The 72,089-nt window shown below is 42.0% G+C and overlaps 1 protein-coding gene and 1 pseudogene across 1 annotated transcript; one reads left to right on the top strand and one right to left on the bottom strand.

Annotated features, from left to right (window-relative positions):
* Positions 1 to 50,982: 50,982 nt before the first annotated feature.
* On the bottom strand, positions 50,983 to 51,425 carry LOC147458160 (uncharacterized; annotated as a pseudogene).
* A 610-nt stretch (positions 51,426 to 52,035) lies between these two features.
* On the top strand, positions 52,036 to 56,347 carry LOC147458159 (alpha/beta-Hydrolases superfamily protein). Its single transcript, XM_086511771.1, has 10 exons — positions 52,036 to 52,213; positions 52,388 to 52,449; positions 52,522 to 52,657; positions 53,277 to 53,349; positions 53,588 to 53,653; positions 53,766 to 53,873; positions 54,551 to 54,562; positions 54,634 to 54,708; positions 54,790 to 54,831; positions 56,105 to 56,347. The coding sequence occupies exons 1-10, from the start codon at positions 52,077 to 52,079 to the stop codon at positions 56,345 to 56,347; spliced, it is 954 nt and encodes a 317-aa protein (XP_086367897.1). The 5' UTR covers positions 52,036 to 52,076.
* Positions 56,348 to 72,089: the final 15,742 nt, after the last annotated feature.

Below are 72,089 nucleotides of genomic sequence, written 5' to 3'. Positions count from 1 at the left end.
GGGCGGATCCGGAGGGTCAGATGGCTGGATGTTGATTTAAAAATTTTATGTCAAACACTAGGACTACGTGGGATAAAAATGGGTAATCGGAGACGAGCAAGACCAGGTAGGATTGCAAGATCCCTCTTCTTAGCGGAAAGTGATAACTGTCGTGCTTGCTTGTCAGGAAAAAGGGGTTATCTCCATGAACCAAGGGAGAACAAGAAAGCAAGAGAAGATCCTCAAGTTAAAGATCAAGAAAATCAAGACTAAGGACCATGATTTTGGGTGCGGAAAACTGTTAAGGACAGATTGATTATGAGAAGCGGATAGAATTTTTGAATGAAGGGATGTACCCCCTTGGGTTGGCATTCGAGATAGACCGAAGTCATGTCTGAGTGTCGATCCCAAGTGGGAGGGATACCTGCAGATAGATCTACGTCATTCCTTGGAACGGTCTGGAGGATTGAGGGAGGTGAGTAGGGTCGAGTCTGGGTATGTCCCTCACACCATTAGGATTACCATTATGAGTATAATAAACTACGGGATTTCGTATAAAATATTGCAAGAGATGGTGCATAATGTGAAGATAGAATAAACATTAGGATAGTGCATTATATATGGCACTTAGGCCTATAGAGAGAACTAAATCACAATGGAAATTCAAATGCTATTGCCAGATATATATTAATAGAATGCATTGATAAATTACGTACTTGACGATTCGATGAAGAAATAGTTAGTAATCAAACTAATAAGCAAGCCATTTAAGTTGAGTTTGTGTACTTGTGTTTCTCTTTGAATGAGATTAATGGATATGTCTAGGAGTGTGGCAGGGTCTTATACTACTAGAGAGTTAGTATGCTCAACAAATTTAGTACTATAATGATAGGTTAGTTGGAATATCCAACTTTGTAACAAGCAAAGAGACTATCCTAAATATGATATTATGTTGTTATTATATTGTCACCCAAGTTTTCTAAATGAATTTTAAGAAAAAGTAACCAAAAGGGAGGAGAGACCTTACTTGATTGATTCTTGCTAAGTACCTGGATCTGTGATGGTATGCTTAAAATAAGTGCAAAAAATAAAATTATTTCACGGCATGGTCTACAGAGCTCATTATAAAGCATTAGGCTCTAAGTAAATGAGAAGAATAAAATGAAGACAGTCATCAAAATCATTTTTAAGTACCACAAATTTTAAGCCCTACAAATGTGGTTATAATGTTTAGTAACATCAATTTAGAAAGGATTCATGCAAAAGTCATGTAGGGTAGCTTATCATTTAATCAATACTTGCAAAAATTAATCACCAAAATCAAGCTTATAGTAGTAATGTTTGCAAACATAATTCTCTACTTATTTCTATTAAAAGAATTAATCAGTGCTAAACATAGTGTGAACAAGGTTGTTAAAATGAGAAATAGATACTTGAGTGTCATGTTGCATACTTGTTGAAAGAAGAGAAAAAATTATCTCATAATAAAATCACAAAGTATAGTTAAAATGATATTGTAAAAGGGTCAATAACATCCTTTTATAATTGTTGTGTAGACTATTTGAGGTAGCTGAAATTTATTTTCTTTTGTTGGTACCCATTTATAATTTCTATTTTGAAAGTCTCTCTGAAGCTTTCTATAACTATAGTTGACTTGTAAAATTGTGGTAGATTCTAGACCTTAAATGACAACACCCCCTTGTCAACTACTATAGACAACAATTGTTACATGGTCTACAAAAAATCCAAGGTCAATCTCAATGATTCAAGAACTATATTCTTTTTTTTTTTAAAGCTCTTTGATGCTTCGCATCAACTAGTTTTATAGGATTGCACTCATACACCCACACTTGCGTGTCGCAAGGGTTGAACCATAGTGGGCACACTTAGAGCCCATTGCCTTAACCACTAGGCCAACTCCCCTTGACAAACGAACTCTATTCCTTGATAACATGGGGTGTGCCCAAAGGCCAACAAGACTATGCTTACTTTGTGAAGGTAGGGAAAAAAAGTAAATAAACATTTCAAACTTTTAAAGGTCTTTGCTTGTAGGCGTCTCAACATAAACCTAATATTTGCATGATTGATCCTATCCAAAAAATTTGCATTGAAGCTTGATATGTTTTACCACCTTGCCATTTGGTTGAGGAAATGTGAGACATATATGAATAAATAGTTGCATGGAGATGACGAGGACTTTGACAGCCATGTAAGTGATGAGCTTATCGTCGAGGACCTTTTGCACCATGGCAGCTTGATAATTGAAATAAGCATGGAAGCACTAGTAGTATAGACATTGTTGAGGCAGTGATGGGGGCATGCATTGGGCGGAAAAACTTCTCAATTTTGGGGTCTAGCATTGCTCATAGAGACAAATAGAGTAACATTTGTTAATTATAAAGAACGATATCAAATAAGGTCACGGTGTATGGCCGTAGGGGGGAGGGACAGAGAGAGGTGAAAGTGGTGGGGCCAATTTGTGGTGATTATGCTGCCATGACTTGAGCGAGGAGGAAAAAGGAAGAGGCAAGGTATGTAAAGAGTGTGGCCAACAAGCAAGAAAAAGAGAGAACACTAGACGGATCACACACACACACACACTCACACAGTTGGTTGATGGTTGAGTGAGAGAGAGGGAGAGAGAAAGAAAGATTGAGACTTGATATTTTCCCAATGCCAACCCTTTTCCATTCACTCTACTTGATATGTCCCCTTTACACAAGTCCCCTTGCAAGAGGTAAGTAGCTTAGAGTTTTTGAGTCCCACACTCGGTCTTTGGTCATTTACTAAGGTTTTCCAATTGGTATTCCTCATCACTTGTAAATAAAATTATTATTGTTGTTCTTGTTGGAAATTTGGGTATCGACTGTGAAAGACCTAGGGGAACTTCCTTGAGGATTCTTCACCCTACCACCCTATTATATAAGCCCTTGGTCGTCTATATTTAGAATCCCATGTCTACATCTCGTAGCCATCCCTTGGTTTGTATCGATGACCCCTCTAGTTTTTCCCTTGGCCTTACATTACTCCCCTCTTGGAGAAGGTTTTTCATCCTCGAAAACAAAAGTGGAAAACTTCTTCTTAAGAACACTAATTTTTTTCCAAGTGACACCTTCTTCAAGTCAGTCCACTTGACTAAAACTTGTCGATCCACTTGATGACGAGTATGTAGATCATGAGAGTCTAAGATGCATTTAGGTTCATACGGTTGGGTTGGAGGTTCAATGAAATCAAGAATGACGTCTTGATTTCCACATTGATGTCCCTTCGCAACCATTTTGTGCAATTGGCCTAAATCCAACATAATGTGTAAATTGTATTCGTAACTCACTAGAATATGCTAAATGAGTTACCACAACTAAGAGGTGTCTAAAAGAATACCTTTTTTCACTTTCCATGAAAGTAACATGCTAATATAACTCATCGGCAAAAACGAAATGCTTGAGTTGTTATCAATATTCAATAGTAAAAAATCCCACCATAACTGGTGATCAAGGTTGAGAATGTGATCTAAATATGAAGGGACTAAACTTAGTCACAACATGATTTTGTCTCATGGTAAGCAAAATCCACCTTCCCAATAATAGGATTGATTAGTGCTAACGTACACTCTCCAAGTATATCCTTTAGCACAAGAGTACCACTTGTAATCTTCCCATCCTCTTTGGATGACTGGCAATACTGATATTTGTATCCCCACCATTTATAGACAGACCTCCAAAATGACTGGTAAACAGGGATCAAAATTCTTTGCAACATTATTGATTAATCCACAAAGTTTGGAACAACCTTTTAGTTAAATTTAGTGAGCTAATCTACAAACACTTAAACAAATCCATTCTATTGGTGATTGTTAGATCCACAATTAATTTCATAGAGGTAATGCACATAAAGTGTGAAATTCTTTAGAAGCTACTAAAGTCATGAATGTGCATGCTGCTGCAAATCAACCTTTGCTAAACACTAGGGCCCATAACACCTAGTGTGCATGCATTTAGCAAAACAGACCCGAACCTACATATCCATAATTATGCTTGCCAATGCTTATGGCTAATGTGATGCTCACAACTCACAGGGAAGAAAAAAATACTTTCCATGTGAAATCCACGCTAATATATTTGGACCATAATAGAATGTGAAAATTGATCACACCTAGGTAGCGGATGAAACATGTTCATTATTAGAACATAGCTTTGCTAAACAACCATCCGTTAAAGTTGTTTAGACATATTGTAACCTTAACAAGTCTTACTAGGTATCCGAAAATTTTTGGCCCACTAAAATTGTTCTTGATACGATGTGCTTAAAAATGGTCCAACAAATAGATTTGACCAGCACATAGAAACTCTCTCGCAATATATTAAATAATAGATCTTCTCAAGTTGGAATTATATTCACAACGAGATCTTGAAATAAGCATATCTCTCCCTAAACAAAAGAGAAAGATTCTCAACACCCCTAAAAAGATAGTCATACTAAAGTTTCTTGGGTGTTCAAATAAGACATCACTTGCTATGAGGATCTCTTAGTCTATTCATGTTGTCCCATGAATTATTTTCTTGATAGCGAGGCCATGCCTACTTGCTATCCACGAAAACCATCTTTTGTATTGCCTATACTGTTGGAATTAGGGTTGCAAGAAAACACACACATCTTGGAGAAGATAAAGGAAGCTCCAGGCACACAACAGAGACTGTATTACTTAGTGTGCAATGGAAAGATAAGATATCCCTAGAGTGATCATCGTTTATATAATCAAAACCTCCTAGTAAGAGAAAAATGCCTTGGCAGTCCTAAGTGTGTTCACACACATCACTACCACATGTATATGGTAACAAATCCCCCGTGGGAGTGATGCGGTGAACGAGAGCTGGCACATAGCATATAGGGAAGTGCCACGCCATGTGAGGACATGATCGGTCCACAAAGGGGAGTAAGCCCAAATCTTTTTGGAAAGCTTTAAACTTCTCACGAGACAATGCCTTTGTGAGCAGATTTGCAAGGTTGTCCTATGTTGGCACATAAGCCAAGTTGAACTCTCCTGCTAAGAGCCTCTCCCTGACATAGTGGTAATGCACCTCAATGTGCTTTATGCGAGCATGAAAAATTGGGTTCCTTGTGACTGCCGATGCGCTCTAACTGCCAGTGTAGATAGTGTTGTCAATGTCCTATCAAACACCCAAATCAACCATAAGGTATTTGAACCATACACACTCAATTGTAGCTTTGAAGACAACCCTATACTCAAACTCACAACTAGAAGTGGTCATAGTAGGCTTCTTCTTTCTCAACCATGAGATACATGAACTATTGACCATGAAATAAAAACCACTTGTGGACACTCGCGTGTCAAAACAACCAACCCAATCTGAGTCAAAAAAAGCATGTAAATATGGCGGCAATGGTCCCCCCTTGGGATAAAACAAGCCAAGATGTAGAGTGACACTCAAGTAGCAAAAAACCCTCTTGACAACCTGCCAATTCTTAGACCCTAGGCTATGCATAAATCTGTTGACCTGTGAGACTGCAAACTGAATATCCGGCCTTGTGTTGCATACATAAATAAGGCAGCCAATACTAGTTTGGTAAAGAGTGACGTTGACAGGATCACTACATCATGAAGGTTCAATTTCAAAATGTTTCCATGGGAGTGGCAATAGGTTTGCAATCCTCAAGTCCAATCTTACATAGCAATGTCTCTATGTAACTTGTCTGACATAAGGCAATACCACCATCACACTGCGTAAGTTGTATACCCAAGTAATGATGCAACATCCCCAAATCTTTCATCTTGAAAGTAGCATTCAAATCAGCCTTAAATTCAGCAATATGTCTCTCATTCAGTCCAATGATCAGCAAATCATGTGCATAGAGAATGACAATCAGAAGTACATCATCCTCACGTTTTACATACAATGTGATTTCTGTTGGACTGTTACGAAAGCCTCATTTGACCAAATATTGTCAGCCTTCTCATACAAAGCACGAGGAGATTGCTTCGACCCATACAAACCTTTCTTGGATTTTCACACTTTATCTTCCTACCCTTAAATGACAAAACCGTGAGGTTGTGTTGCATAAACTTCCTCAAATGTGTTACCATTCAAGAAAGCAGTAACAGTGTATGAATGATGTACATCCCAACCAAAATGAGTTGCCAATGCACATAGAAAATGTACAGTAGTCATACAACAAGTGGGAGCAAAAGTCTCATCATAATCTATGCCTTTTTCTTGTGCATAACCCTTTGCAATAAGTCAAGCCTTATTACGATCAATCTCACCATCTAGCTTGCATTTCAACTTGTAAACCCACTTCATACCAATGGACTTTTTTTCAAGAGGCAAATCACATAAAGTCCATGTGTCATTTTCTATAAGTGCATCATATTTTAATTGCATGGCAGCCATCCCATTTTTTGAATTTTGTGCTTTCATCAAAAGACAGAGGTTCCTTAGCATCACATAAGCTGGAAATAGCCAATCCATAACAATTTGACGCATAAGATGCATAGTGAGAACCTGAACGAGTACGACTAGACAAAGGTGCATCCAATTCACTGTCACCCAAAGTATGCACCAGCCATTTTGGCATACCTCTAACCTGCTCATTATTAGATCTTTCCTCATCAAGGACATCATGTACATATCCATCAAACTTCACCAGTGAAAAGAGGCAATAAAGTGTCATGAATGTCCTGTGAGCTTACATTATTGTCTCTAGCACATGAGAGCAAGGAATGAATAGAATCTTCCACAAACACAACATCATGTGAGCCAAGATATGCTTTGTTTGTGGATGATACAACCTATAACCTTTGCTCTCAGCACTATAACCAACAGAAATACATTTGACAACCTTATCATCCAATTTTTTGCGCTGCATTCAGTGTGGCACCAAAGCATATGCCAAACAGCCAAAAACATGCATGCTCTCAATAGAAGGCTTTCTATCATGCCATGCTTCATATGGAGTGATAGATTGCAAAGCTTTTGTAGGACACCTATTAAGTACATAAGTGGCACATATGACGGTCTCAAGCCAAAACAAATGTGACAAAGCTTGACTTTTGACCATACATGGTGCCAGTTTTGTAAGTGACCTGTTTTTTCTCTCAGCAGCACCATTTTGTTGAGGTGTATACGGCATTGTACATTGGTGTTTTATCCCATGACTAGCTAGAAATGGATTAAATTCATGAGACATATACTCCCCTCCTCGATCGGAATGGGGGTGCCCATAGTACATTTGGAGACGTTTTCAACCATAGCAAAAAATTGTTTGAAGCACATAAACACTTTGGACTTTGCTTTAAGCGAATACACCCATGCATGCCTGGACTAATCATCAATGAAAGTCGTAAAGTAAAGGTAATTGCCCAAGGACAGAGTTTGCATGGACCCACAAACATCACTATGCACAACTTGCAAGCTGCATGTGGCCCTAATTGAACGATCCTTTGGAAACTTCGAATGCTGCATCTTACAAAAAATACAGCCTTCACAAACATGTTTGACAGGTGCTTCAAGAGGCTACAAAGAAGCAACCATGTCAAATTTTTGCAAACGTAGCAAACTGGCAAAATTCGAATGCCCAAAAAGTGCATGCCAAAGTTTTGTATCTCAAATAGCCTTGGAATCCACAATTGCATTTGCAACATTCTATCTACACTTTTCATACAAAGTGAGCTTATACAGCCCACGACATAAAATGCCAAATGCCACAATTTCATCACCGAAACTGAGATCATGTAATTATACACCTAGCATCCACAAATTGTTGCGAAAGAAGCTATGGAGGATCAAAACGGTGAGGATCCACGGCGGTGGAGGAGATGCAGTAGAACGAGATGGAGAGAGAGAGAGAGAGAGAATCAATACTGTTGGAGAACAAAACCACTCATGCTATATTGAATTGCTATAAAACCTTACATATATAGAAGAGACTTACCATGCAAGCTACACTTTGCACTAATGTTATCTGCATGCCACAAAGCCATATTCATGACACACGAGCTGAACCTGGGCTTGAATACCCAACAACCCCCCCTCAAGCCCAAACCACTGACAATGGACTCGAGATAACCAGACCATGGTAGAGTCCAATCACCTGAAACCATGAGTAAAGCCCCCCCCCCCCATTGACTATAGCATAGGTGTGTGTGTGTGTGTGTGTGTGTGTGTGTGTGTGTGTGTGTGTGTGTACTTCCCTCAAACAACGATCATTGTGAGACATACGAGAACCCGACCAAACAACAAAAGGGTGGTCTTACTACTTTTTATGTGGCAGTGTCTATAACCCATACAAAGTTTTTGGCATGGCAATAATTGAGAGCTTGTAAGCTAAAACAAGGATTTTGAAAGGCAAGTGTGATTGCATTGACAATAGACAGACAAATGTATGATATTTAATCGAGAAAAATAGTTGTTAAACTTTGTGTTGATATTCAGAGTGCTTGAAGGAAATCTTCATGTTCTGTAATCGATCAAAAAATCCTCGGACCAATGCTGAAATCATGCTAAGCTCAACTAGGTGAGGAAGGATCCTCTACTACAAATTTCCTTTGGTTATCACCTAGTCACTGTCGCTTGAAGCTTTTGAAAAGCTACTTGTTGGCCTTAGTAACATAGCTCTTTAGATATGCATGGATTTCCACTGTCAAGCCTTGAGCTTTTCAATATGCTAGCAATTGATCCACTATTTAGTAGCCTTACTACGTGCCTTTTGAGAAGCATGCAAAAGCTACTAACAAACTCACCCTTAAGTGCTTTCCTCGCCCTGGTTGGCTGGATACAAGAGGTAGTGTTTTGAGATGCTTCAAACTACCCCTTGCAGTTTTCTTTGTTGTGAGGGTGTTTTGAGATGCTGTGCAAAATTACCAACTGCGGATTCCAGCCTCCTTGCAAAACTGCCCACCACAGATAGCATTTTGAAATGCAACGATTGCACCTATGGCCTCTGGCCGCCTAGGCACAACCACAGCAGCGTTTTGAGAGGGGGCATGTATGCCTTTGAGTGCCAACTATGGCCTTTAGACGAGCTCCTTGATCTCTTGCAGGGAAACCCAACTGCGTTTTAGAACATCACCTCTGAGAGTATGGATGCCTGCAGTGCCTATGCTTCTGCCCACAGCACCTTTTGAGAGGCAACACACACCTCGCTCTGATACCATGTGTTGGGAAAGAAGCTATGGGGGATCAAAACGGTGAGGATCCATGGCAGTGGAGGAGAGCAGCAGAACGAGATGGAGAGAGAGAGAGAGAGAGAGAGAGAATCGATACTATTGGAGAACAAAACAACTCATGCTATATTGAATTGATATAAAACCTTACATATATAGAAGAGACTTACCATGCAAACTCCACTTTGCACTAATGTTATTTGCATGCCACAAATCCATATTCCCATGGGCATGACACACGAGCTGAACCTTGGATTGAATACCCAGCACAAATTTGACTACAATCCCAAGTCTAGCAAGTGCAGATAAAGACAAAAGATTCTTCTTGATCCCATGTACATACAATGCATCAACAAGTGTGAAAGAACTACCATTTGCAGCAGTAAGCACAATCTTTCCAACTCCCTGAACCGGGTAGGAGGCAATGCACATGACAAAAGAGCATAGAGCCAATGCTTCAAAGTAGGTGATTATTGTAAAGGCAAAGAAGGAAACACAACATTGCTTGTGGAATATAAAATGTTGGCTACTCGTCACAGTGGAGTAGGTGTAGCCATAGCTACAAAAGAAATATGTGAAAAGTGTAAAAAATTAGCCCTTCAAAAAACTCACATGAAACTGCAACTATCAAATGGCTATGTTGAAAATTATATGGGGGTGCTAGAGCAATAGTAATCACATCCTATGAAATTGAATACAAACATAACTTTGAAAATATCATATTTTGAAAAGGATAGCAATTTTGATGTCATTTTGGGACGTCCATCTATACGACACCTTAAAATAGTTGAGGAATCCCAATCCTCAAGCGAGTACTTCTGAACAAACAAGAAAGCAAGCGAGCACATACAATGAGAAAGAGTAGATCAAGACCTCAATAGTTACGCTGTAGAGGACAGTGTAGCAAATTAAATATGATGCGTCTCAAATAATCTCAAACGAAAGAACCATACTCTTACTCTAATGCATTCACACGCACATTAACACATAGTCACAAACACATATGCAAAATGTGCTAGCAATGAGAGCATCAACACTAAATCTAAGAACCTCTCGATAAAGCTCGAAAACTTGTGATAAACAATTTAGGTAAAAGTGGATATGAAAAAATATCAAATTTCTAGTAGCCGAGGGAGTAGATGATTGATCTAATAATCTTTAGGCAACGTTTTGCATACCGTGGGTCATTGCTCATGTTTGCACCTTTAAGGTAGGCATTGTACTTAGTTATGTACCTAATCATTGTTGATTGCAAGCTCACTCAAGATGGGTCAATGGAGCTCTAAATCATCTACAATGTTAAAATGCTTTATTAATTCTCAATTTTGAAGATGCTAAAATATATAAGATAAATCAACTTTTAACATGTGAGGTCCTTAATTTGAAGATGCTAAAATATTTAAATATATAAAGCAATTTTTAAATTGTACCCAACACAAATTTGGTTCGAATTACTTTGATCTGGTCAAATGTGTCAACCGTAAATTTTGTTACATTCCTTTTGTGGAGCACTTGGCTTGTGTGAAAGAGAAAGAGTACTTTTAGAGTGCACAAGGTCTGTGAGAGGGTTTCGTATTGTGATGCGCATAAGATGCTTCATTTATAGACCTTAGTGCTTGAAAAAAATATAGGTTTAGTATAATCCCACCTAAAAATTTTGAGATTTACTTTAAAAATTTTATTTGAGGGTGAGAAAACCTACAAATTTTTGAAAAAATATAATGTAATTCAGTGTAAAGACCTTCAAATTTAGTTAGTTTTCCTTAAGTATTCCCCTCATACTTAGGTTTGTCACATCTTTAGAAAAAAAGTTTCTTTTGAGTACGAGTTACAATGGAGTTGTACGCAGTGGTAGTAGTACCAGTGTTAGAAAAAAAAACTGTGGTCCATTGTATAGCTGGTTGAAATTGTATAATTTCGGTTAAATTTTGAGCTTGCTTTAAAAAAAATCGAGAGAATTTCAAGTTTTCCCTTATTTACCTTGATTATGTAATATCGTTTTTGAGAATACTTCAAGAAGACTGACACCACTTGGTAGCATCTCATTGGACAGAGTTAATTATTATTAAAGAATAGAGAGGGCGAAGGATGGTGAGGTAATTCTTAAAAAGGAATGGTAGCCAGAGAGAGAGAGAGAGAGAGAGAGAGAGAGAGAGAGAGAGAGAGAGAGAGAGAGAGAGAGAGAGAGAGAGATCAGGTGCGTAGTCTTCTGTAGCACACACACAGAGAGAGAGAGAGAGAGAGAGAGAGAGAGAGAGAGAGAGAGAGAGAGAGAGAGAGAGAAACTTCTTGTTCGGAATCATGTCTATTGGAGTGCATTGATTGTGGGATATGCCTAACAGGGGCGGGGCCAGGAAGCTTTAGACTGTTCCCGGTGGGGGGGGGGGGGGAGAGAGAGAGAGAGAGAGAGAGAGAGAGAGAGAGAGAGAGAGAGAGAATTAGTAAAGCTTCCTATTTGGAATATTGTCTCTTGAAGTGCATCAATCGTGGGATATGCCCAACTGGGGCGTTTTTTGCTGCACAGAGAGAGAGAGAGAGAGAGAGAGAGAGAGAGAGAGAGAGAGAATCAATAACGGATCAAAATAAATGCAAATGCTAGATTTTGAAAGGATGGAATCTCATAAGCCATAATCTTCTATAGGAATGTTTGTACGGTCAATAGCCAAGAAAATCTCCATGGAAATTCAATAGGATCATTGACTCTGTGCGGTGGACCGATCATTGTCTCCACACAGAGGGGCTATGCATCCAATGACAAGGACACACAAAGGTGACATTTTGTATACGACACCCTGGACGCAGAGCAGGAGTATTCGGCTAGAGAATGAGGGCAAATGAAGAGGACGGCCACTTGAGACCACAAGGAGAAATTGGAGAAATATAGGAAGGCCGACGAAAAGGGGGTGCCAAAGCCACAAGGGGAGGAGGGCACAAAGGCGATTTCAAGAGCCCTCCATTGTGGACGACGGGGGGAACGGTCAGGAGGAGGAGCATGAGCCAGAGCAAAAGCTAGTCTTGCCCAATGACGTTGTTTTGAACAATATCCTACCATGTCTGGCCCTCCCCCTACATCTATCAATTGCTATGCGTGTTTTGGGCATGGAACTCTTGGGTTTTCTCTCCTTAGGTCATGTAGAACATCCTTTTAGGCTAGCATCAATTGGAGAAATATCAAATGGTGAGGAAGGCCCCAGGTTCCAACTTATTTGCTAAGGAGTTTACCACCTATATTCCCTCCCTCAGTCGATGGTTCGATTTCCCCCTTCATCGCTTTTGCCACATTTCCAACGCACTCAGAACTAATTTGCATCGCCTATGTTTTTACCTGCAAACAACCGGAGACTATTATGCAGGAAATTCCAAATAGCATCAACTAGAGGCCTCATTTGCTACATGGTCTACAATGTGTCACCAGTGCCCGTGCCCTTTCATCAAGGAGACTGGAAGAAGATTGTAGATCCATTTGCGTTATTCCCAGATGATCATCTTACCTTGCTGGTATACCTGCAAACAATCGAGGACTATTCTGATGGAAACTTCCAAATAGCATCAACTAGAGGCCTCATCTGCTGCATGCTCTACAATGTGTCACCAGTGCCCGTGCCCTTTCATCAAGGAGACTTGAAGAAGATTGCAGATCCATTTGCGTTATTCCCAGATGATCAGATTACCTTGTTGGTATTCAACGTGCTTACAGGCCACATGAAGGCATTGCCACCATGACCACGTGATACTATGCCCTTGCGCTTTCTCTTGTCCATGGATTATGACCAAGCTGGAAAGTCCTACACGGTAGTGTTGTCTCCTTGTGTGTGACAACCAAGGCCTACAGAAGCACATGTTTATGATTCTAAGAGCGAGTCTTGGAAGATTCTTAAACCCATGGTCATCACAAGAAATGACATCACCAATGCTGACTTGTTTTTTTATCCTTTTCAGGGAAGTGCTAAAGGTAGGTGTATGCTCTATGCTACCACACAAAGTCAGATACATGGAGTTGTAAAAAGCTTTTTGCTTCAAATTTTCTAAAACACACTACTGCTTGCATGCCCTTTTTTCTCAAGAAGCTGAGAGGAGATGTTATTCTAGCATTTAGTGTTGGGTCATCCCTAGTAGAGGGTATGCTTGTATGTAAGCTTCAAGTCCAGAATGACTGTTCTCAAGCGTGCTAGGTGTAGTTGGTAGCTAGATGTTGGTGTGTCAGAGAGCTTGTTGAACCATACGATGCATATTTTCTTAGTGAGCATGACATCTCCTTTGCTACTGATGGAAGGCATATATGTATGATGGTTGTTGATTATCTGGATGAGTATAAGGGAGGACTTTACAGTGCTCCCCTTCTCTATGATGTGGAGCATGGATCATGGAGTCAAATGTCATCCTACAAGGGTTGTTCAGCTTTAATGGCATGTATCTATTTTCAGCCTACTTCAAACCTACCTCAACATGTCTAGAAGTGAGAGGGGAAGAGAAGGCATGGAAAAGAAGGCAGTAACCTATTGCAGAATGCATGGTGGAGCTAATGCAACAAATCTAATTGTTGGTACATATTTTGTTTTGAGCCAAAACTGCAATGACATGGCAATGTATTGTTGATTATGAATTGTTGTTTTTCGTTTGACTATGAAATGTTCTGCCTACTTGAGCTAGAGAGGAAACAAAGGCATGGAAGTGAGCACTATCATATTCTAGAATGCATGGTGGAGCTATAACTTATTGTAGTATGCATGGAAGAGTGCTTGTGTATTTCAGCATGACACCATGACAGGTGCCCCATATAGATTTCTCGTTATCTCGCCAGCTTTGTTGGGGGCTTCATGTGGCACACTATTTGTGTTCTATCTTATCCACCATGATTATCTCATTAATCGCCTTCACAGACGCGGGTTTGTGGAGTCAAAGTACTTGCATGCTTTTGGTACTGCTTATGCCAAGTGTGTAGAGCTTTATAAAGTACACGTTTAGATGATAAGTAGTATCCCCTGGACTACATTACTAGCAGCCTATGCCTATGTGGGAATGGGGAACAGTGCTGAGAGACTGAGAGAGAGAGAGAGAGAGAATCAACAAATCTTTCTGTTCAAATTCTTGTCTCTTGGAGTGCATTGATTGCGGGATATGCCCAACAGGGGTAGGGCTAGGAAGCTATGGACTATTTTTGTTGCAGCAAGGGGAAGAAAGAGAGATAGAGTGAGAGAGAGAGAGAGAGAGAGAGAGAGAGAGAGAATATTAGCACTGTTGAACTAGCTTCCTGTCCAAAATCTTGTCTCTTGGAGTGCATTTCTTGTGGGATATACCCAAGTTGGGCAGGGCCAGGAATCTCCGGACTGTTTTCAACAGATGCGATGAGAGGACCTCAAGCTCTAGATACAATCACCTACACGTGCATCTTGAAGGCATCTCACATCATGAAAGGTGTTGGTATGGGAAAAAGAGTTCATGGTGATCTTGTTAGTCAGAGGCTATTGACATAAAACGTCATGGTTGGCACTACCTTGCTTGACATGTATGCCAAATGTGGTGCACTGCAGAAAGCACAGAAAGTGCTTGAGGAGCTGTGTACTTGTCTAAGCGCTTAGCACAAGAGGAGCAAGGCGAGAAAGCTCTAGGCTGTTTTTAGCACATGCAAAGTGAGGGCCTCTGTCCAGATGCAATCACCTTTGCATGCATCTTGAAGGCATGTGACTCTACCCAACATGCTGATATGGGCTTCAATATTTGATATTGTATTGTTAGCCAAGGGCTATCGCAAAAAATGTCATGCTTGGCAATGCCTTGGTCGATATGTATGCCAAATATGGTGCACTTCAAAAGCACAGAAAGTGCTTGAAGAGCTTTGTAGTTGTTGGAGTGCAACAAGCTATCGTGCTTGGCACTGCTCGATATGTATGCCAAATGTGGTGCACTTCAGAAGCAGCTTGAGGAGATTACTATTTGAAACGACGTCTCTTGGAATGCATTGATTACCCACAACAGGAGCAGAGACAAAAATCTCAAGGCTATTTTCAGTGGATGCAAAGTGATGGTCTTTGTCCAGATGAAATCACCTACGTGCGCATCTTGAAGGCATTCAGATCCAGGTAGCTCGAGGGTAGCTCTGGGCTATTTTCAACCATTACAAAGAGAGGGCATCTCTCCAAATGCAATCACCTACACGTGCACATTGAAGGCATCTGGCATCATGAAAGATGTTGATATCGGCAAAAGAGTTCAAGATGATATTGTTAGCCAGGGGTTGTTGCCAAAAAGTTTCATGCTTGGCACTGCCTTGGTCGACATGTATGCCAAAGGTGGTGTACTTCATAAATCACAAAAATTGCTCGTTGTCTGGAATGTAGTCTTCTAGAATTCAGTGATCAAGGGATATGTCCAATAGAGGCAGTGCCGTTGGCATTGGTTGATTGGAGGGGGAATGGTAAAATGTAGAGAAGGTAGTCTAAACTGAGCGAGTGTCATTAAAAAAAAAACACTATCATGTGTCTATGCTACACGAATGCAATTGAAGTGAGGAGAGGGAAGGGAGCACTGATGCCAAAAGATTGCAAGGCCGTGGGTTTGAAGAGTGGCATCCTTCCACCACAAGATGGTGCATGCCTCCCTAAAGAGACGACAACTACAGATGCATGTCATGCAATATCAACGTATTGATCCAAACCCCATCTTGCTAATGTCATCTCTTGAAATACCTTGACTTCCCATAATAACTATGGTAAAGAAGCTTTATGTTGTTTTCAGCCGATGCAAATTGAGGGCCTCTCTCCTGATGCAATCACATGCGCTTGCATCTTCAAAAAATGTGACTCAATGCAAGATGTTGATATGGGCATAAAAATTCACAGTGATATTGTTAGTCAAGGGTTGTTGAAAAATATGTCATGCTTGGCAATGCCTTGGTTGACATGTTTGCTAGATGTCGTGCAGTTTGGAGAGCACCAGAAGTTCTCAAAATACTCCTTGTCCTGAGTGGGGACTCTTGGAATGCACTGATTGTAGGATTTTCTCCATAATGACAGGGCCAGAAAGCTCTAGTCCATTTTTGGTAGATGCGGAGCAATGGCCTCTCTCCTAATTGTAGGATTTTCTCCTCGAGGGCAATGCCAGAAAGCTCTAGGCTGTTTTTAGCAGATGTGAGGCGAAGGCTCTTGCGGAAAGATATCATGCTTAGGGACTCTTGGAGAAAGATGGCGGGCTTGGCTGTGATTTGATAAATATGTATGCCACATGAGGTGCCCAAAATATTGCGAGTTTGTGTATGTGTATGTGTATGTGTATGTGTATGTGTATGTGTATGTGTATGTGTATGTGTATGTGTATGTGTATGTGTATGTGTATGTGTATGTGTATGTGTATGTGTATGTGTATGTGTGTGAGCTTATAGACAAACAATTCAGTAGATTCAACCTACCCTAAGACCACGAACATTAAAAGTAGTGTAGGTAATGGTAGGCATGACAAAAAAAAGTGAATGTGACAATCGACATGTTGGTAGAAGTCGCAGAAGGGATGATGATGACATAACACATACTAGCTAGAAGGTGTGGAACAAAGCAAAGAAGGTTTGACAGTTGATCCATCCGAGATTGTGCTTCGATGCAGACAACGAGTATCAAGGTGAACTTGTATTCCGTGTTTTGATTTCCTCTATGTGATCTCAAAGATTCTTAGATTACATCATGTATATATTAAACCAATGAATTTACACCATTTTTGTTGAAAAGATTTTAGATGAAGGTGACAAGGACTTGTTGTCCTCAACAAAGGGACATGCGGACAATACACCAAGACATGACAACGTGGAAAGATACATGTCTTTATAAAACATCGGTAATGAGTTCTTCCTTGTACAACTACAATATTTTTACATTAAAAAAGTCCCTCCAATATCGGAGGAGAAGCATAAGTTCCCCTTCAACACTGGAGGGGATAAAAGTGGTGGGGGAAGGGCACATTCCCTACAGTATTATTATAAGTGTGGAGAACGGTGCCAACTCCACACCATACATACGTATGGTCTTTCTTTTTCTTTTTGGGAACAAGCATCGCAATGCATGAAATGCATCTCTCTCAATCTTTATTATTATGAGAAAATTTTCACCTCCATGCATCTTTTAATGCACAATATTCTTTGTAATGCGAGGTTATAGAGTTTTGGGCGGAATCTTTGAGGTGAGATGCTATGGAGCCACCACCAAAAGCTACACCGTGTGGTAAAATCCATACTATTATCACTTCTTTACTTCTTACCATATACATAGTGAAGCAAACAAGGCATACTAGTTTCATTGGTAAGGGGAATTGTATTTTTCTATCCCATGTACTACTATGCACACACTCCGACGTGCGGTCCTAGATGCAGGGAGAGTTCACGCTGTGAAGCTTTACTGCAAGTAGTTTGTACGACTTCAGAGTTTCGCAGCATTTTTTGAAAGTAGTTTCAAAGTTTCACAGCAAGGCTGAGGATCATCCGCACGTCGACATGCGATCCTTGCAGCAAGAAATGATGCAGGGTAAATTTTGGATGCCGAGCCTTGCTGCTCAGTATTCGGTACAGTGTTTGACCCCAGCAACCTTATCCAGCCTCGCTACAGAGCTACTTGGTGGAGAGCCAAATTACCATATGGAGTCCGGGTGTGAAGCCTCGAATCTCCAGGGCGTTCAATAAAGTGTGCATGTGGATGCCTGAGAAATACCGTGCCGATATTTCCAGAGTCAAGGGCTGCGTTATGATTATTGTAAGGGCTTCATGGATGTATTATGATGGTCTGTATGAGGACTCATAAGATCTGGATGTAAAGGAGGCTTTGGCACGCCTTTCACGATTAGTGGTTGATGCCCACAACCAACAAATCAAACGTGTTATGGACCTCTCAATGAATCATTCACATCTTCTCACGGAATTACAGGAAAATCCATGCTTAAATTGGTGAAAGCAGAGTGGAAGAAAGAGCATCTCTTCTCTGCACAATATCATTTTGTGCCTGTCCTCTTTTCTACTAGCTTCTTCCTTGAGCTTCTACCCCTCCCTCTCCTTCACCCCCTCCCATGTCTCTTTGCCATATTTTCATGGCCACCAAGAATATCCCCTCCTCTGGAAAGAAGTCGTGGCTTCCTAGGGTTAGGGGAGGTGGTAGTCTTTTCGATCCTAAATGGATAAACGGATCACTACTTGATGACTATGGTTTTGATTCCCTCCAACTTGGAAATGATACAGTTGCCATCAGAATCTTTGTGGGGCAAGCATGGAGTGGAGTCCCCCGGTTCCATGCTAGAGCTCAGCCTAAAGCAATATTTCCATTCCCTTTTGGAATGTTGTTGGTGTTGAGTGGGCTAACCCTTGGTCTCACATATCAAAAACATTTGCAAATTCCATAGGTCTCCAAGGATACCTTGGTGGAAAGTTTGTTGACCATCTTGTGTTTGCTAACAAATTGAAGAATGGCAAGTACATTCCTCCCTAGTCTGAGTTGAAAAGGCTAAAACTCGCCTTGCCATGGTTTCTATGCTCTAAAGTCCATTCCATTTAGATATTTGCTCGGGTTTTAGTTTTCTCAAAAAACCTCGCTCGGGCTATGGTAAGACTCAAAACAGTTCAAGATTGGGATTACAACCACATATGCTTAAGGCATGACAAAATGACTATGAAAGTAAGAATGAAAGAGAATTGCTATCAAAATGTCACTAGAATACCTATTAAGGAGTTTGACTCAGCCATGATAAGTGTGCTAGAAATTCTTGCATGGCTTTCAGATACTAGCCACCTTGGACGTATGCATTGATGAAATCACCCCTACCAAGTTTTGTGATAAAGATAGATACAACATTATTTTTTTCCAAATGGTTGTAGTGTGAGAGAACCCAACTGGCAACAAAGGAGAGTGTGTACCATGTAGGATGATATTTCCATAAGAGATCTCTCTGAGACAAAGGAAAGCTTCCATGATTTCTATAGGAACATACCATTGCATGAACCTCTAGCATGGACTCAAATACTAGCCAGCATGGATTATGTGTTAACAAGGTCACCCATCAAAGTTTTGTGATGAAGAAGGCTACAACATAGTTCTCTATTTTAGCTTGAGTGTTTTGAAACAAGCTAATAAGGACTTCGACTTTGAGAGCAAAGAAATTGGGACAGCTATGTTGTGGATCATGCTCCAAAAGCACAAATCATGGGAGCAAAGCAACAACGTGAAGATGTTGTGATCGACATACATGAAGAATCAAGAACTATTTTTTCGAGGAAATGACTCCATATAGTGCACAATTGAAAGTGTATAAAGAAGTAATGTTGTCAAGTTTTCCACAAGGTAGTCAACAAATTCACAATCTGAGAAGAACAGAGAAATTACGATATCTCCTACAATGATCAAATTCAATTTATGCAAGAAAATAGAACTCAAAGTTACATGTTCAGCTATAATAGATCTTTGTGCTACAAAGAATTCAATGTCTTATGGCACTTGGATGATGATGGAAAACCACCAATCAAAGAATAAAAGAAATAGTGTACACAAGTTTTAAAAGACCAACTCCTCGCTTTGGCATGGAAAAAACCATACTCAAGTTGAGTTCTATGGCATTTAAAAACACCTACATAATAGACTCCCGTCACATCATAGAGAGTCTAGTCCTAAAACAAAAAGATAGATATATATTTTCTTCGAACAACAACAAAGCAAGTCAACAATGACAATCTTGATATCATCTCACGCCCTCCTCACGCCCATGCCATGGTTGAAAAAGGTAAAGCTAAATCAAACACAAAAGCAGATCAACCTTGCAAGTCAAATTTACCTTTGACAACTCTCCATCAAACCTAATATGACGCACCTAGATTGGAAAACCATCAATAATGCAATGAATTGAGCAAAACGTTTATCAACCAAAATTTCCATCACCAAAGAAATCAAAAAAGAAACAACCAGGTGTTGGTTTCCAGAGAACCCACTAAAGACAAAACGTCAGTTTAGATATAGAGAGAAGAACAACCTCAGCAACCAAAGGTAATAGGGTGGGTAGTATCTAATGAGTCAATCATTGTTCAAAGCTACTTTCATGGAAAAACTAATGTTTGGGCCAAAAAACCTTAGGCAATAGCTTGGAAATATTCATCTCTACCAAAAATTTCAACAAAGAACATGCAAATCGTATCAAATTATTGGATAAAGGCCAAGACTTTGTCCGTAGCACCAAAAGTGCCATCATAGGTAAGGAAAGAGATGCTCTTTCCCTCCCTCTTTGAATTTCTTGAGCTTGGATGACCTCTTCCACGCGGCATAGGATTTCCTATGGCCTCTTCTTTTTGATGGTTCAAAGGTTGCACCATCACTTTCTTTAGAAGATGAAGAATTTGAGGAAGATGGAGAAGAGGGTGACCTCTTTCTCGCCTTTTTCTTTCCTTGATCTTCTTTGTCTTCACCATCACTTTCATAAGAAGAAGAGGATGGAGAAGATGGAGAAGAGGGTGTCCTCTTTCTCACCTTTTTCTTCTCTTGCTTTTTTTCATCCCTCTTTGAAGTATGGTGTGGAGAAGTATGCGATGGTCTTCTCCGTTTTAGAGGTGATGGAGAGCGTTTAGCCCGCCGTCTTCGTGGAGCCATCTCCATCGAGGTGGCAGGAGACTCACTTCTTTCTCGTTCCTTTGGTGGAGGCTCTTGAATTCTCCTTTGAGAAGGATATGCATCATCAAGGAGAAAATTTTTGAGCCCTTCATATGGATCCTCTTCTTCTTTCAAAATCGGAGAGAGGCCTCTTTTGGAAGTCTCCCAAGAAGGATTCCTAGGTGCTCTCTCGTCATGGTGGGGAGCTTGGAGAATCCCATGAGCACGAAGCTGTCGTTGCCTTTCACTTTGGAGGGATGGATTGCCCATGGCTTGTTGAAGCCTAGAAACAAGATAGTTAACAAGCATCAGGGCATCATTAGTAGCTTGCTCATTAGCAAAATCAAAGTTATCAACATTAGTTTCACTCTCTTTACTATTGTTAGCCATTCTAACAACTTTTAGGTGTAAACTTTTTAGGTGTACTTTGGCACTTCAAGCCCTAGTTGCTACTCCTCTTTACCCCTTTAGAAAAAGCATTCAAGCTACTGTACCCGTGGCTCGAATACCATTAATTGCAAGGAATAGAAGAGAGGGTCGTTCAACACCAAAACAACACTGGCTCCTGTCAAGCTTCTAATAGCTCAATAGTGGTTAAGCCGTAGGCAAGCCCCATAGGACTCCACTATTAAGACCATAGCTCTCAACGGTGATGCCTTGTTAACTACACAAAGACAGGCGCACTGCAAGGCTAAAAAATCCCTATTCTACTTACTCACATGGAATTAATAGTACCAACCGTGTATAGCTAGCTTGAGGACCTCCCTTCTTCAGCAAGAAAAGAGAAACCTTGTGCTCTAATACCAATGTAACATTTAATGGTCTAGTAACTTGTGTGTAGCAGAAAATAGCATGAACATAGTGAGCATTTCATTAGAATAGCTTCCTAATGAGAATAACAAGAGTGCTTGGGTGGAGAGAGCAACAAAAAGTATAACACCTAGTTAGCTAGCATGAACAATACTTCAAAAGAGAAAGAAATTAAGCAATTGACAACATTTGAGGACCGGATTTGCATGGAGTTGGTCCCCCCTCCAAAAGGCTTTGTATTACGGTTTCTCCCATCAAGAGAGACATTTTACAATACAATTCTTTGTGTTTCTTCAAGACTAGCTAGTGCAAAGAAGATGGAAACTTCATGCACTAAGCAAAACACTTATCAAACACAACAACAATTTCCGCACGGTCTCAAACCCAAGACCTCACACACCTTCAAAGATGGTGAGAGTTGGCGGGGTATGAGAGTAGATTGAGAGGAAGAAGGAGTATTCTTACGAGAAAGATGTACATCTCCTCACATAATCACTCTTGTTAGCATAGCTTAGCTTAGTAATTAGCATGGTAGAGGATAAGAGCATGCATTGAAGCTTGGCTCTTGGTTGGATTTTCATCAGAAAGCCAAGAGTTGTTGGTGTAGGCCTCCCTTCTCACAAGCTTGGAGTAGGTGGTAAGCTTTCCATTAAAGCTTGAGAAGGAGAGAGAGTCTTCTTTGCTTCACACATGAGATTGTGTGTGTGTGTGTGTGTGTGTGTGTGTGTGTGTGTGTGTGATAATGCCTTGCAAAAACCAGCCCCCTCTCTCTCTTGGTCGACCCCCCTTGCTAATTGCTCATTCTACAACCCTATTGGACCTCCCCAGCCTCAGCCAATGAAAATTAAGCATATAAGTGATAGCCTTCTGACATGTGTCCCCCTTTCCCCTTTTGTGAGAGCTTTGGGTAATTAATAAATGCAACTAAACTCTCATTGGACCCCTTTGCCTTCTGGCCAATAGGAATCAGGCAAGCCATTGGGTTGGTGAATGCTCATTGGACCCCTTGGGAGACTTTCCAATAGTCTTCTAGAGAGCTTAATTCTTATTGGTTCTTTTATTAAGTGTTTTTAAATTGATTAAACTAGATTTACTCTAGCCTAATTCTCATTGGTCCACCTCCAAGGTCATCCAATAGGATTTGAGTACACCTTGTAGGCATCTGGGCTAGGGAGCTGACATGTGTCCCTCATTCCCTTCGTGTAAAAGGAGCTTGTGTGTGTGTGTGTGTGTGTGTGTGTGTGTGTGTGTGTGTGTGTGTGTGTGTGTGTGTGTGTGTGTGTGTGTGTGTGTGTGTGTGTGTGTGTGAGAGAGAGAGAGAGAGAGAGAGATATTTTCTCTCATCTCCTACAATTAGGTCTCGCCCCCTCCTATGTAGCGATGCATGAAGACTTTTGGGACACACAAAGCATCCAACTTCCTCTAATGTTTGCCCTTTGGACACAACCTTTGAATTTTGAAACCTTAGCATTTTGGAAGTCTTAATGGGCTGAACATTAGGGTCTTTTAAGCCCATTGTTGCACATTGCTCTTTTGCAGATGGCCCCCCTTTGGATCCCTATTTTCCTTCGTTGGATCCCTACTGTGGCCGGTCTGCCAGCTTAACCAATATCCTAGCTTTTTCTCCCCTGGCACTTCCCCATATTAAATGATCAGTTTAACATGAGAAAATCATTTAGGAGAATTAGATATTAGTTTTTATGACACCTATGATGGCACCTTTGGTGCTACGGACAAAGTCTTCGCCTTCATCCAGCAATTTGATGCGGCCTTTGAAGATGAGGGCTTCACGGAGTTCTCTAAGCTACAACTATAGCTATGCATTTTCAAAAGTTCACCAGACAATGGTGGGCTAGTCTACGAGCTAATGGTGAAGCTCCAAGGATGTGGAAATCCCTAAGAGCTTCCATAATGAAGCAGTTTCTTGCAAGCGATGCCGAAGACAAAGTTCTTATCAACTGGCAAAGTTTGAAGCTGTCTCCCTATGAGTCTATCCACAAGTATGTGAACAAGTTTTGACATTTACATCTCAAAGCCACTGTCTACAAAAAGATGGACTTTGGAGAACAAAAGACAATAGTTTTGTGCTCGGCTATCTGAAGACATAACCGAATATGTCAATTCTCAAAGGCTTAGGACCATCTCTGCAGTCATACATCACATGGTTGCTTTACGGATTAATTTCCAACAAGGGACTAAGAGGAATTCTAAGCCCATGGAAACTAAAGACCGAAATGCGCCCAAAGAGAAACACACCACTCAAAATTCTTCTAAAGGCAACTCTAGCAACAACAACAAAAAAGCTAACGAGAAACGATGGTGCAGCATAAGTGTGTCCACTCTAGAAGGTGGCATGGGCAGGTGTGTATAGGCAAGCAAAAGCATGGCTAAGGACTGAAGCAGCTAAGAGAGTCATGGGATGGCAAGTAGCAGCGGAAGTGTATGCATGATGCGGCTTATAGGTCGACGAAGGCTCCATAAGGGGCTAATTGTGGTAGCAAGTGAAGGAGATGCAAAGTGCAGCCTTTGGGTCCAGGAATGAAGAGCTTGAAGTGCTGAAAGAGCAGGTCCAGACGGCTCATCAAACCGAGCTACGGAGCCCAAGTTATTGAAGGTTGAAGCTTTAGTGGTTTGCAGATTCTTGCCGGAAGGCAGCTAGCTGGGTACAGGTGATCCAAGTGGAACTTGGGGTATAGATGTGTAGAGCTCAATTCATGGAGCCTACCCGTCTTTTCGAATTGCAGATCAGGGCTATAGTTTGCAAGAAATGATCATTTGAAGTTTTTTCGGGGGCCGGGTCTGAGCCCACTTGGCCGCATTGGAGAATGTGCTATCTGGCATCTTTTGAGCCTCGACGAAGTTCTAGAGCAGGGTGTGCCTCATACGGAGCTAGCAGGAAGTGTCTGCATGTGAAACGGAGTTCGGAGCAAGAAGTTATGGAGGTCGGAAAATTGGGTGTCTTTGCCCGAAGCTGATTGCAGATGATTTGAGCGGGTTTTGGCGGCCTCGGTTCGGGGGCTAGGAGAGTCACGAAGTGAGAAAAAGTTGGGGGGAGACGGAGTTGATTCAATGAAGGCTTTGCCGGGTTCGACAGCTCTGCAAATGGGCCATCAGGGGCCAGTTGGCAAGCAGGACAAGTGGGGGAAGACAAAAGTTTTTTTTTTTTTAAAGGGGGGTTTTGCTTATCTTCAAGGCTTTAAGGTTGTGGCCTCTCGGGCCGCCACATGGCAGCTCCATTAACCCACATGCACAGTGAGCGGGCGAGGTATCACAGTATATAATGCAAAGCGTGAGGCCTCATTGGTATCCAAGAGGTGGAGGGGAGCTCCCCTTGAGTGTGGCTATGGCGTGCGTGGATGCCGCGTTGTTGTGGCCATTGGCGTTGGACTTGGTGGCGGTTTTGAAGTGAGCCGGCGAGGCAGGGCAGCAGTGGCGCCCACGTGGGTGTGGTTTTGTTGATGATGTGGAAAGCAACTAAGGGACGGTGCTCGCGCCCGCAAGGGTCCGACTTTTTTGAGGATAAGGGTTGTACCCCCCCCCCCCCCCCCCCCCCCCCCCCCAAACACACACAATAGCGACATCGCTATTGCCTCAACAAGGGGGAGGGGTCCCACTACAAAGGATGTGCCGGCAAGGGCAATTGAAGAACAAGGCTAAGGGCACTCAAAGGCCCAAGAGGCAAGCTGGCCGGCCAAAGGGAAAGGACAAAATCCCAATGTGCACACCATGTAAATCTTTCCAAAAGTGAACTATGCCAAGTGTTGGCAATGCAATCCAATTCTAAAAGAAGCTCTAAGTGAAGGCCACGGGAGGTGAAGCTCACCCTTTTGTCTTTTTTTGGGCCTCCTAGAGGTACCCCTATAAAAGGTTGTAAATGCAAAAATTTGAGGGCTTTTTTGCCTGGGTGAGTAAGTGAAAGCTTGAAGCTTGTGTGTTGTTAAGCTTGCCATTGAAGCTGCATACTTGGTCGTACTACTCCCTATGCAATAATACCACTCATTTGCCCCAATCTCTAGTGTTGCTTCTCCCCACTCTCCTCCTCTTCTCTCGCTCTTCGTGTATTGGCCATTGCTTGCAGAGGGTTTGCCTTTAGCTCGAAAGGTGCTACCGAGAGGGCAGATTAGGAGTGTTTTGTGAGTCGGAAAGGGTGAGTTGAGCAGTGTGGGTGCATTTGTTTTGTGGGTGTTTCTTTGCAAGGTGTGAGGTAGTTGTTTTGTATGCTAGAGTGGAGTTGTTGGTGCAAATTAGCCAATTTGAAGGTGTTATTTGAGAGGTTAGGGGTGCTGTGGAATCCCTCGGCTATAGAGAGGCATTTATACTTTGTGCTGGGTGTGTTCCCTATTCCCCCTCTCCATCTTCTGGTGCCCCCATTGAGGAGCAGCTGATTGCTCATTGGTGTTGATCGAAGACGGCTATTTCCATCAAGGAGAGATGGCAACACATAGTTATGGACCAATTTTTGATGGAGAAGGAGATCGGGAAGAGTGGATAGCCGATTTTGAGTTGTATATGATGTCGCTGCATATGCCAAATGAAGCTAGCAAGATGCAAACGATCCCGATCTTGATGCGGGGAAAAGCAAAGACATGGTTCTATGCGTTGGAGGGAGAGCCAATAATTATGTGGCCGGTGTTGCGGGCCCGTTTTCTGCAAGACTTTCGAAAAGAGGTGTCTCCTATCAATTTGGATGCAAGGTTGAAGAATTTGAAGCAGGATGTGAATGAGGAATTTAGTGTCTTCTTCGCCCGCTTTGAAGAGTGCTGGAGGTATTTTGCCGTGGCCATGTAGTTGGTCAATGGTGGTGAGTACTTTAAATTGGAAAAGTTTATGTCTTGTTTACATCCCAAAGTTCATGAAAAGGTGGATTTCGAGGGCCCGGAGAATTACAACGGGGCAGTTGCTTTTGCACGTTCTAAAAGCCGTAAAATAAAGAAAAAGCAAGGTGCATTGGGATATGAGGCGATGATTCCCAATCCGGCTTCGAGCCCGAGAGAAGAAGTTCAAGCGGAGAATCAACCCAATCGAGGGGCAGCAACCGTTCCTCAACAATGGGTACGTACAGTTCAAGATTTGTCTGAGCAAATGCAAGAGTTGCATTTAAGTGTTATGGACAGAGGTCAAGTAAGGACTGGAAGAGGCAGAGCTAGGCAATTGCCTGGCAGGTGCTACAATTGTGGAGAGGAGGGCCGCTATGCTCCAGATTTCTCTCATCCACCAAGGGAAAGGGGCGGCATGTATCCTTTATTTGGTCGAGGTCGTTGTCAAGCACAGTTTAATGGCCAAAGAGGGCAACAAGAGGTTGAAAATCAAGCACAGGCGGCTCCATCAGGTAATGATGAAATACCAAGAGTTAACATTATTGGTGTTCAGGCAAGAGGTTGACATCATGGCCAACAAAAGAGCACGAGGTGAAAGGGAGACTGAGACTGAGTGTGAAACTAGAGCAAAGAAGGGGAAACAGAAGGTAAATGAAGGAAGAGAGCAGCCAGAGCCAAGCAGAAGAAGGCGAAGACGAAGAATTACCCAAAAGGATTTTCAGTTGAGACGCGGCAATCTGGAGTATGATTTGGTAAGAGATGTTCAAAATCAAAAGGCTAACGTCACTTTTGGGTAGCTGCTTGCATTAAACCCTAAGTTAAGAAGGCAATGGTCAACCAGTGTCAGCACAAGGCTTCCTCGAGTGGGAGGAGAGGTTCATACAGTGCAGAATCTAGCCTTAAAAGTGGGGAGCCCGACCGATGTGCTTCCGGTGGTGGATGTTTTGATCGAGAAGAAGAAATAGGTTCAAGCCTACATCGATGGTGGTGCCCAAGTCTGTGTTACTACGGAGTCGACTATGAGGGATATTGGCATCAAAGCTGTTGTCAGATCCAATGTGTGAATGAGGATGGCTAATCATGCCAAAGCTCGTTGTTTAGGAGTGGCACGGGATGTGAAGGTAAAGGTTATGGGAATTGAATGTTTAATCTATTTTTTTGTCATGAAAGCAGGTGAGAATGCTTATCCAATTATATTGGGGAGGCCATGGCTGTTGGCAATTGGAGCCAAGTAAGATTGGGGGACCGGGGTGTTTACCTTGCCGGATCGGGAAAATGGAGGACATATTGTGTTGGATCTAAAGACCAGGGAAAGTCATTTTCATCCCGCAGCAAGTGGAGATAATCAAGATTTCAGTACAGCTATGAGTACGAGACGGAATCTAATTATGATGAAGGGTTGACCAGTGTCGAAGAGGAAGAGAGTGAAGAGGATTTATTAAAGCTGGATACAGATTTTTTCGGGGTCACAGTAGACTCTACCACTACAAGGAGAGGTATGCAAGTTCCTGTTTGTAGTTTGCAAGCTAAAGAGGTGGAAGATATGCTAGGTTCCGATTTAACAAATCAGGAGAAAGAAGGCTATATGGACTTATGTGCGTCCTACCCTGACTTATTTGCGACGGAGTATAAGGATCTGAGGGGAGCTAAAGGAGTGGAGCATCAGATTCTACTTAAAGCAGGATGCACGCCAAAAGCACAGAAGCTCGGAAGGTTGGGAGATATTCAAAAGGAAGCTCTATGGCAGGAGATCAACAAGTTGCTCGAGACATGTATTATATATCCAGTAAAGGAGTCTGGGTGGGTTTCTCCTGTTTTCATTACCCCGAAGAAGAATGGGAAGTGGTGGGTATGTGTAGATTATAAGCCTTTGAATGCTGCAACCAAGCGGAACCATTACCCTCTGCCTTTCCAAGATGAGATTTTAAACCAGGTCGCATGAGCGCTATTCTGTCATGGATGGGTTTTCAAGGTATTTTCAGATCGGTATTGCTTTGGAGGACCAGTTGAAGACTACCTTCATTTCTCCATGGGGATGCTTTGCCTACCGCAGGATGCCTTTTGGATTGGTGAATGCGTATGCGACTTTTCCGGATTGGATGAACAAGGTGTTCGGGCCTTACTTGGGTAATTTCATCAGAGTGTCTATGGATGATATTGGTTGCTATAGTTCCAGGGCAGAGCATTTGTCCAAGTTAAGGCTGTGTTTTCAAAGGCTAGATGAAGAAGGAGGTCAATTGAATCCAAAGAAGTGCAAGCTAGCACAACCAAGGGTTCAGTTGCTAGGTCATGTGGTATCACAGAACGGGATTGAAGCAGATCCAGAGAAGGTGAAAGCATTGGTTCTTATGGAGCCTCCAACCAGTGCAACAAAATTGGCTTCTTTCGTGCATAAGTTAAAGTATTTATCTCGCTTTTTTTGGATGTTGTCTCAATATGTCTACCCTCTTCAGAAAATGGCTCAACAGGTGCATGGATTTCAGTGGGATGAGGAAGCTCAAGAGGCCTTTGATAAAGTGAAAGGTATTCTATGTCAGTTACCTACAGTGTGCCCTCCTAATCATGAGGATGATTTTTATATTGCTACGATGGTGGGAACGGTGGCTATTGGAGCAGTATTACTACAAAAGGTAGGCAGGAGTTATAAGCCCATTTATTTCGAAAGCAAAGTCATTAGTCCAAGTGAAGCTACTTATACGAAGGCAGAACAGTGGGTGATGGTTTTAGTCTTTGCTTGCAGAAAGTTCAAAGTATATTTGGTTTGTTCGGAAGTTTTATGTATTGACGGCTAACAATCTTTTGCCTGAAGTGGTGCTACACTTGAAGCCAGGGAAGCAAATCATGAAGTGGGTGATCGAGCTTCAAGAGTTTGAGTTTGAGTTCAAAGTGGATCACACTCGGCGGTCGCATTTGGCGGATATCCTAGTCAACAAGGAGGTTGAGTTACCAATTTATCCAAGGGTGGTACAAGAGGAGGATAAGGAGGAACCTAATTTGGAAGGGGCCTTCACAATGTGGTTTGATGGTGCTTATAGACGAGTAACACAGAAAGCAGGTGGTGGTGTAGTCATTCAAGATCCGCATGGCACAATCATTTTTCCCAAAGCTTACGACTTGGAGGAGGTGCATACCAACAATGAATCAGAATATCTTACCTTACTCCTGGGACTCAAGCAGTGCATTGACTTTGGCATATCGAGATTGGTCGTAAAACGTGATACTCTACTGGTTATCAAGCAGCTTTTGGGCCAATGGCAGGTAAAGATGGACTCTCTCAAGAATTGGTTTTTTTCCATAAAGAAGCTATTGAAGTTTTTTGAAGCAGTGCAGTTCAAACATGTGAGGAGAGAACAAAATCAGGAAGCAGATCGTTTGGCTAGTAGTCGTGTTCAGACTCAAGTGTCGAGTTTGTATGTGGGGCCGGCCACCTATGCAGGTAGAGAGACTTTGAAGGATATTGATGATTTCTTGAGTACAGGTCAATGCTTTGGCGGGCTTTCCAAGCAACAAAAGAGGAGAGTTGTTCAAAAAGCTAAGAGGTTCACTCTTGTTGGTGAAGATCTTATGGTGCAAGGTCGAGATGGTGTGTTATGTCGTGTCCTTTACAAAGAAGAGATTGGCATGGTACTAGAGCAATGCCATGAGAAAAGCGGTCATCAAGGTAAGAGTCAAGTTTTGTTTCGTATCTTACGAACTGGGTTCTGATGGCCTTCTGTTGTGCGAGATGTGCATTATTGCTGCAAGACGTGCCATCAGTGCCAAGTGATGGGTGAAAGACGACTGGTAGCCGAGCAACAGGGGGCTATCATCGCACATGATGCCTTTGAAAAGTGGAGTTTGGATGCAATTGGTCCATTGCCCAAGTCAGCAAGTGGTAAGAAATATGTGGTAGTGGCCATAGACTACCTTACGCGGTGGGTCGAGGCTAAAGCAGTCAAAGAGGTAAATGCGCATACTGTTGCTTAGTTTGTATTTGATTGCATATATTGTCGTTTTGGAGTGCCTTGGGTGCCTATATCAGATCGAGGACAGGGATTTAGAGGCAAGTTGGTGCGTGCTCTGGTGGACAAATTGGGGATTCAACACCGATTTTCATCTCCATACCTTCCGCAGTGCAATGGTTTGGTGGAGAGTGCAAATTGGCACATAGTCAAGATGCTTACGAAGTATATATACCAGCAGGTTGAAGAGTGGGAATCTAACCTTGATAAATGTTTGTGGGCTTACAGGACTTCATATAAGGTGGCAACCAACTTCACTCCATACGAGTTGGTATATGGCAAGGAAGCGATCATGCATGTGCATGTGCAGCTAGGGGTTCTCAAAGGTCTATGGTGAATTGATCAAACTCATCAAGATATTTTGCAGGATAGGATTACAAGTCTCGAAACTTTGAAGATGGATCATGAGGCAGCGGCGGATTTTTATGTGAAGCAACAAGAAAGGAGGATAGCAAAGTTCAATCAACATTTGCCAGCTAAGCAGATTGAGAAGGGTGATCTAGTGATGAAGTACGAGAGTTATCTTGACTTCACCTTTCAGAAAAAGTTCAAGAAAAAGTGGACGGGACCTTACAAGGTTCATCAACTTTTTCCCAATGGTACATATGCACTAGTCAGGTTGGATGGTCGGTTTCTTAAACACATGATAAATGGTCTTCGTCTCAAACTCTACTTTGAAAGGGAGTTAGTGCCAGCAGTGCATCAGATTCTTATGCAGGGGGTGGGGCAACCCACTTGAAGATTTTGGTAGTAGGATGCAATAAAACAGTGTAGATATGGTGTTGTAGATTTCTCATAGTGTGTGCCAGGTTTTGCAGTTTATAGTGAAATAAAGCTTTCATGTGGTTGAGCATAAATGCTCAACAGGGGGGTGGGCAATGATGGTGCAGCCAAAGTGGGTCGACTCTAGAAGGTGGCATGGGCAGGTGTGTACAGGCAAGCAAAAGCATGGCTAAGGATTGAAGCAGCTAAGAGAGTCATGGGACGGCAAGTAGCAGCAGAAGTGTATGTATGATGCGGCTTACATGCCAAGGAAGGCTCCATAAGGGGCTACTTGGGGTAGCAGGTGAAGGAGATGCAAAGTGAAGCCTTTGGGTCCACGAATGAAGAGCTTGAAGTGCTGAAAGAGCAGGTCCAGACAGCTCATCAAACCGAGCTACGGAGCCCAAGTTATTGAAGGTTGAAGCTTTAGTGGTTTGCAGATTCTTGTCGGACAAGGCAGCTAGCTGGGTACAGGTGATCCAAGTGGAACTTGGGGTATAGATGTGTAGAGCTCAATTCATGGAGCCTACCCGTCTTTTCGGATTGCGGATCAGGGCTATAGTTTGCAAGATATGATCATTTGAAGTTTTTTCGAGGGCCGGGTCTGAGCCCACTTGGTCGCATTGGAGAATGTGCTATCTGGCATCTTTTGAGCCTCAACGAAGTTCTAGAGCAGGGTGTGCCTCATACAGAGCTAGCAGGAAGTGTCTGCATGTGAAACGGAGTTCGGAGCAAGAAGTTATGGAGGTCGGAAGATTGGGTGTCTTTGCCCGAAGCTGATTGCAGATGATTTGAGCGGGTTTTGGCGGCCTCGGTTCGGGGGCTAGGAGAGTCATGAAGTGAGAAAAAGTTGGGGGGAGACGGAGTCGATTCAATGAGGGCTTTGCCGGGTTCGACAGCTCTGCAAATGGGCCATCAGGGGCCAGTTGGCAAGCAGGACAAGTGGGGGAAGACAAAAGTTTTTTTTTTTTAAAGGGGGGTTTTGCTTATCTTCAAGGCTTTAAGGCTGTGGCCTCTCGGGCCGCCACATGGCAGCTCAGTTAACCCACATGCACAATGAGCAGGCGAGGTATCGCAGTATATAATGCAAAGCGTGAGGCCTCATTGGTATCCAAGAGGTGGAGGGGAGCTCCCCTTGAGCGTGGCTATGGCGTGCGTGGACGCGGCGCTGTTGTGGCCGTTGGCGGCGGACTTGGTGGCGGTTTTGAAGTGAGCCAACGAGGCGGGGCGGTAGTGGCGCCCGCATGGGTGTGGTTTCGTTGATGACATGGCAAGCAACTAAGGGGCGGTGCCCGCGCCCGCAAGGGGCCGAAATTTTTTGAGGATAAGGGTTGTAGCCCCCCCCCCCCCCCCCCCCACAATAGCAACATCGCTATTGCCTCAACAAGGGGGAGGGGTCCCGCTGCAAAGGAGGTGCCGACAAGGGCAATTGAAGAACAAGGCTAAGGGCACTCAAAAGCCCAAGAGGCAAGCCGGCCGGCCAAAGGGAAAGGACCAAAGCCCAATGTGCACGCCATGTAAATCTTTCCAAAAGTGAACTATGCCAAGTGTTGGCAATGCAATCCAATTCTAAAAGAAGCTCTAAGTGAAGGCCACGGGAGGTGAAGCTCACCCTTTTTTCTTTTTTTGGGCCTCCTAGAGGTACCCCTATAAAAGGTTGTAAATGCAAAAATTTGAGGGCTTTTTTGCCTGGGTGAGTAAGTGAAAGCTTGAAGCTTGTGTGTTGTTAAGCTTGCCATTGAAGCTGCATACTTGGTCGTACTACTCCCTATGCAATAATACCACTCATTTGCCCCAATATCCGGTGTTTCTTCTCCCCACTCCCCTCCTCTTCTCTCGCTCTTCGTGTATTGGCCATTGCTTGCAGAGGGTTTGCCTGCAGCTCGAAAGGTGCTACAGAGAGGGCAGATTAGGAGTGTTTTGTGAGTCGGAAAGGGTGAGTTGAGCAGTGTGGGTGCATTTGTGTTGTGGGTGTTTATTTGCAAGGTGTGAGGTAGTTGTTTTGTATGCTAGAGTGGAGTTTTTGGTGCAAATTAGCCAATTTGAAGGTGTTATTTGAGAGGTTAGGGGTGCTGTGGAATCCCTGGGCTATAGAGAGGCATTTATACTTTGTGATGGGTGTGTTCCCTATTCCCCCTCTCCAACGAGTCTGTAAAGGTAAGAATAGACTCTCCCCTGAAGAGCTAGAGCGCTTTTGCAAAGACAACAAGTGCTTCAAGTGCGGGAAGCAAGGACATGGCTATCGCACCTGCCCCCAAAGAAATGCATGCAATAAGCCACATAGAGCTTCTATGGTTGAAACTCCAAAAGGGGATGCTCATTGCAAAGGATCTCCCCTTTCTTATGCTTGGGGAAAGGTGAGAGAGCATGATGCCTTTATCCTTTTCGACCTTGGCTCAAGTCATAACGTTATATCAACGGAGTTGGCTACCAAATTAGGCATACAAGCTTTGAGATGGGAGACATTGTGACTGTCGATGGGGCTTTCAAGGGACAAAACGACTCCGTTACTCCCTTGATTGGGAAATTGAGGCTTCATGTCCAAATCTACATCGACAAAGAGGATTTTTTCATCTCCCCTCTCTAGCATGAGGGTGTTATCCTAGGGGCACCATGGTTCCATTGCATGACTGCCAATATGAAGTTCCCTGAAAGGAGGATATATTCCAAATACAGGAAAAATAACATGTACATAGATGCCAATGAGTCGGGTAACACCATAACCCTTGTAAATATGCCTGCTTTTGATAAGTCAATGAAAAGCTCAATTTTTGTATACATGATTTTTGTTAAGGATGTTACCATATACATGTGCTAGTGATGTGTGTGAACACACTAGGACCGTCGGGGCATTTTTTCCCTCTTTAGGAGGTTTTTTCCCCTGTGCATTGTATGTATGCCCATCACTCTAGGGCTATCTATCTTCCCATTGCACACTAAGTAACATACTCTCTATTGTGTGCCTTGAGCTTCCTTCGTCTTCTCCAAGCTGTGTGTGTTTCTCTGCAACCCTAATACCAATAATTGGTATCATAGCAGGTTACATCCTCACGGGCTTAGTCGCCAACTGCTCCAGCACATGCCTGCTCACTTTCTTCGATTACAGTGAGGTTTGGCGAGCGTTCGCAGGTCGACAAATATTTTAGGAGGGCTCGTAGAGCTTAGTCTGGTCAGATTTCTAATTCGAGCTTATTTTGGCCTTCGTTTCCACTACAGGCATGTCTGCACATGCAATTTTGTCATTTTGTGCAGAATTTCTGTTAGTGCCGTTTTCTGCATAACGGGTGCCTTACAGTCTTCTACGATTTGTGCTATATAGCACGTGTTGTTCCCGCTCCATTTCTCCTATTTTTGGGTAGTTTTCACATCAGATGCAGCATTTACCATGGCTGACAACAACACAGATGTCTCCAAGATGTTTGCTACTGAGGACAGGCTGTATGGGGACAATTACTCTATGTGGGCTTATATGATGCAACACGTTCTTGTGTCAAAGGGCGTCTGGAATATTTTGTAGGGCATTGATAGTACGTCCTTGTTCTGAGGATGTAGGCGATGTTGAGGATGTTGCAGGTCTTGCTGCAAGGATTGCTGCTATTAGATTTGTTTTGCCTATGTCATAACAAGCTCGTTGGGATGTAAAGGATGCGCAGGCTCATGCATTGATTGCAATGTCTGTGAAGTGCACCATTGTTCCTCACATCCCTTCAGCAAAATCTGCAAAACAGGCTTGGGATATTCTAGCAGGTCTTTATGCAAGCCGCAATGAGGCTAAAATTGCTTTGCTGCGTAAAGAGCTGGAGTCGAAGATTATGCATGAGGAAGATGATATGGACACTTTTCTTGCTGATGTCAAGGATATCCATGAGCAACTTATTTCTACAGGTGAAGTCATTTCAGACAGTTCCCTTGTGCAGACTGTTCTTGATGCCTTACCAGATTCTTACCAGACTTTTGCTAGTACTTGGAGACTTATGACCCAAGGAAATCCAGAAGTTGTCAAGTTTGATGCATTATGCACATTGCTATTGCAAGAGTCACTTTCTAGAAAAAATAGGACTAGACAACGTGCAGTTGAACAGGCTTTTATTGCTTCTCAAAGAAAGGGTGGTAATAGCAACGCAGCCACTTCTTATGGTTCTACTACGAGTGGCAAAACTTATGTTCCTAATGCTTCTACTGGCAGCAATTCGCCTGGAAATTCTGGTGATAAGGGCAAAAAGAAGATGCGTTGTCATTATTGTAAAGCTAATGATCACTTGATCAAGCAGTGTCTCAAGTTGAAGGCCAAAGAGGCTAAGAAGAAAGAGGGTGGTTCCACTGCAAATGCTGGTTCCACTACAAATGCAGTCATTGTTGAGTCTTCTGTGAAAGGAGATTGTGTTGCTGATGTTGATGCAGAATGGGATTTTAGTGCAAAGTGCACTTACAATCCTGATGTCCATGATGCATGCTTATCAGTTGCTGCATATTCAGATGTGTGTATTTCGATAGTAGTGCTACAAAGCACATTACCTCACATAGTGAATTTTTCACCTCTCTCGATTCTGTCCCTCATGGGAAATCAGTCACTTGTGCCAACAATGCCTCTTATCCGGTTCAGGGAATTGGAAAGATTGTGCTTACTGCTACTAATGGTAGTTCTTTCACACTTGCTTTTGCACTTTATGTACCTAGGATCAAGAAGAATCTTTTGTCTTATCTGCACTTGCTAGACTTGGACTTGTAGTCAAATTTGTGGATGACAGATGTATAGTTCATGATCTCAATTCATTAGGAAAAATATGGACTCTCCTAGGGCCCTTTTGATTAGGGAAGGATTAGTGGAGGACCAATGAGAGGGCTCTTGGGATATCACCTATAGCCTAAGGAGAGATAGGGGGGTAGCCTATTTGTCCCCCTCTTCAATGCTTGGTTCCTAGAGAGAAAGGGGAGGTGGACTGGGGGGGGGTAAAAAGGGGGAAAGAGGTGTCATAAAGCCTAGAGAGGGACCCTTGACAAAAAGGGACCCCAAAAGAAAAATTGCACAGGTCAAAAAACCCTAAAAATTTGAAATTTTTGAAAAGTCTCAAAAATGACAGTTTCCCCTCCAAAATTGCCCAAAACATAACCAAACATCACAAAGTCACTTTTTCTCTCCAAATTCCCTCTCTCCCACAATCTTCTCTCCCCTGCCCCCTCCCCTCCCCTCCCCTCACTTCCTCTCTACAGTCAACCCCACCATAGCCAAAATCTCACTCTCCATCTTCTCTAGCTCTCCCTCCCCTCCCCCCTCCATTCTCTCTGTGCTGTGCAGCCCACCATAGCCCAAATCTCATCACTATCCTCCTCTTCAGTTGTCCCCCCTCCCTCTCCTCACTCTCTCTACAGTCAACCCCACCATAGCCAAATGCTTACTCTCCATCCTCTCTAGCTCTCCCTCCCCTCACCCCTCCATTCTCCACAATGCAGCCCACCATAGCCCAAAGCTCATCACTATCCCACCATAGCCAAAAGCTCACCCTCCATCCTCTCTGTCTCTCCCTTTATCCCCTTCATTCTCTCTCTACTGTGTAGACCTCACTATCCTTCTCTCCAACCCTCACCCCCCTCCCCCTTCCCAATCTCTCTCTACTGTGTGGCCACCCGACCTATTCTCAAGCATGTCCACCCATACCATGCATAGACGGCCCAAGTTGGAGATACAAAAGTTCATACTGCACAACACAAAGAGCTCGAAGATGGAATGGATTCCACAGGTATTTAGCAAGGCTCATGGGTCTACATGCAACTGTTCAGTGCTGGTCCTCATGGAGTACAATGTCGAGGCATACTGAAAGGCCATTGGAAGTGAAGATTGATGGCTTTCAAAACAAAATCTAGAATATTGTCCATCACTCAACATGTGTATAGTGTACCTGAGATCCACTTGCAGAGAGCTTCAAACCAATTTTCACCTCATTGTAAGTCTAATGCTAAGTCATCTTATGGATATGTCCTCTTTAATTTGCATGTGTTCATATTTTTTGACAATGATATTTGTGAACGTATTTTTTTATCCAGCTTACTTGCAAAGCAACCGCTTGAATGCCTCTCGGGTACCTTTATGGTTGTGCATGCTATAGATAAGAACTAATCTATATAACTCAACAATGTTTACTAATTTAGAATATAGTAGCTAACACCATATTTGTTGTATTACATGATGTTATTGTAGTGGATGCTTGGGCTCAACTTGGTTTGATGTCAAGTGGAAAGTGGGACTTCTCCAATCAAAAGCTCATTCTAAACAGTCTTTGTTTGGTGTGTATACTTGTGGATATGGAGGTCCATGGAGTTATCAATGATGAGACAAGCCTTGCTAAGAGCATAACAATTGCCTCAGTCTATATTCCATTCCATGTATTTGATCCAGTACATAACATCCCAAGCTATTATTGTAGACAAGCTACCAACTTTGTAATGAAACTACTTGAATAGAAAACACTCTTGTTTCATTACATTTTTGTCCACTCTAGTTAATCTTCAACTATATGATGTTGTTCTTGTGATCAATTTTTGTTTCATCTAATCTTGTATGTGTATTGTGCTTCCTGCCAAATTTTTGGTGCTCATAAGTGAATTGATCAAGTAAATTGATTTTTTGGTAGCAAGTACACCTTTGCAATGTGCCTGCATGTAGATCTAGTAAGCCATCTAACCTCAAAGGTCAGGTTTGATTCATTTTCTGTTGTATGAGCACTTAGAGTTTATCTCAAAATGGTGGCAAGCTTTAAATTATTAGAAGAATCCCATACTCAAGACTAATCTAAGCAAGATAGAGAAATCATATTTCCTTGTGTTGCAGGCATAGACATGAACCTCCTTTGGCATTGAACAAACATTTAGTTCATGAGCACTCAGAGTTTATCTCAATATATTTGGCAGGTTTCAAATTTTTGAAAGAATACACTCAAACCTAATCCAAGAAAGATAGAGCAATCATATTCCCTCATGTTTGCAAGCCCACACATGAATCCCCTCTTGGCATTGTGCAAACACTTCGTTCTACCTTTGCTATCAATAATGCAATGGCATGCTATTATGTTGTATTTGATATGAGTTTGTGTAAGTTCAACCATAAGCTTGTGTTCTTTGAAATCCCCAAGGAAAACAGAGTACGAAATCAAAATAAAGAAAAGAGAACGAACAAACAAGATAGATATAGGGTATATATATATATATATATTATACATAGATAGATAGAGGATAAACAGACAGACAGACAGATAGATATAGATAAATAAATAGATAGATAGATGGATAGATAATTCGATAGATAGATACATAAATACATAGATAGATACACATGCAAATAAAAAACACAAAGATAGATACATAGATAGATAACTAGGCATAGAGAGAGAGAGAGAGAGAAACAGAGAGAGACCCTTTTGGAACTCAAGGGCATTGCCCCTTTATTGAGGATACACTTTTATGATGGACAAATGACATGATACATGGATCAAACCCAAGACAAGTTATTCCTTGTATTGATTGCTAATTGAGTATGCATCATGCATACTTTGAGCCATCTGTAGCAGAGAATGAGTAGAGAATGCATCATGCACATGGTGAGCCATCTATAGCCATTTGTAGTAGAGGATGAGTTTGGTTTTTCTAGATATATCATATGAGCTATAGTTTTGTAAAATGCTTCTTTGGATGGATGTTCATGGTTATCTTGTAGGCCCAAGGCCACCATGCCCAAAACTAAGCAAGCACAAAGAGTAGGAGGCAAGGCAGGGGGTGCATAGGCCTTGGGAGGCCAAAGAAAGCCTGCCACAAGGGAGCGCATTTGGGCCTTCCATAGGTCTATGGAAGGCCCAAATGCGCTCCCTTGTGGCAGGCTTTCTTTGCCCAAATGCGCTCCCTTGTGGCAGGCTTTCTTTGGGCCTCCCAAGAACTATGCATCCCTTCCCTTGCAAAATGCTTCTTTTGATGGATGTTCATGGTTATCTTGTAGGCTCAAGGCCACCATGCCCAAAGCTAAGCAAGCACCAAGAGTAGGAGGCAAGGCAGGGGGTGCATAGGCCTTGGGAGGCCCAAAGAAAGCCTGCCACAAGGGAGCGCATTTGGGCCTTCCATAGACCTATGGAAGGCCCAAATGCGCTCCCTTGTGGCAGGATTTCTTTGGGCCTCCCAAGGACTATGCATCCCTTGCCTTGCCTTCTATTTGTGCCAGCTTGCTTTGGCATGGTTGACATGCTCCTACAGGATGTTCAAACTTCACTCAACCATGCAATAATAGCTATCTCATACCATAGCGCGTTGCAAGCCCCCCTTTGATTTTCAGGATAGTGCCCCATAGTGTGTATTCTCTAGTTTTGGTCTCGAAATAAAAAGGGGGTGCTTTGCTTGGTTGTACAAGACACTTTTTAGTCTCACAAAGGCCTACTAGTGAAACAGAGCTGAAGCAAATGGCCATAACATCCACAAAAAGGAGAGATACAGAGAGAGATAATTGATTCTTAAAGAAGCTACCCATAAAGGAGCCAATATTCTATTAGTACAAAACACTACTCTATAAGTTTATGCAAAAAATAATTGATCATACATGGCTAGCTAGCTGCAAGCAAAGAGATATTGGGGGGGGGGGGGGGGGGTAGAGAGAGAGAGAGAGAGAGAGAGAGAGAGAGAGAGATAATAAAGGTTTTCTAAAACCATCCCATGCCTCTTTTCCATCCAATGCATGAATAGGCACCCTTGCCTCCTCTCCTAAACTAACCAACTAGCCCCTACCTTTGAAGCATTGGTTGATATAGTTTTGCATCCTCAAAAATGCTACCATGATGCAATTACATGGCCCATCTTGATGCAGGCTTATGAGTGATGGTTAATCCTCCCCACTAGCATAATTCTCAACATTGGTTCAACACTTTCTATATTAGTTATGAACCCCTAGAATTCACCAAGAATTTACCGTATTCATATGACACACTTGTATAAGCATCAAACCCCTCAGTAAGAATCAAATATTTAAAGAAATTGCTACATGGAAAATAATTTGCAAGATCAAAGATTTCATATATTAAAGCCATAGCGCTTGTTGTTACAAAACCATGCCCATTGTAGACCACCTCAAACATGATTGAGATTACAAAGTAAAAGCTATGTTAATAGCTTTGGGCATTATGGATACATGTTCAGCATGTATAGAGTACAGATCTAAATTCTTCAAATGTTGCCTCAAATACACTCAGGTTTGAAACCAGTGCCCTTGTGTAAAGTAACATCGCCATTGCTTGACATACTTGACCTTCCTATGCTTGGGATCCATCTTTGTCTCATGGCTATGGAGTTTCCACCTGTGGTGCAGGGTACCCTTCTGTGTCCTTCCAACTAGAAAGTTTATGATGTGACTCCACCTTACATGAAAAAGAAATATTATGTTCCATAGCTTGCAAGAAGTTGGGTATGCTAGAGTCTTTTCCATAGCTTGTGTGTCAGTTGTGTATTAGTGTTGTGGGATGCAATAGAGGCAAAGGTGGATGTGAAGACAACTACATTAGCTTGTAATCATGGTGGGCTTGGTTGATAGGGGAAGTTGAGTATGAGGGAAGGGGTAGGGTCAGGGGAGGGGACGTTGACATTGAAATGGAAGATTGAGGAGGTAGATGAAGAGGTAGTTGCTGTAGATCTTGGATTACGGTAGACTTGGTATTTTTGAGGGAGGACAGTGAACAATGGAAGAGGGTACATGGATAGAAAGAAGAGAGGAGAGAGGAATGTGACAGTGAGACGAAGGGTTTAGTAGGTAGATGAAGAGGCAAATCTAGGAGTGTGTGAGAATGAGAGGGAGGATTTAGCAGGTAGATGGAGAGGGAGATGCAAAATTCTGTAAGAGTGAGAAGGAGGATTTAGTATTTAGATGAAGAGGGAGATGCAACAGGTCCTGGCTATGGTGGACATGGCTACTTTGAGGAAGGGGAGTGAGAGAGACAAAGAGGAGACATGGAGAGAGAGAAAGGGATTTTGAAGGCAAAAAATGATGTTTTGATATTAGAATAGGTTTGAGGTCGCTTTTTGGGGGGAAATGACTACTTTTGAAAATTTCAATAAATTTCAAATTTTTAGGGTTTATTTTTGGCCGCGTTTTTAAAAAACATGAAAGGTGGGGTTCTCTTTTTGTACAAGGGTCCCTCTCCCTCTTTATGACACCCCCTTTTCTCTAGGAGATGTTGAAAAGCTAGAGAGAGAAGGTAGCCTCCTAGTCACTACTTACCCCATCTTTTCTAGGCTTGAAGGATAGAAAATTACCTACCAAAATAGCCCCCATCATTTCCTTTGTCTCCCTTAATCACAACATACTTCCTTAAAATTAGGGATTCTTACAAGGCCCATGGAGAGTCCATATTTTTTCTAATGTTTGGTGATGAAATCGTTGCATCTGGGCTTTTGTGCCATGGGCTGTATAAGCTCACTTTGTATGACAAGTGTGGAAAAAATTTTGCAAATGCAGTTGCAGATTCAAGGGCTATTTTAGATGCAAAACTTTGGCATGCACGTTTTTGTCATCTGAATTTTGCCAGTTTGCTGCGTTTGTAGAAATCTGATATGGTTGCTTCTTTGCCACCTCTTGAAGCACCTGTCAAACATGTTTGTGAAGGCTGTATTTTGGGTAAGATGTAGCGTTCTAAGTTTCCAAAGGATAGTTCAGTTCGGGCCACATGCAAGTTAGAGCTTGTGCATAGTGATGTTTGTGGGCCCATGCAAACTCCGTCCTTGGGCAATTACCTTTACTTCGTGACTTTCATTGATGATTACATTAGGCATGCATGGGTATTTCCGCTTAAAGCGAAGTCCGAAGTTTCTATGTGCTTCAAACAATTTCTGGCTATGGCTGAAAATGTCTTGAAATGTACTATGGGCACCCTCCGTTCCGATCGAGGGGGGGAGTATATGTCTCATAAATTCAATGCATTTTTGGCTAGTCATGGGATAAAACGCCAATGTACAGTGCTTTATACACCTCAGCAAAATGGTGTTGCTGAGAGGAAAAACATGTCACTTACGGAAATGCACGATGTATGGTCAAAACTCAAGCTTTGCCGCATTCTTTTTGGCTTGAGGCCATCATGTGTGCCACTTATGTACTAAACAGGTGTCCTACAAAAGCTTTGCAGTCTATCACTCCATATGAAGCATGGAATGATAGAAAGCCTTCTATTGAGCACATGCGGGTTTTTGGTTGTTTGGCATATGCTTTGGTGCCACAAACACAGCACAGAAAATTGGATGATAAGGCTATGAAATGTATTTTTGTTGGTTATAGTGCTGAAAGCAAAGGTTACAGGTTGTATCAAAATTGGGCGTCCGATTTTTATCCAAGCATGTCCAAGTTTAATTTTTTTGTCCTAGTTTACTTTTGCATCGAAGTTTACTTTATATATTAATGTTTACATATTGTGGACACCAAAGGCCACGCGCGCACGTGGTCAAGGCATTGGGGGAGGGGGTTGATTTTTTGCGGCCATCCAATCTCCTCGAGATCCGTGCGCATTGTTCCCGACCGTTGATCCAATGAAGGGTCTTCATTATAGACCCCACGGGCTTTAGAGAGGGGGCTGCCCAGCAACCTCAACTGTTTTCCAAGCTGGACCAATGGGCAGCAGCACCGATGGAGAACCACAGCCCATAGTTGCTCTACTTTTCGTGCTTACCTGGTAGTTGACTGGCAGACAACCAGAAGAGGAGACGTTCCGGCCTGGCCATGGTTCCCATGTGGTGGAAGGCAACCAATGAGAGTCTCCAACAGAGATGTAAAGCGAGTGCATGAAATCCAAGGCGTGTGCCCACCCTCAGACTAAGTGGCACGGGCACCTCAGGGTGGGATCGAGGGCGGTGTTTATTGGGGGTGGCATGGAGGGCACAGGGCCGTCGATTTCGCTGGCGCTAGAAAGTAAACTAGGGAAAGCAAGTAAACTATTACTAGGAGTTTGAGTATTTTCAAAGGCTTAAAAACTCGAAAATCGGGTCTCTGTAAACAAGCCTGTCACTTTCTGTTGGTCCCCGCAGGTACTGGTTTTTGCGCGCAGCAGGGATTTCCGCGAGCGCTGTGAAGGGCCTCAAAGGCCATCGAATGGGGGATTCCCATGTGAGTGGGGATAGGGAGGTTCCGGAGCATCCTGAGGATGTCGAGAAAGTGGAGCCGGCTAAGGCCGCCGAGCAAGTAAAGCTCGATGAGGCGGGTTTTTTAGTCGAGAAAGAGGAGCAGCAACAGGGTGCCGAGCAAGTAAAGCTCGATGAGGCGGGTTTTTTAGTCAAGAAAGAGGAGCAGCAACAGGGTGTCGAGCCCGGGAAGGGGTGTGAGACAGGGAAGCTATATGAAGATGAAAACTTAGCCGGGCAAGAGGATGGTGCTGAGGTTGGAGAGCGACATTCCGATTGGTCGATTGAGGCACACCATCCGCAACAAGTACAGCCAATGGATTGAGGGCAACGGATGGGGCTTCTCTAGTTATCTCTCTTATCTTGCTACTTAGCTATCTCTCATCGCTCTTGCAGGTGAATGAGCCATACATTGAGCTGAAGCGCGATCGAGATAGCAAGGTTATACATTACTGTCGCGCTTCAGAGACATGTCCAAACAGGAAGCGAGCCTTTGAAAAGCGAATGGATATGGTGCGGCACCTTCAATTTGTACATGGTATCCATGTGGACATTCCAAAAGGTTTAGGGGGGCGGCCTAAGGTTTTATGTAGGCCAAGCAATGCCCCTCAATGGGTCTTACGACAATGTGAGAAGCGTTTCAACGATATTGAGGTTAGAGTGAAGAATGCTCGCAAAAAACACACAAAGGATCTTGAGGAAAGAGCTTCTCTTTGCTGGGACAAAGTCCAAGACAAAGAGGACCTCTCCTATGACACATGGTTCTAGGGCTACATGGAAGCTGAGATGAAGTGATGGGAAGATGGCATGCCACACCGCGTTTCTTTGATGAGAGACAAGATGAAGCAGGGCTACAAGGCTTCGGTATGTACGCTTGCATTGTCTTTACTGTAAATATTTCTATGGTTAGGCAATAGATAACTCCATTTGCGTGTCATAGATGAGAGCGCCGAGCGAAGGGCATGCCAATGAGATTGTCGAAAAAAACAAAGATATGCATGAGAATGAAACTCCTGTGAGTCTTTCGCTTTTTGCATTATTGCATGCGTGGTGTTATATTTTGTGACCATATGCGTAATATGGTCTTCCACCTTAGGACCCAAATCATGAGAGTGGAGAGGTTGGAGATCCAAACGCTCCTCGTAAGTTGAGAACTAGGAGGGGGTCCTCTACTCCTAAGGGTACCGATCAAATGCGTTAGGTTAGTTTAAATTTTTTGCTCTTGTTGAAGTCGACTTCTATTAGAGAGCTATGATTTAATGACTTTTTGTAATGAAGCCTAACTTAGGAGCGTCAAATGTGATACACTCTCCCATAAACATCACGTCTCTGGATAGTAGCACCTCAAGAGCAATCTTCATCGATGTGGGTCCCCAAAAGATCAACTATAAAAGATCAAGCGATGAACATGTTGATGCAGTCGTTGACAGGTACATCTTTCATGCATAGATTTTGTGTTCTTACTCAAAAAGACAAGTCATGAATAAGCGTAAATTTTTTTGTGTAGCTTACAAGAGGGGTTAGTTTGTCACATTCATTCAAAAAGGTTTGGTCTTAATGTGGACTACCCCATGGAGAATGTGGGTGATCTCTTGCAAAGTGAAGCTTCTAGCAATTTAATGAATCTATATTTAATGTGAGTATAAATTCGTTGTGCAATTGTGTATTATGCAAGTGTTTGTAGCTCTATATTAAGGTTCGCAATCCGTGAATGTATGCAAGGTGGAAGGAGAATACTCTTGCACCTGAAATCTTGGAGCAGATTCACTTTGTTGATAGTTTGTGGTATGCCTTTGCATTGAAAAATTCAAAGGCCAATGCCAAGAGATTCACTAATTATTTTGGAAGGAAGGATCTTGGAACTACTATGCTCTCCTTCTTTCCCATTGTTCATGAGTATGTATTTTATTTCAGCTACTAGGGAGTACCATTTTTATCAACTAGGGAGTACCATTTTTATCTCATGAGTATGTTTTGGACTACAAGTGCTAATTGGAGCTTTTGTAGATCCCATTGGACTCTCTTTGTGTTTTACAATGCACATATCCGACGTCTGAGTGGGTTAAGTCCAAATCACTCATCGATTCTCTTTTTTGATTCCATGAGTATGGGACTAATGACAAAGTTCTTCCAGGAGTTTTTGAGGTAGTGTGCTTTTGTAGTGAGACGTTTTATAACTTTTTTGATATACTTTAGTGAAGCTTGTTTATGTATTGATTGTTAGGGTTTTGCAACATTTCTCTCGATTTTGTTCCCATCCTGATCTCAAGGCGGAGCTAGAAGATCCGGAGCATCTTTGTTACTACGATTCCATCGAGGTATGCACCATGTTAGTTTGAGTTAAATTATCAAAGATTTCGACGATGATTTGGGTTTGGCTTAAATATTGAAGTGTACTTTTGGTCTTAGATGCCAAAACAACCTAATGGTACAGATTGTGGGTGTTACACAATGACTGTGATCTCAAAGTTTATCGAAGGCACACTTATGCAAAAGAAACCACGAAAATGGGTATGTGTTTTTAAACCATTTACATATATTTCAAATTACAATGTTGGTGTGTTTCGAGTCGTAACTTGTTTTTCTCTTTTTGCATGTTGCAATTGAATAGCTATCCAAAGATTGGTTCTCTCATGGTGATGTGGAAAGTCTAAAGGAACGTCTTGGTGAATGGATAAAGTGTCTCGTCATGGAGTAGCAAAGGGAGACTGACTTCGCCAAGATCCGGGATATCTATTTTTTGTGCAAGTTTGTCATGTGTACACCAAGAAAACTTCTTTGCCACTTATGACGGTGGTAGTTTTTCTCAGTTTTGATTCGGTATATGTAAGGAAATATGGGTTTAATTTGAATCAATTCTTGGTATTTGCCCAAGCTTTGTTGTTAAGGTATGCCAATACGTGTCGATTGCTTAAGCATTGTTTGGCAAATTTTGCTTGCTTTGGTGTTAATGTTGCATTAGTGTCAAATGCAATTACTTTGGGGTTGATGCTTGATATGGCTCTTGGTGTTAATGTTGCTTTGTGAGAGTGAAAAAAGTTAATAGATACGAAGGCTACTCTTGTTATCATGTGTACGTAGCAAAGTATACTTGAGTGGTTCACACTCCAAGTGGCTCTAAATGTAGCAAAGCTCCCATCACAATTTACCTCGCGCTCTCACAAAGTATTGGAGCTTCTATACACCAAAATTGTAGTGAAGAAACACTAACTAAAATCGCACTCGGAAAATACTAATCCATGACCACAATCTTTGACATCCAAATCTATTTGACACCGTAATCTACTTGACATATAATTTGTTATCTTGTTAGCTAAGTAATTTAGGCTACCTATTGGTACTAAAGGCACAAAATATGGATTGCTTTCTTGGTTTTTGAACTGACCAAGGGTACCCTAAATTAGTTGTAGGTACCAAAACCACAGAAAAGGGTATGATTTTTGGTTTTTGAAGTAATCTAGGGTACCCTAGTTTACCTGTCGAGACCAAAAACACAAAATAGAGGTTGATTGCTGTTTTGATAAGTAATCTAGGGTACCCTAGATTACTTATTGGAAGTAAACTAGGGTACCCTAGATTACTTTAAATAAGTAATCTAGGGTATTGGTGGGAGGTAATCTAAGGTGCCAAGGATTTCTTTTGATAGGCAATCTAACATTATCTAAGGCGCCCAAAAGGGTTAGTGAAGTAATCTTGGGTATCCCCGATTACTAGTGGGAAGTAATCTAGGGTACTCCCCACACCAAAAGGACTTGCTCTCTGGTTAGTCAAGTAATATAGTGTACCCTATATTACTTATGGGAAGTAATCTAGGGAACCCTAGTATACCTGTGGGCACTTTCCACACATGAAAAGGTTACTCTCTGGTTAGTGAAGTAATCTAGGGTACCCTAGTTTACCTGTGGGCACTTTCCACAAGTAAACTAGGGTACCCTAGATTACTTATTGGAAGTAATCTAGGGTACCCTAGTTTACCTGTGGGCACTTTCCACAGATGAAAAGGTTACTCTCTGGTTAGTGAAGTAATCTAGGGTACCCTAGTTTACCTGTGGGCACTATCCAGAGGTAAACTAGGATACCCTAGTTTACTTATTGAAAATAAACTAGGGTACCCTAGATTACTTATGGAAGTAAACTAGGGTACCCTAGTTTACCTGTGGGCACTTTCCACACATGAAAATGTTACTCTCTGGTTAGTGTAATCTAGGGTATCCTAGATTACCTAAAGGAAGTAATCTAGGGTACCCTAGATTACCTGTGTGCACTTTCCACACACAAAAAGGTTGCTCTCTGGTCAGTGAAGTAATCTAGGGTACCCTAGATTACCTGTGGAAAGTAATACAGGGCACCAAGTATTTCTTTTGACATGCAACCTAGCACTATCTATGGCACCCAAAAGGGGTAGTGATGTAATCAAGGGTATCCTAGATTACTATTGGGAAGTAATCTAGGGTATTCCCCACACCAAAAGGACTTGCTCTCTGGTTAGTCAAGTAATATAGTGTACCCTAGATTACTTATGGGAAGTAATCTAGGGTACCCTAGTTTACCTGTGGGCACTTTCCACACATGAAAAGGTTGCTCTCTGGTTAGTGAAGTAATCTAGGGTACCCTAGATTACATGTGTGCACTTTCCACACTAAATAACTTAAAGAGTACTAAATATAAGAGACACATCAAAATTCAAGTTAAGTTTCAATGTAGCATCTGTATGGCTAAATGAACGACCTTTGTGAAGGTATATGATCCCTGAATACAAGCAAGATCCTTGTGCTAGAGGCACATACTCTGATTGTCTCCTCTGTTTCTCTCTTGCATAGAGCTAAGGTACGCTCATCATCTTCTTCATCTGGATAAATACATGAAACAATAGTACAAAAAAAACTAGAGGGTCCATCACAAACGTGGGCCTCTTTTCCCAAAATACATGATTCAGCGAGGTTATGACAATGCCTTTTTGTCAATGGCAATAATGCATGGCATGTGTGACAAGTAATCACCGAGGGGCTAACCAACAGAGTTTTTGAACAACAATGGGGACACCAAATTCTTGGGCTCCCATTGAAGCGCACGCGATGACGACCACGTCGATGTTTTCTTCGTAAAATGCATGTCTGGTGCCGAGGATTTGGGGGTGTCATGACATGATTGTGGTCATGAACAACTTTTGTGCCATGGCCAAGTCGAGCATGCATCACATGCGCTTGAATTTGATGAACATGGCCTTGTTATGGCATTTTGATTTTTTTTGGGCATGCCAATGATCCCAGAGTGTCCCTGATGGATTGAAGTTCGTGCAAAATAATATCCATCTCTTTGTTGCTTTTCTTCGGGAGGTCTTCTTGGATGGACACCATAGAAGTTCTTATTTCTTCCATCATGGTTAACACCTCTTCCAACGGTTGTGGAGTGTTGCATGCTGCATCTTCATTGAAATCCCTCGTCATGTCATGGGAATTGTCTACTATTGGGATTATGTCAGTCAAATGGGGAAAGTGATTCATAACTATCGAGCGGGTTCCATATAGATGCTTACATTCCGAGCTCCAGTTTGGACAATCACAATAATTTCCTTGCAAATTAACATAATACCATTGGTTGGCACTATTTGAGCTCTTCATTCTAAATTGCAACGTCAATTCATCAATTACTTGTAGGCTTGTTGGGTCATCTTGAAACCTCTTCATAAGCAATTCTCCTTCTTTTAACTTTGTTGTGTGCTTCTTTGAGGATCCAGTAACTCCATATCGCCCTGCATTAGCTGCATATAAAGTGTATAAAATCAATACACCAGCAAATGAGACATTGAGAGAAGCATGTAAAAGTAGCAATTTTAAAAACAACACATGAAATAGTACCGATTTCTTGTTTTTGCTTAAAAAACCTTAGCAAAGTACCACCCATCCTATTTCCTGTCTTGGAATCTCCAACTAGAGCATGTACCAACTCCAAGACCGCCGATCGATTAATGCGTGCCTCCAAAAGTGTATATTTTATGTATTGCCACAATCGCTCCACCAAATTTGTGGTGTCTACATTACCATGCATAAACAATCTCCCAAACTTTGGCCATCGCTTCATCCAAATGCAATCCGGAGCGCACCAACCATTTCGTAGATATCGAATTATGTTTGGGTGGTTGTCGTACTTTTGACATAACATCTCATACCGCCCATCAAATTCACCTTCAGTTACGCTTTGCATAAGATTGCACAACCCTATGTATATATCCCCACGTTGGTACTTGGGAACCTGACGATAAGGACAATTTATAAGCACATTAACCACAAAAAGACCCACACACAAAATCAAAGAAGTGTGTTATACCTGAGGAAGAAGATTTTCAACCCATGCCTTCTTTATATGAAACCAACACAATAGGACATGACAAGAAACTTGAGTGTAATTACCATGCTCATCTATCCTCCAACAATGTGGATCTTTGTCGATGGCATCAAGCAAGGCTTCTAATTCTTGTTGAGATTTATCAATCACCAATGCAGATGGTCGGATGTTTCCCATTCTTGAGAAAATCAAACGCATCGTGAGATTCAAGGCTATAACTTCGTGTTGAGCACCCAAGTCCGAGGTGCATAGCATGAACCAAATGGGAATGCCAACTCCCAATTGATTTGGTAACACTGCTGCAAATAAAGGCAAACCATATGCATTTGTCTTGAAGGTACTATCAATGGCCCAAGCATTGTTTTGTGAGAAACGGACACAAATGTCTAGCATCCAATCATCTTGTATAATCAAAATAAATGGTCTATCTTTGGCTTCATTTGCTTGGGGATTATATGGTTGGACATGGACAACCTACATACACATTTTTTTATGATTCAATGAAGCCATAAAATAGTGAAGATGCTAATATGAAGGTGGATAACATATGCACATGTAACAAAAGGCAGCTTATGTTGTTTTTGTAGGGATAGTGCTTCCATATACATTGCTGTCCAATCATCATTACTAACTCGGTCTACACCCAAAAAATACACCGGTTGTGACATAAAATGCATTTGTTTACTAGAATCGCAATAATGGAGCAAAGCATACCTTTAATCCGCATTCGATATGATAGCATTCTGATCTCTTTGGGTATCATAAAGAACCTATAGATAATGAGGCCTTTTCCATTTGTAATTTCTCCTTTGACATTGACATTTGAGAAACATGACGCGAGCTTCGAACATCAAACAAGTCTTCAATGCAGCACTCTATAACCGATGGATGCACTGGTAAATGATACAAGTCGCTTCTTGATCCGGGTACATGATTTTCATGTTGAGGATAGACGGTTATTGTAACATCATCTAATCCTTCATGTATTTCCACTTGCAGTTTGAATGGACACCCACACCTTCTTGTTGTGCGCAACCTCTTCATCTTGCCTCTTCGCTTACTAAAGCCTCCACGATGACATATGTAGTCCACCTTGACTTTGGAAGATGTGCGCTTTTTTGAAGAGCGTGCCATTCTTAACCTAACCTTGTACTTTACCATGAGATCTGCTAGAACCTTGTCCACATCATTTTTGTTTGTGAAAATTTCAAGCAATGGTACTCTATTGAGATCCAAACCTTGGTGGGAAGAAGATTCAACCCTACTCTTGACACATTGACATTCACACGATGCAATGAGTGCCTTGATATAAGAACGTGGTATTCCAAAATGTTGCAAATCAATACACCATTGTAATTTCAAGGTGTCCATGGTAGCATTAAGACCTTTATGATCCCCCCTTCCTTCATTGCAATGAGCGGCTAATACTAGGCCCTCCCAATCCTCAATACAAGCAATCGTTAACTTGGGTTCCTGTTTCAAGCAAAGTGCTACTTTCTCACCCTCTACCACCAAGCAAAGCCGGTCTCTGAATCGTCTCCACTTCTTGAGATCATGTACATTGCTTTCTCTTGCAACCTTTCAAATCCTCAAGGGTTGTCGGCATCGCATCTTGTAGAGACAAAACCATTACATTGTAAGTTTCCCTATCAAAGGAGAAGTACATGGAGGATGTAAAATCAAGAGGATTTGGTCGTCGAACATGTAATCCTTGAGCATCTACTTCATCCTCTTCATCGTTATCGAAGCTCGATTCTGAATTGCTTGTAACACTAGCACTATCTTCACTTGTCATCACCCAATCTATTGTAGACTAATCAATGATCCTCAAGGAATGGAGCAAAGATAATTCATAGCTCCAATTTGTGGAGACATTAATCAGAGAAATGAGCAAACCGTTGAAAACCCCACTAGCTCCCTTTTTACACAACTGTAAACTAGGAAACCATGTTTACTTTTTACACAAAAGTAAACTAGGGTTTCCCAGTTTATTTTTTACACAAAAATAAACTAGGGTTCCCTAGTTTACAATTGGGTAGCCGCCATGCTTAATGACATTCATCCATAGGCTTTTAATAAGAGCATAAAAATCTGTCAGTAATATGCTCCACTGAGTACTTTATGGGTCCCAAAAGCCCCATATTTAATGCTTAGTCGAAAATCTTTGGGCGTGCACTTTTTGCCAAAAAGTAAACCAGGGTTTCCTAGTTTACTTTTATCGTGCCCAGAGAAATCAATGGCTATCCGCCCTCCATCCTACCCCAATCAAGCACCGCCCTTGATCCCACCCTAAGGTGCCCGTGCCACTTAGTCCTGAGGTGTGCCCACGCTGTAAAAAGAAAAAAAAAAGGCAAACTTCAGAGGGCGGGGAGGTGTGTCCGCGAAGTTAATCAGACTACTATATAACGCCGGTTATTCTGCCTGCGTCCTAACGTTGTGGTCATTGGCGGGAATGGGGAAGACGCAAAAGAAAAGAGAGGAACAGGAAGAGGAGGTGCGGCCCTCCAAGCGGACATGCACTAACAAGCCACCGCTCATCATCTTAGCGCATGGAGCTGGCGCCTCCTCTAATTCCGAATGGATGCTCACGTATAACCGTCTAATCCCTCTCTCTCTCTCTCTCTCTCTCACACACACACACTCACACACACACACACACACACACACACACTCACACACACAAGCTCGTGGACGCCTTTGCATTGGCACAGCTCAGACACGAGGACTCTTGTTACAAGAGCTCACTGTATTTTTCTTCTGTAGATGGAAAGACCTTCTATTTTCTGCGACGGGCGCAGTGGATGTTGTTACCTTTGACTACCCTTGTAAGTATTTCCAAAATGATTCTGTGTTGCAGTTTCGCAGTTGCATTCTCATTCTTTTCACTTGCCTTGCAGATTGTGCTGGAGGCAAAAAGGGTGCTCCTCCAAAGGCTGAAAAGCTCATTATTCCTCACACAGAAGAGATTAGAAAAGAACAGTTGAAGTACCCAGGTCACCCTCTGGTGCTTGCTGGAAAGTCCATGGGTTCAAGGTATCTCCTCCCTATGCAAGCTGTGTTTGTGCATACTTCAACACTCATTATGTTCTAACACATACATGATGCTATATTAATAAACTAAGGAGGCCCACAAACAGACACATGCTTGCTTTCCAGACTAATCTTGAGTTTGATGTCGGAGTAACTTGTCCCATGACACATAGAGCTAGTGTTCAGTAAAGCATTTCACACGGTTGATTGAAAATCCATGAAGTTCTTTAATTTACAGGTATATTTTGTCTTTTGATTGTGTCTTCTATGCAAGTGTAGAGCTCATAGATTCAGACCTTTCCGACATAATTAAAGTACACAAATTGCCCTAATAGAAGCATACAGTCGGTGGTCTATCTCGCTAGTCCCTTCTTACAAATTTTTCCTTTTGACCTGATGTGTGGTGTGTGCTGTTGGAGGCCTCTTATCATTCTGAAGGGTTTACAGTAGTCCCACTGTCTCTTTAATGCTCTAAGAGTCCCAATTTGCATTGGGGGATGGTGAATGAACAATCACTGGATTGACCTCCTAGCGTAGAATCAATTGTCTTTGACTTGGGACACCAACCTACCCCTATTTATTGACACTGAATTGTTTTGTACACTGTAAAACTTGGTGGCAGGGTGAGCTGCATGGTTGCAGGACAAGGAACTTTGGACGTTTCGGCTATTGTTTGCCTGGGATATCCATTAAAGGTACCAATCCTTCGCTCTTAACAATATTAGACGTTAATACTATTGGTTATGCTTGTCCTTTTAAGATTCACAACTGGATTCTGGCGAAGGGCAATTTAAGCATGAAATGCTTTTGTACAATTCTGCCTGTGCTACTCATTTGGTATGAGTATTTCAATCCAATAGAGATAAATGATCAGGCTTCCACAAACTTTTTGGTGTAGTTGGTTTTTGATCGGATGACTTGACTGTCCTGCAGGGCACATCTGGAGCTCTAAGAGATGAGACCCTTCTTGAGCTCAGGGTTCCTGTCATGTTTGTTCAGGTTAGTTCTCATATCTGCTGCAGTTTCTCTGAAGAAGCATGTGCCACATGTTGAAGAAGCTTGCTGGGCTTTTGTGTTACATATGAGAGTGGCATCTTGTTATTACGTGCAGGGAAGCAAGGATGGGTTATGTCCTCTAGACAAACTCCAAGGAGTATTAAAGAAAATGGTGTGCTCAACCAAGCTTCATGTTATTGAAGGTGGAGACCATTCTTTCAAGGTGGGTAAGAAGGCTTTAAAGGAACAAGGAACCACCCAAGAAAAGCTCGATGAGACTGCGGTCGAAAGCATTCAAGCTTTTCTACAAGAAGTATTAATACCTATGTCCTGATTTTTTGTGGAGGTAGCCTTGATCCTGCTCTCCGACTGACTTGGGCTCCCTCTTTGTAGCAGTAAGGGCCAACTTGCTTTTCAATGGCATGATAGGCATGTCCCTTCGCACTAACTTTTGCACCAACTGTTAAGCTAGTTAGGATGTGGCAGCAATCTCCTTGAAGACACAATCATCTGCCACACTCACTTTTGTGTCCTTTTTGGTGACTTGCTACGGCAGTACAGCTGCTTCTTAGATTGTCTATATTATAGCTAACATATTTTTCTGCTTTCGACAAGAATGGCTCGCTGCATTATGAGGATAATGCTCTAGCTTTCTTAGCTTTTTGATTTCTTAATTTAAGTTCTTTCCTTTTAGCTCTTTCCTGTTTCATCAGTGCAGTGAACAAACATCTTTCTCATTTCCTCTCTCTACCAGGTCTTAAGTTCAACATTGTTCTGATGAAATTGATGTTGCTTGCTTGAAAATGCAAGTGAATGTTGACATGCCCGATGGCTACACGAGTCATTGCAGACAAAATGTGCTCTTACAACTGACATTTGTTTCATGCAATTCTGGCCAAGAGCATTGAACAGGTCAGAAGCTGCTGCTGCACAACCTTAATCACGGAGCTAGGATTTTTTCGTGAAGTTCTTGTCGTTATGAGGTTGCCTGCAATGTTGTGGATCATCTTATCAAAGGGCTAGGGCAATGGTTGGGAGCAATTTTTGAGAAGGACCAGGTGAGACGCAGCTGTGAATGGACATTGTGGGCAAGTAAAAAGGCACCAAAAGATTGCTTACAAAAAAGGGACGTGCTACAGGTATTGAGGATCTGTAGCTGTGAACGGACATCGTATGGGCAAGTAAAAAGGCATCGGCATTAGTGTTAACATAAAAGAGACGTGTCACAGAGGTTATTGTGAAACTATGAGCAGTAGATGATATGTGAGCCTATTTTGGAATGTGTATGTGGGCTGTTTGTGGTATGTGGCAAGATGAGCTGTGGGGTTCATCTATCTATATGTATATGTATAACGGCAGTGAGAGTGCCCTTTACACGTGTCGAGAGCTGCGAGCTGAAGGCTACAGTCCAAAAGTCCTCTGCGCACGATAAAGAGGGAGAGAGAAAGAGAGAGAGAGAGAGGCCTCCTTCGGGCCGTACTAGTGAGAAGTAATGTTAAGAGCAAAGAAGGGGCAGTGTGCTGCTGGAAACAGGAGATAAAGTGCCTAGTCTGAGGCAATTAGTTAGAGTTGATTTGGGGATCTACTATGAGATTCTTGGACGGGAATATGGTCGAATTAGAAGGTGCAAGGGTACATCAAGGTTACAGGGTTGCTGCTTTCAAATTTGCAAAGCTATAGCTGGAAAGAGGTCACCTTTTGTGATGATAGGAAGGAGAGACCCCCTCAGACTTACAGAGGTCATGTTATAATTGTTGTTATGGTTGTTTATAAGAAAGAGGGCTTGTCCAAGCCAAGTTCAGACCAGCAGTCGAGTGAACCAGGACATCAAAGATGATGCATATTTTTTGAACATCAAGTCAATATCAAGAAGCCATGTTTGCTGGGCAGGCTGGCTGAGGTTTCATCGCTCAATATGGTATTTTAATGAGGAAAACAGTTAGTGTGTGTCGTCTTCATCTCTATTGAGGCAGCGGTCATGTGATGCATAGTCATCAGTATTTTTTGGAATAATTGTGCCCCATGTATGGCCTCAACTGCACTGGTTATTTGTCTTATATGCAACTATGCAAGGCCTATTGTAACTATGCTGATTTTGGCATAGTTTCACCAATAACATCTTATTGATAACTATGCTTCACATGACAACATACTTAGTGGGTTATGGGGGAGAGGTGACTTCTCATTCAACCGTGTGTTAGATGGCTTTGCTGATGAAGCTACTGGGCAATTTATTGAGAATATGGGGTTTATTTCTATTTCAAGAATGGGCGGAAGAGAGCTTCAAGCTGCCAGTGTTGTGCCACGGTTTTCAGAATATCACAAGGAGTTGGTTAGATTCCATGTATAAAAACTGACATCTGATGTCTCTTTTTTAAGCCAGTATAATAAGACCAAGAATGCAGAGCTGTGGGAAGGAGATCCATTTCTCTCAAATGGACTGCCATTCAACAGGCTGCCAAGGTAGAAGACTACTTGTATAGGTTCAAGAGACTTTGGGACAGGTGGTTCCTCATCCGCAATATGTTGTCTGACTTTGCTACCCAGTTGCGAGATGCTCGACCACAACATTTAACACCCCCTCTTAGATCTTTGGGTTGTTTCAAGTCCAGAGGTGTGGATGCCAGAGTAGGTAATGCAAGTGTCTCAACAAGTGCCCAGCTGCAAACTGCAGTAACTGTAGGTTACCCTAGCTAGGCTCTAGAATAGACTACCAAATGCCGGTAAGGGTGTGCCAAAAACTGCCATCACTACTAGCTAGACTCTCTAAACCTTTGGTAGCTGTATAGGGTAGAACTCCATCGGTTGTATACCATGCCATGGCCATATCGATCAAAATGTGGAAGGTTGGCCAAGGATCGCTTTGTCGGAGGGTCCTCTACAATACCAAACAAGACCTAACGTTTCTCTACTCTTATATATATATATATATATATATATATATATATATATATATATATATATATATATATATATATATATATATGCGCGCTAAGTTTGCCCAAACATTCTTATTACACAACTACAAGAAGCAAATCTCATCATCACCAAGACATATGTGGAGGCTACATCACCTCTCGGTATGCACCAAGTAGCATCGAAGTCTATTTACGTGCATTCACATTGGCATTAGATTGCTAAAAAATACACATGTAGAGTTGAGACTCGTTTGGGTCAAATACTTAGTCGAAGCCAACTACATCATTTTAGAGGCAACTCTCTTGCAGAAGCGGCCTTATGAGGAGCAGTTGCAAATCCTTAGGGCACTTGCCTTGGACTACTTGACACCCCCCTTGACAGGTGGGATCGACGGCCCATGATTTTGGCCAGCTTGTGCCCCTGCAACTTGAACCCACCACATCGGAGGCTATGACTCTCCCATTAAGCTAACGTGCATAATTTAAAATGGATGTGAATGTAAAATAATATGGCAAAGGTGAGGGGGTGGGTATCAAATGGTGTTCACGTGGAGATCGTTTTCGTATTGTTGGGGTCATACGGTGATCACTTTGGAATAGGTGGGTTCACAATGTGATCGGATTCACACGGGGTCACTTGGTCACTTGGTCACTTGGTAATCCCTTCATGTTCACATCGAGTTTACGTGGGGATCATTTTAATTGTAATCACTTGGTGATCAATTGGGGATTGATATGTCATTGAATGACGTAAAATTCTAGGATAGTGTGCAAGATTCTAGGGGAGTGGGAGGAGGGAAGGTCACAAAATAGGTGGGAAGTAAAAGGGGTGATCTTTCAAAGGCACATCGACCTACAAGCGTGAGCATACTGAGGTGGAGGGCTAGAATCTTTGTGGTGCATGTGCTCTTGTACATTGCATGAGGATGAGGGGTAGTGGCCCTTGACTGTTTTGGCACTCCACGTTTGCACGACTCACCTGCATGTTGCCCCGGAAGGCTTGGTGTGATAGGGAGGTCTATGTTACATGTCGAAGCGTGTGGATGAGGAGGTCTCGAGCTCAAGCTCAAGATGGGCGGTCAAGTAGGGGGTGGATAGAAGCTCCCACTAGGATATAGTGTTTCAATTGCCTTTGGACTCCACAACTTCAAAGAAGAGTGCTGCTTGTGCATGCAAGGGAAGAAGCTCTAGGGTGAAGGCAAAAAAGTCAAGTATGAAATCTACTCCACAAGCTACTAGATGCAGCCCAAGGCTAAGTGAACAACAACTCAAGGAGATGGAGAGAAAGGTTTGAGTCTATAGAAGTGCTACCTCCCCCCACCCCCCTTCCCCATAAAAATAAAAAATATAAGAGTGAATGAGGGTTTGGTCTATGAGGTGAAGGACATGAATGCAAAGAAATTTGCCAACAACTCTCGTCGAACAAAGAAAGTCCCAAAAATCTCATGATGTGGAGGCCAAAAATCCGCTAAAAACTCGAGATAAATGTGTAAGAGCTCTGATACCAATTATAAGGTTCTCTTGGGGGTTATGAAGATTTGATAGATAGGCCTTATTCTGTTCTTGGGCTCTATTGACCTCACCCCAATTTAGAGAAGCAAAGATACAAGCACAACAGAAGTGAGGGAGGCCTCTTTCACGGTCGTGGATGCAAAGGTCAATCACCCGTAGGTTATGCTGAAAGCTGACAACCCATTATAACTAGAGTAAAGTCTCAACATGCATTCAATCTATAAATGACACCTTTCTTTAGTTTAAGAGGCACACCGTCATCCATAAATCTCTACATATGGTTGGAGACATATCATTAAATAAAAACTAGCCTTGTGAAAAGGGCTCGACTAATTGAGTCCAACCATCCATAAACATAATTCCAATTGGATACCATCCCCCTTTTGCTACTTGTTAGGGGCACTTACTCACCATGAGATACAAGAGCTGCTAACCACAACTTATTCTCTGCTAAATGTGGTGTTTTCTTACTAACTATGAGATTCTCTTGCTAACCACGAGCTCCATTTGGTAAGAAGATACCATGTTCATAAATCTCTTCTCAAGGAGATGTTTTCAATGGTGTTGAATCAAGTTTACCTTCAAACCAAATGATACTTTTATCAAAAAGATTTTTTCAGTTCAACTTAGAAAATGCATGCTAATCTCTCATGCTGCAGGTTACATTTCTTGACCATTTTGCAAAAATTGATAAATTGACTTATCAAAACATGTTTGTTGGGCCATCTCTCATGCGATACACAAAAAAGGTAACTATAATAAATCAAAATCACTTCGATGTTAGTCGCAAAACAAGAGAATAAATCAAGTAACCATGATTCTACTGCATGGGATTATGTTGTTATCCACCTAGCAACACATTTTAGTACACACCATGCTTTACATACCACTTGCAAGTGATTAAGAAGGGGAAAATTAAGGAGGAGTAATAACAACCAACGAAGCCAATTAAGTCAAATAAAAGCACACAAAAAAGGAATATATACCTTGGTTACTCGTACATGCATCCATAACCCAAACACCTACCAATGCACTAACTAGTTCAAGGTATTTCCTCATATGCTTATTATACGCAGAGTAAGCTTTGGTAGATAGAAAATTCGAGCTTAACCCCACAATTTTTGGAGATATAGATAACAAAGAGGCTCAACTCAATTGTTACTTGTCTTGTGGTTAAGAATGCTAGGATTAGAACACTATTAGGATGGGTGACCTCTCAGGAAGTTTTGATTCAAGAGAATGGTTGTCCATTGCACAAAACTAGTGGCGCTAGTGAAGCTTTTGTAGCCTTGTTGCCAAGGATGCTAAGGATGATGCCTTAGTCGTCGCTTTTGAGAAGGTCATGAGAGAGAATGTGGCATAATTGAGGGCTCAGTGAGCTCTCGTCATCGTGAAAAAAAAATTATACATAGTTCTCTTGCTCTCCATTCTGCACTCATCCTCTACCCTTTTCTATAGGGAACAAAAGTCATTAGTTTTTGTGCATGCTTTCATGCTTTCTACCTCACGCTCGCTACTTTTCGCTACTTGCTTCCCATGACTCTTCCTTTTGTGCATTCCAATTCATCTATCCTCTGCTTTTATGTGTGATCAAGCTCGATCTATCGTTTTTAGGTTCTTTTCTCTTAGATTTTTTAGAAACAAATTTTTTTTGATGCACACTTTCCTAAAAGGAAGGGGTTTTTAAAGATCTATAGCATAAAATTAACATAATTCTTACATACCATGTCTTGTTTTGGATAGGGTCCCAATCATGCATGCCTCCAAAACAAAAATATATATAACATTTATTGAAAAAAACGAAGGTACAGCATAGAAAGAATTAGGTTGAGGGTACACTAGGTCTATATAATGAAAAGGGATTTGGGGGTAGCCATGCAATGTGATGCCATTGCCTTATGTGGAGGTGTTTTTACTTGATGGAAGGCTTGCACGGCAAAGTTGGGGTGGATAATCTCCATTGTATGCGAGTCAAGGAGAATCTCCATCGTATGTGAGTCCATCGTATGCGAGTCAAAGGAGAAATAGGAGAAGCTAAACTTTCAATTTAGAACATGCCAAAGGGTGAATTCATCAAAATATTGTTACTGAGTGCGTGAAAGCCTACCATTCGATTGTTTGGGAGCACCTTGTTTATATATAAGAGTGAATTGATGGTGGCTATGACAAGCATGTATGAAAAGCTTCACCTCTTTCTATTTTTACGTTTTGTTGAGTGTATGCTCATGTGCATATAGATATATATGTCTAGTAAGGCGCAAATCAAATTGCATTTTGATTATGAAAATGACGAGCGATTTGAATTTATTTTCTTCGGAATAGATCCTTGATGTAGCTGATGAAAATAAGTTTTGTGTTTTTTGTTTGGATAGCTACATTGTATGTTCATGTTGAAAATAACCATGTTTTGAGAGTTGATTTTGGTTGAATTTTACCACTGAAGGAAAATGCACACAATTCAAGGGTGTTAATTAGACTAACCCTCAATAACATAACCACCAATTCCATCATGCATAGTGCCGACCAAATATTATTCTCATGTTGTTTTGTTGAGTGTATGCTAGATATGTTTATTGCTTTGGAAGAAAGTAGCCATATTCTGTTGTAAAAAAAATAACAAGTTGTGATGGTTAGTTTTGTTTGTCCATCTATATATCTAGGATAACACTAATTTCACAAATGAAAGAAAGTACGCATAGTAGAGAATTCATAGACTTGAGTTCTTAATGTACCTTGTTTATTTCCCTACCATTCAACCATAGGGGAGCGCCTTGTCCATATATAAAAATGAGTCGATGGACGCTATGACAAGCACATATGATAAGCTTCACCTCTTTCCATTGTTGAGTGTATGCTCAAAGAAGATTGCATTTGATTATGAAAATGGCAATTAGTTTGACTATTTTCTTTGGAATGGCTTCTTTATGTAGATGATGAAAATCAGGTTTTTTTTTTTTTTTGGAATAGCTACATTGTATGTTCATGTTGGAAATAACCATGTTTGAGGATTGATTTTGGTTGAGTTTTACCATTGAAGGAAAGTGCTCATAGTATAGGAGTGTTAATTAGACTAAGCCTCAATAACATAACCATTACGTCTATCATGCAAAGTGCCGACCGAATATTATTCTCATGTTTTGTTGTTTTGTTGAGTGTATGCTAGATATGTTTACTATTTTGGAAAAAAGTAGCCATATTCTATGTTCACTTGTAACAAAAATGACAAGTTGTGATGGTTAGTTTTGTTTGTCCATCTACATATCTAGGATAAACCTAATTTTACAAATGAGAGAAAGTACACATAGTAGGGAATTCATACACTTGAGTTGACAACATAACCAATACCTCCATTAAGCAATTCGTCTCTTCCTCGGTTATTTGTGGATTGCCTTATGTTGTCTTTGATTTTTCAAAGTTGTGTTGTTGCTCTTTTTTTGCTTCTCTTGTTTTTATGTTTTAACGAGAGCTTATGTATATACGTCTAGTGCTATGGAAGCAAATATCCACATTATATGCTCGTGATAAAAATGTCGACCTTTGATCATTGGGTTTGCTTGAAAGTGTCTATCCTTGACGTACGTGTGCTTGGATGAGCCTAGAAGAACCCAAATTTCGTAATTAAAGGCTCTAAAATATAGCCTAGAGAAATCATAGTCTAGAAGATATGACCACAATCTCTAGTATGTGGAGTGTTGACCAACAATAAGTAATCCTGACACCGTGACCTTTGCTTGTTCGAAGATCTAGATACGAAGATGATTAGTAGGTTGGTTGGCTAGCGTGTATGTGAGGTTGTCCGTGTCAGTTTAGGGCTAGTCTATTCACTCTTACGTTGCCTTGTTTGCATGTGCTTGTCTTTGTTTTTTTAGAGTTATCTTTGGTGACTAGTTTTTTTCCATGGTTCTTGCCTCCTCTTGCTTCCTCTTGCTGCACTCAAAATACATAGAGCCCCTACAAATACACAAAGTAACATAGCATACAAGTGATATGATTGACTATCCTACACAAATAGTGAAAGTATCATAGCATATGAGTGATATACTTGACTACCCTACATATACCTGATGAATCGCACATACACACGATTAGAGTTGTACATGATCTAAGAGATAGAGAGTGAAGGAGAGCTCGGAAGCACGTGTATGCACACCTCTTAGAGTGGAGTGCTATGCATACACACAAAGGTAGAGGTGAGAGGAGAGAAGAAGAGAGACACAGATCACTGGGTACCATCTCTCCTTATGAGTGAGCATTTTTCTTTTGCACGCATTTATTTATAGATAGCAGCAATGCTCAAAATGATGAGAACCATCTGTTTGGAGATAAAATAACAATTTCTCATGAAGAGCCATTTATAAACTATCTACCCAATGTTAACTAATCCAATGGTCTAAGCTACTTTTAACAGCCCTACAACAAAAAACTTTCAATTTTTTATAATGAAATACGATTACATACCACAAGATTAAGGAAGCAATTGTCTTCAGTAGCTATATTACTATCCCGCAAGTCACAACTTGTTCAAAGCAATGTCGTCCACATATTGCATATACTAGTGTGCCATACCACTAAAAATAAACAATCAAATCCCGATGTATCAAAATATCACTGGTCACAATCATCATTCAATATCCAAGATTCATCAATACCAAGTTCAAATCCATAACAATGTTATCATTACATTATAAAACTAATCCAATTCCATATCAATATAATCCAAACCATTAAAAAATCCAGTTTCATATCAATATAATCCAAACCATATCCATTATATATTTAGGCTAACAAAATCATACTAGTAGTAGTGGTGGCAAGCCACTGCAATATGATTTAATACTTGGTGTTGCCTATATTGGCACATTGTAGTGGTTGTATGATTTTATAATTGGTGCTACCTATACTGGAAAATTGACTCTAATTGGGTGTCCTGTATAAACCGTGAATTTGCACTTGAATGGGACATATAGCATAAACTGATGAATTTGCACTTGTGTTGTCTAAACTGGTGGATCTACACTTATGCTACTAAAACTGTTGAATCTACATTTATGGTCGTGTTGCCTAAATTGGAAAATCTTCCCTAATGCTATCCAAATTAATGGATTATTTTTGGCCTTGTTGTTTTTCATTGGCAAATTTGTACTAATGTTGCTTAAATCGATGGTTCTACATTTATGACCGTGCTACATTGCTTAAATCGAGGAATCTGGTTTGGTGCTACCTAACCAACAGATTTGCACTAAAGAATTTGAGATTGCCTAAATCGATGAATTAACAACCATGAGGAGATGTGCACACTGCCTAAACAAGCAAATTTGTTCTACATGTGACTAATGGACTAAGTATAGCATAATTCAATGGTATTTACTTATGATGCATTAACAACTATTTGTTGTAGGACTGCTAGGTGGAAAGCAGTTTGGACCATTGGATTATTTAATAGTGGATAGATAGTTAATGGACAACTCTTTATGAGCAATGGTTATTTTATGTCCAAAAGGGCTGGTTTAATCATTTTGAGCGTCGATTGTTATTTATAAATATATATGTATAAGAAAGAAATGCTCACTCTTGCTCGCGGGGAGATTGTACCATGTGCTCTATGTCTCTCCCCTCCCGTTCAAAAATCTATTAGCTCTTCCTTCAAGCCCTCAGATGAATATAAAATGGTGAGCATGATAATTTCTCTTAACATTAATCTCCTCTCACCATATTCTAATTACCAACTTCTTGTCCCACGACAAATACTTTTTTGAGGTTCTAACTTATCCCTACGACTACCTCACACATTTTTCCAAATCCGGTATACTAGCTCTGTAATAAACTAAAATCATATAGCACTAAGAAAATCATAATATGATGACCTCCTTAACGATGAAAGGGCGAAACACATAGATTAAGGCTTGAGAAACATAATTCTTCTAGGTTACATGTCTTTGCAAAGCATCACCATGGCTTGTATTTTCATCTTATATCTTTAGCAATATGGCCATTACTTCTCCAAGAGCATAGCCATGGCTTTGATGCCACTGCTACAGTTGAAATGCACGGAGTCTCTGCAAATACACAAATTAGGATAGCATAGGAGCAACATAATTGACTAGCCAACATACCTGATGAATCACACATATACATGATCGGAGCTATGACACAATCTTGGAGAGATAGAGGAGGGAGATGCATGCACACCAAGGTAGATGTGAGAGGAGAGAAGAAGAGAGACACGAAGCACTAGATACAATTTCCCCAGTGCAAGAGTGAGCATTTCCTTTTGAACATATTTTTTCATATGTAGCAATCACTGCTCAAAATGATTACAACCGTCCGCTTGGACATAAAAATAACCATTTCTCATAATGATCTATCAAGTGTCTCCCTCAGCTTATCATGTATGTGACATTTTTTTTGTCATTTGTAGATGAATCCCCGTGCCTACTAAACATTTTGTCTTCCTTGTCTCATTTTGTCGACATGGTGATGGTGCTTAATATAGTTAGTCCCATGTTATTATGGCTCACATTTTTGTAAATTGCAGTTACTTAAAGGAAGGATGTAATCTTTGTTTACTTGAAGTTATTTGTCATTGTCCTAATCTACCTACAAGAAGGTGGCCTTGATTACTTAACATCATTTGCATTACAAAAGGCACAATGTCTCTATTTACTTAGATTTGTCCTAGTCAAATTGGACCTAGCTTGTTTACCTAAAGCTATCCTATTGCTGCACAAGGTTATCCTTGTCCACTAGGATCTATCAAATTTTACCACAATTGTCGTCTTCTACCTAATGTTGTCACTATTTGCTCTATTTACTTGAGCTAGTTACACAAGGACCAGGTAATGTTTGCTTATTTGGATCAACTGTTTACTCAAAGTTGTTTGTGTTTACACAAGGTCTTTGCTTACTCGTATCCATCAAGGATAGTCTTGTTTAATTAACCACACAAGGTGGGTCTTTACTCAAACTTGTCGAGGTTATTGGAAATATATGTTCATTTACTTAGAGCAAGCCAACATCATAGTCTACTTGCACACGTCTTCAGTTTACTTCTAGCTGTGTTGTTTCACTCAATGTTGTAAAATGACCCATACTATTGGACCAAGCCTCCAACCTCCAAAATTGCATTTCCCAGAGTGTTTCATAGAAGCCACTGAATAGGTGGCCTAAAATGTCTCAACAAGCTTTGTCCAAACCTAGTCAACTTTGGTTGATAAAAAACTACGCATTTCAACCAACCTTGGGAAAATTGGGTAATGGTGTTGGGGGGGATCTTACTTGTCATTACTGCCTCTAATGGGAGGCTCCACTTAAACGGATCTACTTTTGTAAAATGAATTAATTTGTTAGATGATTCCTCTAGAGAATGGATAAGGATACTACACCCAACACTTAAGGAATGTGATTATATGTGTGTGTGTGATTCCTCTAGAGAATGGCTAAGGATACTACACCCAACACTTAAGGAATGTGATTATATGTGTGTGTGTGTGTGTGTGAGAGAGAGAGAGAGAGAGAGAGAGAGAGAGAGAGAGAGAGAGATTATTCACGTATAAGGCTGGGTTCACAAAGCGCGGCGGAAATAGCGCTCAGCAGGACATGAGCCAATCATTGGTCGCCGGTGTTAACCCTCACGGTACACGGACACCCCATCACCTACGACGGACGCGTATTATGTATTTGGTAGAGTCAGGTACCGGGCTTGTCGGACCAATAGGAAAAGGGTAAGAGTGATCGCCGATGAGAGGCGCACTCTAACTGGGACATTCAAGGGATTAGTTGGCTAAGCATGGGCGCCCAAGTGTGAATGGGGTGAGCTCATATAAAAGCCAATTAAACCTAATTTTTACTCATTCTCTCATTTGTGCAATAGAAGAGTGCTCTTGCTCCATCTCCATCTCCATCTTCTTCTTCTTCACCTCCTTGTGTGTGTGTGTGTGTGTGTGTGTGTGTGAGAGAGAGAGAGAGGGAGAGTGTGTGTGCGATCGAGCATTACGAAGGCACGACGGCGGCGAAGCGGTTGAGCGCGGCACGACTGCAGCTTCTTCTTCATCGCGGCGAGGAATCCACCACGAAGGCGAACGTAGAGCGGTGAGTGACACACCCTTTGCTCTCTTGAGCTTGCTAGTTTAGGCTTGTTGTGTGCTTGAAGCCATTTGTGGCTCGCACACGGTGTATTGGCAAGTCCCTTGCTTCGACAGTGCGGCAAGGAGCGCACATTTTTGGCGCCGCTGCCGGGGAAATGCCCTACACTAAGCTCGGTTAAGCACTTTACGCTTTCTTGTGGTGCAATTTCTATCATAGGAAAGGCAGGGAATGAGTGTGTGTAGTTGTGTGGAGATTTCTGTTTTTTGCGTTTTTTGCGTTTTCTACGTTTTCTGGTTTGCACTGCACAGTAAGCATTTCTTGCGTTTTTGCATTTTTTGCATTTTCTGGTTTGCACTGCACAGTTCTGTCAAGTTTCAATTTCTGCATTTTCTGTGTTTTCTGGTTTGTGCACAGTTAGACGCACAGTTAGTTAATTAAGCAGGCTAATAATTAGGTGAGACAGAAAGTAGGTAGGTGAGGTCAACGCGCACCAAAACGCGTACCCAAAAAAAAATAAAAAATAATAATAATAATTTTTTGAAAAAAAAATGAAAAAAAAAATTTAGAAAAAAAAAGAAAAAAAATCCGAAAAATAAAAACGTGAGTGAGGGTGAGGTTAAATTTTTGAAAATAAAAAACGTGAGTTTTAAAACGGACGGGTTGGTTTGTATAAAAGTGAGATCGAGATCATTTCCCCAAGCCCAAGCCCAAGCCCAAGCCTCAATCCTCAATCTCATGATATATACTAGACTCACTCTTATATATATACCCTACTCCCGCAAGAGGGAATGAGAGCATGTGGGACAAGTCCTCCACTCTCCTCCCTTCTCTTCCCACTTGCACCCTTAGACTTGCTATTTGGAGCCTAGTTCCCCAGCTAGGAAAAGACTGTTTCGGGCTTTTCTGGAGCAAAATAGAACCAAACGATGGGTTGTAAAGCACAGCGCGTCCCTCCTAGCGATACGCTCGTTTCGAGCTATCACACGGCCCATTCCACGACACACTCTAAAAAATCTAGCAAAAAAAAACAAACAAAAAACACGCAAAAAACTAATCACAAGGCCTCCTAGAGCAGCTTTTTGACACCTTAGGGTATCAAAAGCACATGCACTTACGTTCTGGGTGGATGCTAGAATATGAGCATATTGAGGGTGCCTCTGTTCATACGGACACCCATTACCCATCCACGATAGGCTCTAGACCCTCAGCGGGGACACAAGGTAGCACCACCCAAGACCCTAAAATAGCCGCTAGTGATTCCTTCTCCGACTCAGAAATCATGGAAGCATACCCTACCCAAAACACTGAGAGAGAAGGCCATGCACCTCCCGAAGCTCCACAGCCTAGTACTAGTATGTTTAGCCGTTTCATGGAAACATTAGGTAGAGCTACTCGCTCGGAACCTGATGCAAATGAAGCACACGAAGGGGGTGGGGAAGTGGACTCTCCTTTCACATCGCACGTGGACCCCACACCACCAAAGAGTGTCCATGTGGATATCCTGCCAACTGCTTACCAAGAAGGCCCTGTTGAGCTGCCTCCTTCAGAAGTTCCCTCTAGAGTACCATTGGTGACAAGTAAAACCACGGGGAGCAACATTGCTTCTACCTCACAAGAAACCGTCAACACGTCGACTCTAGAAGGATTGTTCATTAACGATCATTGGACATACGACCTCCACACTGAGGTGTTGACGGATCTACACTCTGGCCACGCCTACCATGTAGGATGGATAGAGATTGTACAATCCACCTCTAGTGCCACGAGCATCGAAGATCAACAGAAAATGATCTGTAATGTTATCCATGGCATTATTCAATCAGAAAGGCAAAACCGAGGGGTAAATATATTCTCAACTGGCCCCATGAGATTTCTGGATATGAGCAAGGCTCAACAGCCTACTCTATCACAAATGGAGACTCCTCTAATGAGCCCCATGGACCCATCTTACGTCATTTCACCTGGGGTCTCTATGCAATCTGAGCCTCCGAGCGACAACTTTAGCTTCCCTAACTTGGCTCAACCCTCTATTAAGGAAAACACAGTGCTCACTCCAGGGATAAGCCTGACAGAGAATGTACCGATGACATCTACGATTAGCGCAGTGCCACTACCTAGTGTCGTAGTACCTAATATGGGGCCTCGACCGTATGTGCCTCTAGCCCCTTATGCACACATGGCCCCCACACCTCCAATTGTACCACTTGCTTATGCTCCTCGAGTGCCGCTCCCTAGCCCTTATCCGAGTGGACCTATGCCCGGTTATGTTCCATATCCTGCATCATCCACACATATGCCAAGACCGGTACCCGTCCCTCCCCCACATATGATTCCAAGAGTACCTCCACCGGCCCTGCCTCCTCACATAGGTGACTTGGCAGCGTTTGCTCAAACCATAGGTCGATCTATCGCGGAAAATATGCGTCATGCATCTGATAGAGAGCCTAGAAGTAAGGCAGTACAAATTGCCAAACTCACGCAAAAATTCAATGGGGACGAAGATGCTAGAAAACACATTGAAGTGTTTGAACAAGTATGTGATTCCTTAGGGGAATGCAACGAACTACATAAGTGCAATGCCTTAAGCTTGACATTAAGTGGGAAGGCTGGAGATTGGTATAGAACCCTAAGGGTGGACGAGAAAACAATCTACCCTACCCTTCGAAGGTTGTTTCTAAAGGAGTACATACGAGAAGGTGTGCTTTGGGGTGTAGCATCTCAGCTACAGAAGGCCGAACGTAAGGAAGGAGAGTCAGTAAGGGACTTCATTAGTCGTCTAAAGCACTTAAACTCTCGTTGCCCTGTAAATGAGCGCTTCAACAATAACCAACTGCTTGATCGATTCATTCGAGGGTTGAGGAATGAAGGAATCTATAATGGACTAGTGATTAGAGGTATCACAACCTGGGAAGATATCACTGCCAATGCAATCCAATTAGAGGACAACTTGATGATAGCAGGCATGAGGGTGTCTACTGACACGAGATCCACTAGCTCACAAGCCATTGAGTATGAACCCATGACTGCAAAGCCCATTGCCAATGAGCCAAAGGTGTTTGAGACATTCTTGACAGACCTCACCAAGGCAATCCAAGAGTCTCTTAAGGATAATCGACCCCCTCAAAATAGTCACATGTATCCAAGAAGGGAGCAACAATGGTGTTCCATTTGCTTAGGTCCACATAGCACTAGTGAGTGCCCTACGTTTAGAGTAAAATTTAATGGAACTTGCAACGCATGTGGTAGGTATGGTCACCAAGCTAAGGATTGTTTAATGATCAAACGTATGATGGCAAATAGACCACCTGTAGCCTGGACGGATGCGCCTTGAGCTCCTGTATTGATGCCTGCTCCACCTGTTGAGCAACTACCGCAACACATGGTCCCTAGATCTCAAAATGTTGTACAAGCTACACCGCTACCACCTCCTGTGCTAGGACCGCAGCCCTCGCATCCAAGAGTCGCCCCTATGAACCAAGTGGGTTGCGAGCCATCTAATGCTTATGCAGATGGCTGTGAGGAGGAAATATACACTAGTATTGCCTACGGACTTGATACATTGGAAGAGTGTCCTATATACTACATGGAAGATTGTTGGGGGCAAGTCAAGCCGGTTTATCAAGCTGCTGCTCTCGCATCCAGAGGTCAAAATATCAACACCCAGGCTAGGAGGCCACCTCTTCAATGCTACGAGTGTGGTGGACCACATCGAGCAGCGAAGTGCCCTATTAGGCTGCAAAAGACTGCTGCACAGATGCAAATGAATCAAGGGAGCACGTCTGCAATGCCAATACTCACATGTAATCGTTGTGGCATAGATCACTTGATTGCCCAATGCCCCTATAACCCAAATGCGCCTAAAATCACACCCCTAAATTTGGTTGAAATTGCTAGTGTGACATCGCCAATACCACCCGTCGCACCCGCTTATGCGATTACACGGTCCATGCTTCAAGGGCCAGGCCATATCCTTGAAGAGAGAGATACCGCGTCAGTTATCCAAGCAAAGAAAAAGAAGACACGAAGGAAGAGGTCGCAGAATACGGGAAATTCAAAGCCAAGTTCCAAAACAAACATAGGAACAGGAGATGACCCCGTGTATATGAATGACCTCGAGGATGATTCAGATTCAATCGAGACAATGGAAACTAGAACCAATACCGCAAAGGGAAAGACCAACAAAGAAAACCGTAACATGGAACCAAATGAAAACCGAATAAGAGAAAACCATAAAGAGCCTCTGAAAACACCACAAGTGTTTCCAAATCCAATCCAAGACCCCCAAGATAAACCGCAGGGGCAAAAAGGGAAGAATCGTAAAAAGAAGATTGGGACGTACCCAAACCCAGTAGACGAGATTGAGCAGGTGAAACATCTAAGAGGTTTAGTGGAGGAGACTCAAAGGAAACTAGAACCAGAACCCATGCATGTCAAAATTCATGACACAGTGTTTCCCACGCAAGTTCATCCACCCCACATGAACCATAGACCGTTAGCCATATTTAGTATCATCCAAGAGGGGAGTGAGGACGGGACATCAGAAAGTGAGCATACACCTTTCTTGTTGGAAAGGATGTTTAACGAAGGAATAACTGATCCCATTGAGGAATATGAGATTCCATCCTCACCAGTTCCTAATCAAGGACCTACACCCTGCAAAATGCCAATGAATGTTGCCAAACTAGTGGACTTCATGTCTTCTGAGGTTCGAACCACGATCATAGCAAAGCTGTATGGAGATCCTGAGTTATTCCTTGCACTTCGAGCATTCCTTAACGGAGAGCTACGAACGGGATTACCGCAGTTTGCGTAACCAAATAGGCCTGACTCGATTATGATTGATGAGGAAAATCATGTGCAATCACTTGACTTAGATGGACACGAGTCTGTGATCGAGGTACCCATTAACGAATTAGGGCAGTATTTCGAAGGCGACGAGTCTAATGCGACCCTACCCATCTCTACCAAGGGATTAACTATAAAGGGAATTCTTGATGGTGGTGCGGGAGTTAGCATCGTTACAAAAGATTGTTGGGAATCCATGGGAAAACCCCGCCTCAGTGTTACTAACATTGTGGTAAAGATGGCAAATGGTACCATAGGCAAATCTATGGGGATGCTCAAGGATCTTAAGATCAAAGTTCTAGGATACAAGGTACGACATACGTTCATTGTAATGGATTTCTCTAAACACCTTATGTCATATGAAATGATTTTAGGACGACCATTCATGAGGGAAGCACAAATGGTTCATGATTGGTCTAAAAATCATGTCTATTTGCAATTCCAAGACTCTGTCCTTAGAGTGGATTTGGTGACTGGTAAGATACACCCCTTAGGGAGTAAAACCATTATTGATCATCGCTCTGACACCACAGTTCACTCGGCCCCACTACAATATTGTTACACTTGTAAGAAGGATACAGACATTGGCCAAGATTCTCCTTATATGGATATCCTACCTGGGATGACTGAGTCGGACAATGTGGATTGGGTCCACCTAGCATCAACCATAGACACTTGGGGAAATAGGGGGACGACCTGGGTAACACCTGAGGGGGATGAAATGCCTGTACCCTTAAATATGCTACAAGCAATGCATATCGCTTCCGACAAGACTCATCCTAATGTAACGAAGAAAACATACAAGTGGGTCCCTAAAGCTTCTTTAGTGACCATAGCTAGTGCTAAAAAACAGAAGCCTTGTAAGAAACGTACCACTCGCTCCAAGAAAAGTAAGAAAATGTTGCGATGGATCCCTAAACGACTATTGGAAGCCCAAGGCTACTATCAAGGAAATGATCAAATCTGGGTGCCAAAATGTAGATTGTGCTCTTACCTAACACCTGACCCAAGTGAGCCCAATCCCGTAGCTCCAAAACGAATCAATGATCGTGGAAAGAAAAAAATCACAGACTGCTACA

The sequence above is a fragment of the Adiantum capillus-veneris genome, chromosome 5 (assembly GCF_014529385.1).
Source record: "Adiantum capillus-veneris isolate H3 chromosome 5, ASM1452938v2, whole genome shotgun sequence".
NCBI classification, from domain to species: domain Eukaryota; kingdom Viridiplantae; phylum Streptophyta; class Polypodiopsida; order Polypodiales; family Pteridaceae; genus Adiantum; species Adiantum capillus-veneris.
The sequence above is the reverse complement of the archived record's forward strand: the minus strand, read 5'-3'. Positions and strand labels throughout refer to the sequence as shown.

Excerpts from the sequence above, each read along its gene's own strand:
- LOC147458159 (XM_086511771.1), top strand. The coding sequence starts at position 52,077 with ATGGGGAAGACGCAAAAGAAAAGAGAGGAACAGGAAGAGGAGGTGCGG. Across the intron at positions 53,654-53,765 it reads TTCCTGTCATGTTTGTTCAG|GGAAGCAAGGATGGGTTATG; the intron begins GTTAGTTCTCAT and ends TATTACGTGCAG. Across the intron at positions 54,832-56,104 it reads AACGGACATCGTATGGGCAA|GCTGCCAAGGTAGAAGACTA; the intron begins GTAAAAAGGCAT and ends GCCATTCAACAG.